General features: G+C 39.4%; 2 protein-coding genes across 2 annotated transcripts; both read left to right on the top strand.

The window, feature by feature from the left end:
• Positions 1 to 48332: 48332 nt before the first annotated feature.
• On the top strand, positions 48333 to 48824 carry LOC145130498 (uncharacterized). The gene has a single exon (XM_079065288.1). It carries the CDS (start codon positions 48333 to 48335, stop codon positions 48822 to 48824), a length of 492 nt encoding a protein of 163 aa, XP_078921414.1.
• Positions 48825 to 51888: 3064 nt separating this feature from the next.
• Positions 51889 to 52479, top strand: LOC145130497 (uncharacterized). The gene is made up of 2 exons (XM_079065287.1): positions 51889 to 52188; positions 52282 to 52479. Exons 1-2 carry the CDS (start codon positions 51889 to 51891, stop codon positions 52477 to 52479), a joined length of 498 nt encoding a protein of 165 aa, XP_078921413.1.
• The last annotated feature ends 19610 nt before the right edge of the window (positions 52480 to 72089 follow it).

Raw genomic sequence — 72089 nt, 5'->3', positions numbered from 1 at the left:
AAGAATATATGTTTCCTTTGCAATCCGTCGGGTCAAGTCAAAGCAGAATGTCCTAAGGGAGCATGAAGGGTGTCATTGGACCCATCAACCATCGTTACCACTTGTATGTTTCTATTAAACTTCGATGTCTTTTTGTTATGTTGATACTCTTGCTGGTAGTTGGTATGTGTAAAAACTAAAGGAAAACGTCACCAATCGATGTTAGAAATAGTAGAATCTGTCACAACTAGCATTTTAGCTAGGGAATTCTATTCTCATGTAAACCTTCTCTTCTGTGATGCTAGTAACCCTAATTTTATAGTGTAACCTATGCTAATCCAATGACAACAAACTTAATCAACATTCTTCAGTAAAGCTCAAAATCTTATACAACACATTTCTTATAGTCAATAAGGTGTTGAAAACCCTAGAAAACCCGGTTCCAGTCTAATATGAGCTAGGGTTCTCTTATTGGGCCTAATGGACCAATAAATCTTCAACTTGACTATTTTGGCCTAAGAACCTTAATTGGGCTCTAAGTTGACCCACATTCCTAAGATTTTAACATTATGGTCCATGTGGGCCTAGAATGAACCTTCTTATTTCTAATGGGTTGTAACCTTTTTAATTGGGCTTCATTGGGCCGTGAACCCTCATAAGGGCCCAATGGGCCGAAAAATAATTTTTTGGGCTTTATAAATTCGAACAAGACTAATAATGGGCCAAATCAATTCATCCTCATCTCTCTTAAGCCCAAATTATCGACCCATTACCCATTATCCATTATGCTTATTAGACAAAAAGAAAAAAAGGGAAACTGCGGAAATTTGTGCATTAGACACCTCATGTTTACATGGTGGTCTTCCATGCAAACATCACCTCACCATATCTCTCTCTCTTCTCTTATTATCGGCCGAACCGTCCTCCCTCACCATCCCATTTTCTTTCAAAAACCTCTCAAACAATCTCTCAAGAACACCTCCTTCTTCCTCTAAATTTTCGAGATTTGTGGGTATTCTCAAGATATTTTTCACCAAGATCATCATCTTTGGTAAGTTCTCACTTGGATCTATGGTTTAGCTTCTAGATTTCTTCAAAAATCTCTTCTTAAACCATAACATTTCATGATTTATACATCTTTGCTTCATAGAGTTCGAAAATCCTTCAAGGAGCTTGCTAGGGCCGAGATCTTCATCATTCTTCATCAAAACCGAATCCAAACCTCAAAGTGAGTTCATACCCCCTTGATTTCGGTTTTACTTTGTTTTTGGGGGAGAATACAAGTTGCTATGTGTTAGATCTATGTATTTGTGCATGTTTATGTGTGTTTTCTAAGTGTATGTTGTGATTGTGTAAAGAACTTCATAGATCTAGACAATATTTGGGAACTACAACACTTTATACAACTTACTATAAGGATAAATGTGTTAAACATGTGAAGATTCATGAGAAACTAAACAAAATCTTGAAAAAGGGCCATTTTTGACAAATAACCAAAAAGATGAGACTTTCTTGGCATTTACAGTTTTACAAGGACTAAAAGAGTCACTTTTATACAAAAATGAGTTTTATGATATTCTTAGGAATAAAAGGGCCAAAATGCAAATTTTTGTATATTGGGCCATAAAAATGGGCTTTTCGGTTTTATTGGGCCTAAATTGTAAAAACCTCGATTCTTATGGAGTAAATTGTCATTTAACTCAAGTTTGAGTAAAAAATGTAAACCTACGGTTTCATGGGTTAAAAATGAATTTTTTCCAAAACTTGGGCCAAAAACGTAATTTCTATGAAAAGTGAGATAAAAATGTAAACTTTTATAATCATGGGCCGAAAACGTCATTTTTATAAAACATGAGTCGAAAAGTGTCATTTTATTTAAAAATGGGCTGAATATGTAAATCTTTACAATAATGACCCAAAAATAATATTTTATATATTTTGGGCCAAAAGTGTCAAGTTCTATAAAATGGGCCAAAAATATTCACTTGTATATATTTGGACCATAAGCGTTAATTTCTTGATATTTGGCCTAACATATTCATTACGTGTCTATTTGGGCCTTTGTAGCCCAATTACATGTTTGTTGGGCCTAATATGTTTATTACATGTAAATTTGGGCCTTTGTGACCCATTAACATGCTTATTGGCCCCAGACTATACAGCACATGCTTAGTGGGTCATAGCTGCTCCATTACATGTTTGTTGGGCCTTATACATTCATATACCTATTTTCTGGGCTTTGCAAATCTTAACTATATATACGAAAAACATTATACATAGCGTAATTCAGTACTCGTGTGAAAACAATAAATTATCTAGTGAGACTTGTCGGTTGACACCTCTAGAGTGTATGATCGTAGGTTGTAGTTAAAACCAGAGTCTCCTAGAGGGAGAGCGAGAGTTTGTGTATAGATCTATACGGGGTGACTCCTCACACCTGAGCTGTTCGCTACAACTAGACTAGGCAAGTCTAGGGTGACAAACCTTACCGTCAATCAAATCGGCGCCTAAGAACGCCACGACAGGCGAACTCGTCAAAAATCAAGTATGGTTAAAACGGATCACTTAGAAAATCTTCTCCAACATAATTTTATAGAATACCTATAAAATCTTGTGGATACAAAAACATACATATACTGTCATTCGGTCTTGGGGTTGAGACCACAACACTTTTATAAACAGAAAATATTAGATTTTCTGGGGTATTAACTGTTAAACAATATCTTTTACGTACTACAGAAAATACAGGGTTTTTATCTGGATTACATTTTTATACATTCCAAATATAGAAAACACACATGCATTAATATTTGATTTTGATACATCACGTTCAAACAAATTTCGAAAAATATCGGATTTTTTGGTGTTTACATACTATTCAAAAATTTTCATTCAAATATGCTTATGAACTCACCAACATTATATCTGTTGACGTTTTTCAAAATAACTTGTATTCTCAGGGAATCGTTAAGAAGAAAGGTCAACAGGAAATGGTGGAATTTGTTATATTTTGTTATCAACATACATTAAATATTTTGAACATGTAATATTGTACTTGATGTAAACAATGCTTTTTGTATTTGATATGCATGATGATGATGTTGTCTTGTTTCAATTATATACAATTGTGATGATATTACAAGATGAAGTCACGCGCAAGCCCCCGGACGTTTCCGCCGTCTGGTTCGGGGGTGTGACAGAATCAAACAAAGGTAATATACTAAGGATGTAAAATTTATTTAATATTAATAAAAATATGCAAATATGTCCCTACAAATTTATAAAAATAATGCTAGTTAGGCCAAAAGGCTAGGAATCGAGTGCGCACAAAGTTCTGTTATTATATATTATGACATATTCGGAAAGTACACATCGACGTGATTTTGAAAATAAAAGATTTGTAAAAATCGGACTTCATATGATGGAGATATGAGTTTTATAACATATAGAAATCAAAAGCACATAAAAACTTAATACTCCTCGAGAAAAGATTAATGAGACGAAGAAGACCATCACGGAGCCAGTATACGAGAGTTATGATTTTTATAAAATCATTGTAGGATACCCCCTCCTTACGAAGTATCAGGCTGAAAAGAAAGTTGGGATCAGCTAAAAGAACCTAAAGGAAAGGTGTAGTACTTGTTGAGACCATCGTGTGAGTATAAACAACATCGAAAACAAGGCGCGTACATGAGAGTTGTGGAATTTACAACATCATTAAAATTTGCACGCACGCCACATGTGGCGCACACTGTCACACCAGATTCGCAAAGATACGAGTGATATGACCCGACGAGAGAGTGACACGTGTCCGTGCCCGGGTGGAGCTACCACATACACACGCGGCGTACACCCTTAGAAAATGTGCGACGTGCTCCCCAAGACTTGCTATAAATAGAAGATCGGGGTTAGACCTATTCCTTACCCCTATCAGATCCTCTCTCTCGATCCCTGAGCCTCCCGACCTCCTGAGTGATCCTGAGTCCCGATGCGACACTCCCGAGCCCTTGAAAGCAAGCTACTAGGGTGAGTTCACGATCCCACTTTTACATTTTTAAAAGTTTTCTAGGGGGAAATACATGCAAGTTAATAAATTGTTAATTCTAAAATTACCGTTAGATATTATAACATAATTTGTTCTGCAACGTTGATATGCTTAAATCCTTAGGATAATATTATCCCTGGTAGTTACTCTACCCAAATGTTATGGACAATATTACTCCTAGTAGTTATATTGCTCATATATTTAAGATAATATTATGCCCGATAGTTACTGTAACCAAATCTTTAGAATAATATTATGCCTAGCCATTGGTATGACCAAATTTCTCAAAGATAACATTATGTCTATGTAGTACTTTACCCGAATATTCATTCGAATCATCTAAACTAATATAATTATATAGTTAAATATAATTATGTAAGAAAAGTATTAAAAGCAAAAGCATACTACAAGGATAATCAAAACAGATGTTAATGAGACAACTATTCATCTATTAGCTAATTAAACTTTAGATAATCCCCGACCTATAATCATTAAATAATAAGTGAGTAGGAAAACTATGTATAGATCTATATGGGGATGACACACCTACCTACGGTTGCTAGCTACAACCCTGGCGATTGAGTCACGACAGGGATAAATTCCTTATCTATTACGACGTCAGATGAAGCGTTCTGTAGGGAAAATATCAAGTCAAAAGCTCGATTATGGGAACTCATTGCAACATTGTTCCGCCAGCCTTAATTAATTAAACTACTTAAAGGGGAACGCCTTGAAGTAGTAATGGTACACCTAAAACAGATAGTAAGGAAAATACTTTAAAGGAAAGAAAACTTAGTTAATAAATTTGATAGAATTCCTTTAAAAGAGTATCTTAACAAATATCTAAAATACTTATAGTATTATACACATCGATGTATAAGAGTATTTTCTAAACATAAAAACCTCTGAACTCACCGACATTATATTGATGTTTTAAAATCAAAAGTATTCTCAGGGAAATGAGAGTCACGAATGGCAATGTCGTCAATATTCACGCAAGGGATTGTTTTGCAATGTCGTTTGTTTGTCGGTTTCTGGAATGTAGTTTTTATTTCATATGCTTGTAATACAAGAGAACAATTTAGTATATTATATCATTAATAAAAGAAATGCTTGTGTTACATTTCTGTGTACTGTTCAATGCATGCAATATTTGTGATTCCTATCAAACGCCACACAACCCAAAGATTTTGCTGCAAGTTGCGGTTCTGATAGACTGATATCAGAGCTATTAGTTACAGCGAACTAATATTTCCTTAGAAATTACAATTATAACCTAGGGATTACTCTTCGATTAGGTAACCCTTAAGACCAAATAATAAAAGTATTATAATTAATTACCTTACTGATAGACTACTTACGGGAGAGGTGACTAAATTGAACTTGTCACTTGGGTTGCTGGATTTCAGTACGGTTTTATGGTAAAATGGTCATGCCCTCCGACACTTGATACCTGGCCGATCCTTACTTGATATTCTTGAAAGTACTAAACAACAATTAAAAAAAAATAAAAAATTCATATATATATATATATATATATATATATATATATATATGTAGGTATGTATGTATGTATGTATATATATAGTATCTAGAGTAAGTACAGTACAACGGCCGTACAACAACTAGATGTAGCATGCACAATTTAATTTTATTTTAGTACGACGCAAACGACTGAACTTGGATACGGTAATTGACAATCTAAATGTTTGAGGATTCCTAGATTGGCGACCTAGTTCTGAGTAGCATTTCGACATGCATTACTTGAGGATTCTTCGAGTGAAAAACTTAGCTCTGAGTCATATATACGACATATCCCATGTAGGGATTCGTAAGAAGCACCGGTACTATCTATTTTTGTACTTATAAGCTTGAGATTATTTTTGTGTGTGTGTGTGTATATACATACACACACATACACACACACACACACACACATATATATATATATATATATATATATATATATATATATATATATATATATATATATATATATATATATATATATATATATATATACAGAGAGAGAGAGAGAGAGATTCTTACGCTATCTCTCAGAAACATGTATCATTTTTGATGTCTTATGCAGGAGCACGTGATACCATGATGGACATGGGATAATGGATGAAAATTCCAGCTCCGGACGGAGACCAAGTGGTGCCTCACTTACCCGAGCCCGAGGATTCCTAGCATCCAAATATTCCAACACCACCATCACCTTGATGTTAGAAGAGGATCCATTTAAAGACAACTACGATGAGGAGACAGTTGACGGTCCAGATTCTGATTCATCAGGAGATGAGGTTGTGGAGGAGGAGATAGACTACTCAGAGACCGAGCCTGATCTGGAAGAGGAGGACAATGATCCCAGTAAGGAGGAGGAGCCAGAGTCTTCCCCTCCATCACTTGAGGTCCTTCCATCCTTACCGTCACCATCTCACAAATCCTTCAAACTCCACATCACAGGCACCAAAATGAGTAATACTCGAAGGAAGTCTAATCTTATCCCTAGAAAAAAAGGTGTGCCACCACCATCATCACCAATATCCCCCAAGAACTCATGACCCACTTATCGATAGACACCCTAGGTCAGGGAATGACATGAGGAGGACGGTATTGGATTCCATTATGATCTTGAGGAGTCATACAGAGCTCCACCACCTGTTCATGTACCAGAGACCCCAGTGGATGAGGCTATATATATGTGTTGGTTCCACGTACAACACATCATTATGATAGGATACAAACTATGGAGATGTCACTAAGTAGTGAGGTTGGACACCTATCCGGTAGGATACTGAGTTTGGAGGAGGACCGAGACAACGATAAGATGAGCCCTTAGGACGACTATGATTAGTTGGAGGAGGCATAGTCCCAGGTTCAGGCATAGCAGTTTCAGATTGGAGAGACGGAGCTTCGTGTGCACATGTTGGAGCATAGAGTCATGACATCTGAGGCAATAGCTTACGCCTCATATAGGTGGATTAAGTACTTACAGCAGCAGCTGCCCGAGTTGATTACATTACTTGGTATGTACTTTGGATTATGGTACACAGCTCAGGGGTGATAATTGTATTTTTTTGGTTATGGGTGATGGAAAAGTTTGTATGCAAGTAGATAGTACCCTTGTGGGTTTTGATACAGTTTCTTTTGATGTAAAATACCTCACTTTTCCTCTCCTAACCATATATTTTGGGTGATTCTAGAAGACATGATGTAAGAAGGATCATACCAATATGAATGAAAAATGTATAATTACATGAAAAGCTAGTAATTACATAAAGCAGTGTGTTATGTTATGTTTGAAAAAACAAATTTTGGAATCAGTATAGATTCTATGAAATAATAAATTATGACCTAACATACTTATCTGATTATCACTTACAATATCGTGCCAGATATTATAAACCAGAATATATCGAATTGTAAAGAACTATTACAAAATATACTATCTATCGAGGTTAGGATAAGTCATCATTGTATACGAATGACCAAGGGCTTAAAAAAATTAACACTGTTTTATGCTAACTATATTAGAATAAAATTATGTCTCTGAGAAGAATCACGAGGAGCAATTTCGGGCCAGGCAAATCCAATTACAATGGATTCAACAAACATTAAGTCTCAAATTTCCTAACATGTCGCATACGCGTTAATTAACTTTGAAGCTACTAAGAATATTGGATTTGGTCAAGGTGGAGGAATTGGAGGTAACAACACTCAGGGTGATAATAAAGGTTCTTCATGGGCCTCCTCCTACATATATTTCATGAAATGAAGGTAAAAACACTCAGGGTGATAATAAAGGTGACAACCATCTGTGGAAATGAAGGAGTGGCCTGACTGACTAGCTGGATAGAGAAAATGGAATCTGTCTTCGAAATCAGCTTTTGTGCTGAGGACTGCAAGGTGAAATTCGTTGCTTGTACTTTTATAGACGCAACTTTGACCTGGTGGAACAGCTACACCAAGACTATGAACGTTAGTGCCTCCAACGCCATGCCTTGGGGCGAGCTAAAGCAACTTCCGACAACGAATACTGTCCCAAGGAAGAGATGTAGAGGCTCGAGCAGGAGCTGTGGAACCTGACTATGAAGGATGTCGATATCGCAACATACACTACTCGTTTTAATGACCTTGCTACCCTTTTCCCTGGAGTAGTCACTCCCGAATATAAGAATATAGATAGATACATCTGGGGATTTCCCCAACCCATTAAATGGTTGGTCACTGCTTCGAAACCAACCATGTATGATAGTGTTAAGCGGATGGCTTTTAGCCTAACCAATCAAGAGATCCGCCGAAGCACCATGGTCCAGAAGGTTGACCTCCCAAAGACAGGATACAACAAGAGGAAGTTTAGGAAGGGTTATCGGGGGAAAGGAAAGCAGTCATTAGAAAGGAAGATGGAAGCGGTGAAATCCTATGCAGTTGCAACAACAAAAACAACAAAAACAACAACAACAACAACAACAACAACAACAACAACAACAACAACAACAACAACAACAACAACAATGACAACAACCAACCCCACAAGGTCATATTCAGGAATGTTTCCAAAGTACGACCAATACAATTACCATCACACAGGTTCCTGTTGGGTCTGCAACAATTGTGGAAGGAATGGTTACCTTACCAAGAACTGCAACAACTTAGTACCCGCGCCGACATCCGCAGTGAACTAGGGAGCCACAACTACAGGGAGAGGAGTTTGTTATGAGTGTGGAGATTGTGGGTACTACAAGAGGGACTTTACAAAGCTGAAATATCAAGGGGGATGTCATAGGAAGGGAATTCGTGATAGGGACTAGGGACGCCATCCAGGATCCCTCAGTGGTAAATTGTACGTTTCTAAATTAACAATTTATATGTAACTATACATTTTGATTCAGGTTCCGATAGAAACTATATTACCCCTAAGTTTAGACAATTACTGAACCATAAATCTAGTAAACTTAAGGATATTTATATAGTAGAAATGGAAAATGGTCGATTCGGTAGTACCCAATAACTATTATAGAATTGCTTATTAACATTGAATAATTACGCCTTCCACGTCAACCTCATGCCTATGATCAATGGAAGCTTCGACGTCATAATATGCATGGATTGGTTATCCTCTCATCACATCAATATTCTATGCTATGAAAAAGCAGTGCATCTTCCCTTACCAAATAGAGAATCTCTATTCATCTATGGAGACAAACCTAGCAAAAACCTTAAGATCATATCATGTATGAAAGCCAGAAAGTATCTACAAAAGAAGTTATATGCCTTCTTAGCTCACATTGTTGATAAGAAGAATAAATAGAACGGAATCAAGGACATACCTCAGGTGTGCGACTACCATTTTGTATTTCATGAGGATCTACACGGATTACCGCCAGTGCATCAAGTCGAATTTCAAATTGATCTGGTCTTAGGAGCGACACCAGTAGAAAAATCCTCCTATAGGTTGGAACCATTAGAGATGCAAGAACTTTCTAGCCAACTACATGATCTTCTCAACAAGGGATTCATCAGACCGAGTTTCTTGCTGTAGGGAGCTTCAGTGTTGTTTGTCAAGAAGAAAGAGGGATCTTTCAGAATGTGCAACGAGTATCGAGAACTGAACTAGCTAACTATCAAGAATAGATACCCACTTCCTAGGATCGATGACTTCATTGATCAACTACAAGGGTCCAGTTACTACTCAAAAGCAACATAAGTTTTGGGTATCATCAACTTAGAGTCATGGAAGAAAACATTTTGAAGACCGCATTCAGGACTCGCTATGGACACCACGAGTTCGTGGTCATGCCATTCGGATTGCTCAATGCCCCAACTATTTTCATGAATCTGATGAACCGTGTCTGCAAACCCTACATAGATAAATTCGTGATTGTGTTTGTAGATGATATTTTAATATATTCACGAACCAAGGAAGAACACGGGCAACATTTTTGGATGATCCTGGAACTGTTGAGAAAAGAAAATTTGTATGCCAAATTATCCAAATGTGATTTTTTATTAGAAATGTACACTTTCTAGGGCATGTAGTCAGCAAAAAGGGAATATACATTGATCCCTCCAAGATAGAGGTCGTTAAAAACTTAATAGCACCAAAGATACCAACAAAAGTGCGTCAATTCCTAAGCCTTGTAGACTATAACCGGAGATTTATAGAGAACTTCTGCAGAATAGCCAAACCTCTCACAACATTAGCTTAAAAGGAGAATTTTTTTATTGGGGATACAAGCAAGAAATTGTGTTCTAATGGTTAAAAGAAATGTTGTGCAGTGCACCAATACTATCCATCCCAGAAGGTACCGATAATTTCGCCGTGTACTGCTTGTGTCACACCAAGGGCTGGGATGCATGTTGATGCAAAGAGACAAGGTCATCGCTTACGCCTCATAACAACTAAAGGTGCATGAAAATCACTATACCACCCACGACTTAGAATTGGGAGCTATAGTTTTTGCATTAAAAATCTAGCACCGCTAACTTTACAAGACGAAATGTACCATTGATACGGATCACAAGAGTCATCAGTGCATCTCCGATTAGAAAGAAATTAACATGAGACAACAAAGATGGTTAGATTTGTTGAAAGACTATGAGTGTGAGATCCGTTATCATCCAGGAAAATCCAGCGTTGTGGAAGATGCCTTAAGACGTAAGGAGCGAGCGAACCCTCGCAGAGCCAATGAACTTATGATGATAATCCAATCCAACCTGGCCACAAAAATTCAAGATGCCCAGCGAGAGGCTCTCATGGAAGAAAACATCGAGATAGAGTGCATGTGGGGAGTGGAGAAACAACTCGAAAGATGGATGATGGAAGAAGGTATTTCATGGACCGAATTTTGGTGCAAAACTTCGGTGATACCAGAAAATTGGTTATGTATGAAGCCCATAAGACCAGATACTCCATACATCTCGGACCACACAAGATGTACATGGATATGAGGAATCTTTATTGGTAGCCAAACATGAAGGCTGAAATTGCTACATATGTGATCAAATGCTTGACTTGCACTAAAGTCAACGCAGAACATCAAAAGCCCTCGGGGTTACTGAAACAACTAGAAATACCCATGTGGAAGTGGGAACAGATTGCAATGGACTTCATACCGAAGCTACACAATACATGCAATGGTTACAACACTATATGGGTAGTGGTCGATAAATTGACCAACTCCGCCCACTTTCTGCCAATAAAGGACACAGAAAGAATCGAAAAGCTGACAATGACTACCTCTGAGAGATAGTCAAAATTTATGGTGTGACATTATCACTTATCTCAGATAGAGATAGTAGGTTTACTTATCGATTCTGGAAAACCCAAAAAAATCTCTTGCTACCCACCTGGATATGAGTGCATCATACCACCCCCAAATTGATGGTCAAAGTGAAAGGACGATCCAGACGCTTGATTGAGTTCTCTTATAACAACAACTATCATACTAGCATCAAGGCTGCACTATTCAAAGCCCTCTACGGCTGAAAGTGTTGTTCTTCGATATGTTGGGTAGAATTTGGAGATAGTCATCTCACAAAGGAGCGAGCGAGTGATACCTTGCTAACCGGTCCAGAGATCATCTATGAAACCATCGAGAAGATTGTGCATATCAGGGAGAGGCTAAATCTTGCTCGTGGTCACGAAAAGAACTATAATGAGATTAGATGCAAACCCCTCATGTTCCAAGTTGGATATAGGGTGATGTTGAAATTCTCTCCTTGGAAAAGGGTCATAAGATTCGGAAAACAGGGCAAGCTTAATCTGAGATATATATAGGTCCTTTCGAGATCCTTGCATTTGTCGGCTAGTGGCCTATCAACTCATGTTGCCGCAGGAGCTCAGCAATGTGCACAACACATTCAATGTATCAAATCTCAAAAAGTGTTTGTCATATGACACACTGATCGTTCCTCTCGACGAAATTCAGGTCAACGCCAAACTAAACTTCATCGAAGAACTAATCGAGATCATGGATCGAGAAATTAAAAGAATTAAATAGAGCCATATTTCTGTAGTAAAGGTACGATGGAACTCTAAGCAAGGACCATAGTATACTTAGGAATGGCAAGATCAGATAAAAGACAAGTACCTCATCTATTCGAAGACATCCCGACTACAAGCTAAACTTTGGGACAAGACTTCTTTCAACTGGGGGATAATGTAACAACTAAAGGAAAAACGACATCAACTGTCGTTAGAAATAGTAGAATCGAACAAATGTAATATACTAAGGATGTACGTTTTATTTAATATTAATAAAAACATGCAAATAAGTCCTTACAAATTTGTAAAAATATGGATAGTCAGACCAAAAGGCTAGAAATCGAGTGCACAAAAAGTTTAATTACCATATATATATATATATATATATATATATATATATATATATATATATATATATATATATATACATATACATATATATATATATATATATATATATACATATATATATATATATATATATATATATATATATATATATATATATATTATGAGATATTCGGAAAGGACACATCGACGTGATTATGAAAATATAAACTTTGTAAAAATCGGACTTAATATGAAGGAGATATGAATTTTATAAAATATAAAACTCAACCGCGTATAAAAACATACAACGTAAAAAGTTATAGAGAGATTGGTTAAGTCTTAGCTAAAGTCGTAAAAAGAAGAATCGTAATATTCCTCGAGATAAGATTGTTGAGACGAAGAAGACCAAAAAGGTGCTCGTATGAGAGAGTTATGATTTTTATAAAATCATTTTAGGATATCCCCTCCTTACAAAGTATCAGGCTAAAAAGAAAGTTGGAATCAGCTAATACAACCTAAAGGAAAGTTGTAGTACTCATTGAGACAATCACGTGGGTATAAAGAACGTCGAAAACAAGGATCGTACACGAGAGTTATGGATTTTACAAAATCATTAAAATCCACACATAACGCGCACCTTGACACCGGATTCGCAAAGATATGAGTGAAGTTGCCTGGAGAGATAGTGACACGTGTTCGTGCCCGGGTGGAGCCACCATGTACACGCGTAACGTGCACCCTTGGAAAACATGCGGCGCACCCCCCCCCCCTAAGACTTGATATAAATAGATGTAATATCCCAAGTCCAGGTATACCTTATAAACCTCGATCTTTTGAGCATTTGTTCATTTTGACCCTTTTTAGAGAAAAGGTGGTAAATGAGTACGCGGGGCGTACTATAGTGTACGCTCAGCGTACTCATATGCGTGCATTTGACACAGAGACCACCTAGTACGCTGGGCGTACCAGAGGGTACGCTGGGCTTACTAGGCCCAGAGTGGAAACCCTAATTTGGGGTGTGACCCTATATAAAGGATATGATGGCATCATTCCTGGCCACCATTCCCAGACACCAAACCCTCCTAACCGTAAATCTTCATTCTGATAGTTTGTGAGTGCATTTGAGAGCTTGTGAGTGTAATCTTGTGTTCTTGAAGTGGAGAAGAAGCCTTGGAGAAGAAGGAGTGAGAGTCCAGGCTTTTGGATCTGAGCTTAGCTGTGTGGAAAGCTTCACATAGAGGTATAAAGCTTCAAGCTTTCTTACTCTTTTGATTTGAGCATTTTTATGGAATATTTTAGGGTATTGTCCCAAAAGATGGAGACTTTATGAGTTAATGAGCTCCAGAGACCTTGATCTACCCCCTTTTAGTGTATTTTGTGGAGTAAAGTCATAAAAATCCAATCTTGGACGTTAGAAATGAGCCATGCATGAGATATGAGCTTCATGAGGAAAGAGGATGAGTGTTTTGAGTGTTTATGACCTAATCAGCCATGCAAAGGCTTAAAGTCATTGAATTTATGGATTAAGAGATATTAGGGAGTCCAGATGTGTGATATGAGCCAAGGTCTTAACTGATTAAGACCAAATATGTGAGGATAGTGTAACGGGGACGTACGTTGGGCGTAATCCCAGTAGGCGCATCGTAGGGGTCGAGCATCCCTGATGCCTGCATGGCAGCCGAGTACGCCCAACGTAGAGAGTTGGTACGCACAGCGTACTCCCTGCCATTGACTTTCGGTTGACTTTTAGGGTTTGGTCAATTTGTAGACTATAAGGCCATAGAGTGGTAAAATGGTCTTTTTTCCCTTCTGTGAGTTTGTAGAAGGGTTAGTTTAGCTTCAGCGAGAGCCTTATTAATTAGGGATTATTATTGTTGTGTTAGGCCGAGGCTAGACCGGTGATTCGAGTTCGAGATTATCCAAGTTCTTTCGAGGTGAGCCTTCTCACTATACTTACCTTGGGTGGTAATTTATGTGTGACCGGGGGGGTCTTATGTGCATATATTGTGTATTAAGATATCCTACTTATTTGTCTTTGTGATATGTATGTTGTGTATTATATTGAGTTACTGAGTTGAGGGACCGGAGGGTCCATCTGAGTTATAGGACCAGAGGGTCCCACTGAGACACATTTGACCAGAGGGTCTTATCTGAGTATAGCCATGAGAGGCTGATGAGATATGAGTGGTATTTTGGGGAACTCACTAAGCTTTGTGCTTACCGTGTTATGTGTTATGTGTTTCAGGTACTTCTCAGGATCACGGGAAGGCGCCGGCTTGATTGTACACACATCAGAGATTTGAGTAATGTCTTGAGAGGATCCTGGATTGTTACATATTCAGTTTTTGGGATTTGTGTTTGATGATTTGATACTATAACACTTTTGGAGATGCTTAAATTGAGAAAAATGTGTTTTAAAAATTTGAAAATTTTGGTTTGAAAATTTACGTTGTTACAATAGAAGTTCAAGGTTAGACCTCTTCCTCTCCCCTCTAAAATACTCTCTCTCGATCCATGACCCTCCCGACCTCCCGAGTGATCCTGAGCCCCGGCGCGACGCTCCCATGCACCTGAAAAGCATGCTACTAGGGTGAGTTCACGACCTAATTTTTATCTTTTTAAAAGTTTTCCGGGGTGAATACATGCTAGTTAATAAATTATTAATTTCTAAAATTAAGTTTAGATATTATATCATAGTTTTTTAAAGAACGTTGATTTGCTCAAATCCTTAGTATTATATTATGCCTGGTAGTAACTTTCCCTAAATGTTATGGATAATATTATGTCTAGTTGTTATATTGCACAAATGTAACATCTTAAATTTTAATTTAAAAATAAAATAAGGATGTTAGTGGTTAAAATATTTCAAATAACATGTTAGAGTTAGGAAAATGCAATTAATGGTAAGAACTAGCGAAATGTTCAAACTAGAAGGACCATAAATAAAAAATTGAGTAAATAAAATGCAAGTATACTCCCCTGATTCTTACTAGTCAAATTTTCCAAGGAAGAGAGATCTCTAACAGTGAATGCTTCATTTCTTGAAAAATAATACTTTATTCAAGAGGAGAATTGAGCATTCGAACAAAGAAAGGGATGAACAAAGCATTGCGAGGTAGAATCTATTCTCCTCTTACCTATAAATTCGAATTTGATAAGTGGTTGAAACCCCTAAGTCGATTTTGATGAGATTTAATGATGAATTTAATGACCTAGATGAAGTTTCGAAACAATAAACCTAATGGGATTTCTCAAACTCATCGATGATGGTAGAATTATGTATAAGGATGGATTCGAATGGATTTTTTGGAAATAGTGATGAAAGCGATGGAATCCTTTGTAGTTGAGAAATTTATGGGTAAAGGAAGTTCATAATCATGAATGGATACTTTTAGAACAACTTGGATTCAAAACATAAGGTGTTACTTGATTCCTTGATTGATATATGAAATTATTGGTCATATGGGGAATTTGGGAATATGGGAAGGAATTGAGGATTCCAATGTTATATTAGAAATTTACAACAAAATTAGTTATGCTTTCAAGTATTTAAAAACTTTCAAATAAGTGTAAATTGAGTTAGGTTTAAACTTTGTAAAATTTGGAATGTCGAATTCCGTTATAGCCTAATTAACCATTCTCTTAGAAAAGATGAGAATCATTATGATCTTAAAAGTTTCAATGAGAACTTAATGGATTAAGTGGGGTGTATTTTGATGATAAAACACCTCCTAATCATGTGTGAGAATCTATGCAAATATTATAAAGTGAATTGAAAAGGGCCTTCAAGAACTATGCAAAGTTGGTATCAGAGCCTTGGTTTAAGGGATTCGGATGCACCTTCGGATATGTCTGGACTCAAACTGAGGATTTAAGAAATTTTTTCAAAAGAAATGAATTTTTTCTAAAAAGAGAAAAAGTTTTAAGAGAAATCGAGATGGAGCAGTGTGTACAATCAGCCAGAGCCCGAACGGTGATTTCCCAAAATACCCTTACTTAGTGTGTGATGAGATAATTATGAAATGATAGTGATGCATGCTAGAGAATGAGCTAGGTATTTTATATCTTAGGGCTAGGGATGCCTGATTTGTGATGCCTTAGCTTTGGAGTCGTTGTTACCTGTTATGTGCTATGAGTATGTGCCAATGAGAGTAGTGAGCAAGAACACTTAGAGAGAGAATTCTGAGACGAGAGTAGTCTGATATTCAGAGAGATAGAGTACTTGAGAATTAGAATCCTAGGAGGAGGACTTGGGGTGGCTACAGGCCGAGTGTGGAAGGTAGTATTGGGCCCGTACTACTAAAAACACCAGATCTATATGCAACCCACGTAAGAATCCTTAGGAAGCTAAGGAACAAGTAGGGATGGGTGATCGAGTGTGAGTATACTCGAGCGAGTCTCTGATGATTTTGTGTTGTGTTTCAGAGGCATCATGGTGGGTACACGCCACAACCCTGGAGGCAGTGGGACTAGTGACGATGAGATTCGGAGGATGATTCATGAAGAAGTGGTTGCAGCCATCCGAGCAGAGATTCCCGAGATGTTTGGGTCTATCAAGACCACCCTGATTAAGATATTTGATGAGCGATATGCTGCTGCATTGAGGCTACTGCTGCTACCGCCACTGCAGCTCTCGCCGCTGCTAGGCCACAAGGATGTGACTCGTTGTTGTTCTGGGAGTTCAGCAACACGAAGCCACCAGAGTTTGATGGGACACAGGATCCAATTGCTGCGATGAGGTGGATCGCTGATATTGAGGGGTGTTTTTACACATGGTCATGCCCAGATCACTTGAGAGTTCGTTTGTGCTGAACCAGCTTCGCTTGGGGGCGAAGGACTGGTGGAAGTTTGTGACAGCCAACTTTACCTTTGCAGATCATGTTGCAGTGACATGGGAGAGGTTTGTTCAGTTGTTCCGAGACGAGTATTTTCCCCCGGTGGAGAGGGAACGTTTGGCACTCAGGCAGAAGACAGAGTCAGTGACTGAGATTTCGAGGATGTTTCACGAGAGGGCGATGTTTTTCCCTGAGCATGTGTCCACTGAGCAGGCACGTGTGAGCCGATATTTGAGCATACTGAGGAGGGATATACGAGAGTTCGTGGCAAACCCGGGGTAGGGACCGGAGACCAGTATAGTCGCAACCGGCGACGAAGCGGGCTAAGCCCGCTGATACCAGAGTTGGGGCCAAAAGGGCCGCACTTGTGGCAAGTGCGGTAAAAGCCATGAGGGTTCGTGTCGTGCGTGTATTGGCTACAAATGTGGCAAGGAGGGGCACATGGCGAAGGATTGCCCCAAGGGGTTCTCGGTTTGCTTCCATTGCAACCAGACCGGCCACCGGAAGGCCGAGTGCCCTCAACTCGTGTAGGGGTCAACACAGGGATATGCATCTGCTTCTTTACGTGCTACTGAGAGTCGGCCAGCGAAGGCCGAGATACCGAAGGTTCATGGGAGAGCCTTTCAGCTGACAGCGGAGGAGGTCCGCGCAGCACCTGACGTTGTGGCCGGTATGTATTCTTATTATTATTCTTTTGAGATATTTTGTGCTTATACTGTGTTGTATATGTACTTTTCTTGTGAGTTTTGTACCTGCTTTGGTGTTATTTGACTCGGGTGCGAGTCGATATTTTGTGTCCATAGCTTTTAGTCGTCAGATCAGTATCCGATGTGAGGCATTGAGTCGACCTCTGAGGGTATCTATAGCCGACGAGCATGCGGTTTTTGCTACTGACGTGATCCGGGAGTGCACACTGGAGATTATTGGTGTTAAGTTTCCGATAGACGTGGTACCGATCGCTATGGGTGATGTCTGTGTCATAGTGGGCATGGACTGGTTGAGTCGATTTGGAGTTGTGATAGACTGCGTGCGTCAGTTAGTGACTATACGAGATCCTAGTGGAGGATTACTTACGGTGTATGGCGAGGGTACTAGGTCTGGATCAGCTTTCCGCTCTGCTGCCCGAGCGAGACAGAGTTTACAGCAGGGTTGTATGGGTTTTCTGGCATACGTGATCGATACACGGGTTACTGCAGAAAGACCAAGTTATGTCTCTGAGGTTCCGATAGTGTGTGAGTTCGCAGATGTTTTTGTTAGAGATAGTGTCTAAGTCCATAACTATATTTGGTATGTACTTGACCCGACCCGGCATGGTCCATTTGGGTTGCACTTCACCCGAACAATTTACGGATAATCTTTTGAGAATAGTATAAGTTATGATTTATTAATATATTATAAGTTCTAATATATTAATATAAAATCATATTATTTAATTAGTGTTGATCTATAATTAATTTAGAATTAATTTAGAGATCAAAAGTATGACTAATTAAATATGGGCTCTTGTATTTATATAGTGTGGACTAATGCTTATTTGGAATGGGCTAGGCTTGCATGGAAAGTCCATGGATACTCCATGGAGCTTTAACCCATGGATCTCATGGAAATGAAAAGACATGGGTATTAGGGTTTACATGGATGTAACCCTAATCCACCACACTATATAAAGGAGGCTTTGGTTTTTGAAATTGCACTAGTTGATGTGTGTAAACTAAGAGGGCCGATTTCAAGAAGTTTGTGACTATTCTCTCAAGTTTCCAAGTTTGTGGTGATTTGTGACTTCCATTTGAGGTATCCACATTATTGGTGCTAGGCTCTCAAACTCCAAGCAATCAACTTCTACTACAAGGTAAGTAATTCTACTAGTTTTATTTGATTCAAGTACCCCATGTCATGCTAGTTAGGATAAGAACCTTGGAAAAATAATTATTTGCATGTATCTTAGTCAAACATAGATCCAAGGATTCTAGGGTTGCATGTACACCATAGGAGTGTTAGAATGCTAAAAACCCATCAGTGGTATCAGAGCCTGGTTTGTTTTATTTGATACTTGATTCAAAAAAAAAAAAAACTTGAAAATCGAAGTTTTGTTCAAAAGCTCGTATCAAAATTTCAAGTTTTGTATATGTACTTACGATTCTAGAAATTTTTGATATGAACATTCATAAACATATGAGTTTAGAAGATCATAGAAATTATGTGCTAATAATTGATTAGATTAATTCTTGATCTTTATGTGTTTTAATGGAGTCCATAACTAGTTCTTAAGTTATGGATAACCAAAAGTCACATTTATAAATAACCATTAAAAGAACACATACGTTACAAAAAATGAAGAGTCTTCATTTTTAATAACCATTAACTCATATGTTATGAGAAATGAAAAGTTTTGAAAGTTTACAAAACTTGCCCTCAAGTTTTGGAACATGTAAAGTCATATTAAAAACTTTAGTTCCAACCCCTAGAATTTTAAAAGTTAAAATTCAACCCTTATACTTTATAATATTATACGTTTAATAATATTTATATATGTATAAGATCAAGTCGTCTTACCGCTAGTACGCCTCATTCACGAAGCCGATCTATAAGGGGGTATAAGGTTGTTGCCTATAAAATGGCAACTTAATGGGTGTCCACTCTCACCCACCGCTTCCTTGATCGGTGGAGGGTCGTTAGCCGAACGGGTAGGACAAGGACTTATAAATTCTCATTAAAAGTATAATGATAATACTAAAGTAACTAAACTTTATTGAATTCCCAATCTTAGTTATTTTAGGAAAATGTGAATAAGGTGCTAATCCATGAAATTACACTTTACACTTTGTTTAAGTCGTTAGTGGAGCGTGTGTGGTTAACCGGCACACTAACTTGAACTTAACAAGGTAGGTAAAGGGTGACTTAATGTTTATCATAGTATCGATGGAGCGTGTGTGGTTAACTGGCACATCGATTGAGGGGTAATACATTAAGGGTACCAAGTAATTTGCATGGTTACTTCACACCTTGTTTTGTGATCCTCGGCATCCCAGTCACAAAACTTGAAGGGCACACTCGAGATTGAAACATGCCATTGAAGAAAGTTCAATGAATCTCAAAGAATCTAGGAGTTTCTAAACCAATTAAAACCTAATTAAAGATTTCGTTTTTCATGGTGGAAATTGGTGAATCGTCATTCACCTACCTTCAAATATCTTATAGCTTAGATTACGGCATCCCTCTTCTAAGTTATAAAATATTGTGTTGGGTCCTAGCCTTAATATTACATTTGGGTGTTTTGTTAAGGACTATCTCTATATCTAATCTAATCTATTCCCTCTTCTTTTCAGATGTCTTCCAATAACAATGCTTCTGGCTCAAACCCTACTAGCTCCTTCTCTCTCATGAATCTTTGTGGGAGAGTCATCTTTGATGGGTCCAACTTTATAGATTGGATCAGAAACATCAAGATGGTCACTCAGTATGAGAATAAAGAATATGTTCTCGACAAGGAGCTGAAGGTACCCGAGCCAACTGCTACTCCTGAAGAGCTTGCTGAATATGAGGTACATGAAAGAGATGCTACAAAAGTGGCATGCATCATGATGGCCACCATGACAGCCGAGCTCCAAAAGTCCTATGAGGATTATTATCCTTTTGAGATGCACCAGGACTTGATGGACCGCTACCATCAAAGTGCTCGTCAAGAGCGATATGAAATAATCTCCTCCATGATAACAACCCGAATGAAGGATGGTGAACCCATCACGGGCCACATGCATAAAATGCAAAGGTATGTGGACCGTTTACTGAAGCTGAATGTGAACTTTCCTGAGGAGTTAGCAATAGACATCATTTTGCACTCCTTGCCATCGTGTTATGATCAATTCCGCATGACATATCACATGAACAAGGAAGAAGTCACCCTCAGCAAACTTCAAGGACTCTTGAAGACCGCCGAAAGTGGTGTAAAGGGTAAGTCGGTTGTTACTACTCTTACTCCTACTCCAACTGCGGCCAATGTCTTGGCAATCAGGCATGGCAAAGGGAAGAAGAGAAAGAACCCTTCTAAGGGTACCAAGGGTAAGACCCTTGAAGGCTCCTCTTCAAGCAAAACCAAGAAAGGTTTTGTCACTCCTTCTGCTAACCCTAATGAGGCTGAATGCTTCTATTGCCATGAAAAGTCGCACTGGAAGCGAAACTGCCCAAAGTACCAGCAAGATTTGAAGGATGGGAAAGTAAAACCCAACCATGCAGGTATATACACTATATTGTCTAATAACTCACCTCATTCTAAGTCTTGGGTCCTTGATACAGGTTGTGGTATTCACATATGTTGTGATTTGCAGGGACTAAAAAGAAGTGAGAATGTGGAGCAGGGAAAGATAAACTTGATCATGGGAAACAGGAAAGCTTCACCTGTCACCAAGATAGGAGTTTATTCCTTAGTGCTAAATAGTGGTTTACATTAGATTTGAATAAATGTTATTATTCGCCAGAAATGGCAAGAAATGTTATTTCCTTTCATGCATTGTATAAACAAGGTTTTACCTTTTATTTTGATAATAATAATGGTAGTATTGATGCTTTCTTTAATAATGTTCTTTATTTTAAAGCATTACCTTGTGATGGCGTGTATGAAACTGTATTTGTTGTAGATAGTCTAGGAAATAATGTATTGTGTATTAACTCTTCCACTAGATTAGATAAAGCATCCTTATGGCATTGTCGTCTTGGACATGTAAGCAAGAAACGCATAGGCCAACTCCAAAAGGATGGAGTCATGGAGTTATTTGACCTAAAGTCAGATGATAGTTGTGAATCTTGTTTGCTTGGTAAAATGACAAATTCACCTTTTAGTGGCACTTGTGCTAGGGGTGAAGGTTTGTTAGACCTCATACACACGGATGTGTGTAGACCCTTCAGAACCGCCACAAGAGATGCTAATCGGTTCTATGTGACTTTTACTGATGATTTTAGTAGATATGGATATGTCTACCTAATCAAGCATAAGTCAGAAACCTTTGAGAAATTCAAAGAGTTTAAGCAAGAAGTGGAGAATCAGTTGGGCAGGAACATTAAGATGCTTCGATCCGATCATGGTGGTGAGTATCTTAGTACTGAGTTCCTTGACTATCTTAAGGAATGTGGGATTGTCTCTCAATTGACACCTCCTAGGACACCACAGTTGAATGGTGTAGCTGAGAGGCGCAATCGGACCTTGTTGGACATGGTTCGTTCCATGATGAGTCGATCTTCGCTACCAATCTCATTTTGGGGGTATGCCTTAGAGATTGCCGCCGATATCCTTAATCTAGTCCCTACAAAGAAGGTTGCCAAAACACCTCATGAGGTGTGGACTGGAAAAGTTCCCAATCTAGACCACATCAAGATTTGGGGTTGCGAGGCTTTCGTGAGACGCGAGACTCACGATAAGCTCGAACCCCGAAGCGAAAGGTGTATTTTCATCGGCTACCCACAGAAATACTTTGGTTACATCTTCTACAGACCCAGTGATAATGTGGTCTTTGTAGCAAGAAGAGGATTCTTTCGAGAGAGAGAATTCATGAGCCAAGGAGACAGTGGGAGGCAAATTGACCTTGAGGGAATTCAAGAATCAAGTGGTGAAGGAACCTCAAACCCTAGCCCTCAACCTGAGGAGGAAACTCCTGTTGAGCCGACTGAAGAATCTATACCTCTGAGGCATTCCACCAGAGTTAGGAATGCACCTGAGCATTATTATGGTTTTCATATTACTGCAGAAGGTGAGACACTTATCAGTGATAACACACTGGTAAATCTGGATGAGCCTAACAGCTACACGGAAGCCATGGCAGGCCCTGAGGCTGCTAAATGGAAAGAGGCTATGGATAGCGAGATACAGTCCATGTATGACAATCAAGTTTGGAACTTGGTTGACAATGTACCTGATCGTAAGATAGTTGGGTGCAAATGGATCTTCAAGAAGAAGACCGACATGGATGGTAATGTACACACTTATAAGGCACGACTGGTTGCAAAGGGTTATTCTCAAACTCCGGGAGTTGATTATGATGAGACCTTTTCACCAGTGGCCAAGATTAAGTCTATTAGGGTTCTGTCAGCCATTGCTGCATTTCATGATTATGAAATATGGCAAATGGATGTCAAAACCGTTTTCCTTAATGGAAAGTTGGCTGAAGATGTTTACATGGTTCAGCCAGAGGGTTTTGTCAGTATAGAGTACCCCAGTAGAGTGTGTAAGCTCGAGAAATCCATTTATGGATTAAAACAGGCACCTCGCAGATGGAATCTTTGCTTTGATGAGAAAGTCAAAGTATTTGGCTTTTCAAGGAGTGAAGATGAATCTTGTGTCTATATCAAGGCTAGTGGGAGCATAGTCAGCTTTTTGGTACTGTATGTGGATGACATACTACTCATAGGAAATGACATCCCAACCCTGCAGGAAGTAAAGTCCTGGCTTGGGAAGTGTTTCGCTATGAAGGACCTTGGAGAAGCTGCCTATATCCTAGGGATAAGGATTTTGAGAAACAGGAGTAAAAGACTAATTGGACTTAGTCAAAGCACCTATGTGGACAAAGTGTTGAAAAGGTTCAACATGCATAACTCCAAGAAAGGAGAGTTACCCATCCAGAGTAACGCCAGATTGAGTAAGACACAAAGCCCTAGTACTGAGGCTGAGATAGCATAAATGAGTCGAATACCTTATGCTTCAGCTGTAGGATCGATCATGTATGCTATGACGTGTACTCGACCTGATGTAGCCTTTGCTTTGAGCATGGTTAGCAGGTATCAGGGGAACCCTGGCAAGGCACACTGGACTGCGGTAAAGAATATCCTCATGAACCTACGGAGGACTAAGGACTGGGTCCTTACCCTCGGTGGCAGTGAGGACTTGAGAGTTGTAGGGTATAGTGATGCTAGCTTTCAGACTGACAGGGATAATTTCCGCTCTCAGTCGGGCTGGGTCTTTACTCTAAACGGAGGGGAAATTACTTGGAAAAGTTCCAAGCAGGAGAGAGTGGCTGATTCCACTTGTGAATCAGAGTATATAGCAGCAAGCGAGGCAGCAAAGGAGGCTATATGGCTAAAGAACTTCATCGGAGACCTTGGAGTTGTACCAGCTATAAAGAAGCCAATGGAGATTTTCTGTGACAGCAATAGTGTGGTTGCCTTAGCCAAGGAACCAAGAGATCATGGGAGATCCAGACACATTGACAGAAAATATCACTTCATCAGACATCGAATAGAAGAAGGAATCCTCGTGGCAAAGAGGGTATCATCGGATGAGAACCCAGCAGATCCCCTCACGAAGGGACTGACTCGGGCTAAGCATCTCCAGCATGCTCGGAGCATAGGGCTGAAGGATGATATTAGTTTTAGTAGTTAGATAATCTTGAAATTTGTAAAATGTAATTGACATTTGATGATAAATAAAAGTTGTTATTTATGAGTAAAGTGTTGCTATCTCTTGTCAATCATTTACTATTATTTCTTTTTGCATGTTTTGACTTCCAGAATAATTATGTTATGGTTTATATCATATTATTCAAACTCTCCACAGTCGGTCATATGTTGAAAGTAGATATGAATCAAGATTTTCATGGGTTGGCTTGTAGAGGTCTAAGATGTTAGACAAAGCGGGGCTACAACACTCATGAGTGCTCATAAGTTCTGAGTATTGGATTCAACCCACGCTCACTTGTACCACTTCATGGAATTTATCTCGAGTGATCGTGAGACGGTAATATCATATAAGTCTTCAAACCTAGAGATATGATTTGTTGCCTATGAGTTGGTTATGCATTGACTGCACGAAAACGCATTGGTAACTCGATGTTATAAACCGTGCTTTTGTGTGTAATTCAACAAGTAGTAGAGCAAACATATGAGTCGAAGTTTATCTGTTTCTTCTAGGATTAGAAGCGATATCTGGGCCCCTCGATGATTTTGTTTTGACCTATGTACCGGGGCCGGTCAGAACTAAATTGATGTGTTCAGTTAAGTTCTATGTCAAACAAATCGGAAATCGGGAAACAAATGTTGGACAATAAGCAAGACCATGTTCCATGTATTTGTCCGGCTGATATCTAGAATAGAGGATTATATGATCACTTATCTAAAATGGCGCTTCATAGTTCAACAGAGTTTTAAGAGCTACGATTGCTGATCGGTTCCTGAAGTCATACTTGCAACTATAGTTATTAGACTTATCCAAGTGGGAGACTGTTGGAGATAGTGTCTAAGTCCATAACTATATTTGGTATGTACTTGACTCGACCCGGCATGGTCCATTTGGGTTGCACTTCACCCGAACAATTTACGGATAATCTTTTGAGAATAGTATAAGTTATGATTTATTAATATATTATAAGTTCTAATATATTAATATAAAATCATATTATTTAATTAGTGTTGATCTATAATTAATTTAGAATTAATTTAGAGATCAAAAGTATGACTAATTAAATATGGGCTCTTGTATTTATATAGTGTGGGCTAATGCTTATTTGGAATGGGCTAGGCTTGGATGGAAAGTCCGTGGATACTCCATGGAGCTTTAACCCATGGATCTCATGGAAATGAAAAGACATGGGTATTAGGGTTTACATGGATGTAACCCTAATCCAACACACTATATAAAGGAGGCTTTGGTTCTTGAAATTGCACTAGTTGATGTGTGTAAACTAAGAGGGCCGATTTCAAGAAGTTTGTGACTATTCTCTCAAGTTTCCAAGTTTGTGGTGATTTGTGACTTCCATTTGAGGCATCCACATTATTGGTGCTAGGCTCTCAAACTCCAAGCAATCAACTTCTACTACAAGGTAAGTAATTCTACTAGTTTTATTTGATTCAAGTACCCCATGCCATGTTAGTTAGGATCAGAACCTTGGAAAAATAATTATTTGCATGTATCTTAGTCAAACATAGATCCAAGGTTTCCTGTACACCATAGGAGTGTTAGAATGCTAAAAACCCATCAGTTTTCCCCGAGGACTTGTCGGGTGTGCCTCCCGAGAGGCAGTTGGAGTTTCGGATTGATTTGATTCTGGGTGCGGCGCCTATTTCCAAGGCTCCCTATCGCCTTACACCACCATAGATGCAGGAGTTATCCTCTCAGCTCCAGGAGCTGCTGGGGAAAGGGTTCATTAGACCGAGTAGCTCACCGTGGGGAGCTCCGATCCTTTTTGTCAAGAAAAAGGATGGTTCACACCGGATGTGCATTGATTACCAGGAGTTGAACAAGTTGACGGTCAAAAACCGTTATCCACTTCCGAGGATCGACGATTTGTTCTATCAGTTATAGGGGGGCATCTTGGTTCTCCAAGATTGATCTGAGGTCTAGATATCATCAGATGAGAGTTTGCGAGGAGGATATTCCGAATATGGCCTTTAGGACCCGTTATGGACACTACGAGTTTGTGGTGATGCCCTTCGGGCTCACCAACGCACCGGCGGCATTCATGGACCTCATGAACTGGGTGTGCAGGCGCATGTTGGATCGATCGGTGATCGTGTTCATCAACGATATTCTTGTGTACTCGAGGTCCAGGGAGCAACACAAGGAGCATCTTAGAGAGGTTTGGGGAGTTTTGAGATCGAAGAGGCTATATGTCAAATTCTCCAAGTGTGATTTCTGGTTACGAGAGGTCCAATTCTTAGGGCATCTCGTTAATCAGAATGTGATATTGGTCGACCCTGCCAAGATTGAGGCAGTTATGCGATGGGAGGTACCGAGATCCCCATCCGAGATCAGAAGTTTTCTGGGATTGGCCAGCTATTATCAGAGATTTATCAGAGATTTCTCCAAGATTGTCGTCCCCCACACCAGGTTGACCCAGAAGGGCGTTACTTTTACTTAGGGTCCCGAGCAACAGACCTCATTTGAGACTCTTCGCCAGATAGTGTGCGAAGCCCCGGTGTTAGCCCTTCCCGAGGGAGTGGAGGACTTTGTGGTTTTCTGTGATGCATCTATATCCGGGTTGGGTGCGGTGCTGATCCAGAGAGTGCATGTGATAGCATACGCATCTAGGCAGTTGAAGCTCATGAGACAAGATATCCTACCCACGATCTGGAGCTGGGGGCGGTGGTGTTCGCCCTCAAGATCTGGCGCCACTATTTGTATGGGGTCCGGTGTACCATATACACGGACCACAAGAGCCTGAAGTATCTCATGGACCAGCCCAACTTAAACATGAGACAGAGGAGATGGTTGGATGTAGTGAAAGACAACGACTGTGAGATCCTGTATCATCCGGGCAAGGCTAATGTGGTAGCCGACGCCCTGAGCTATAGAGCAGAGAGTGCTCCGATCCGGGATGTATGTATGAGGATGACGGTGATGACTCCAGTTTTAGATACCATCCGAGAGGCTCAGGTAGAGGCTATGAAACTGGAGAACCGCAAGATAGAGCATGTGATTGGGCAGGTTTCTGAGTTTGTGATGGATAGTCGTGGGCTTATGATTTTCCGAGGGTGGATTTGGGTCCCCTTTACGGGCGGAGCTCGGTGTATACTGATGGAGGAGGTGCATAGATCGAGATTCTCGATCCATCTCGGGGCTACTAAGATGTATTTGGACCTGAAGAGAGATTATTGGTGGCCTTGTATGAAGCGGGATGTTGCTTGGGTAGTTGAGAGGTGCTTGACCTGCCGTCGGGTCAAGGCAGAGCACCAGCACCCACATGGTCCATTGCAGCCTCTGGAGATTCCCCAGTGGAAGTGGGAACAAATCTCTATGGGCTTTATCACTAAGTTAGCGAGGAATACGCGTGGAGTTGACTCGATTTGGGTGATTGTGGACCGGCTGACGAAGAGTGCTCACTTCCTTGCTATTATTGAGAGCTCTTCTGCAGAGAGATTGGCCGATATTTATGTGAGTGAGGTGGTATCTCGGCATGGATTGCCAATCTCGATAGTGTCAGATCGAGACGTGCACTTTGCTTCCAGATTCTGAAAGAAATTTCACGAGGAGTTGGGCACGCGCTTGCATTTTAATACTGCGTACAACCCGCAGACGGACGGGCAGAGCGAGCGGACAATTCAGACGCTTGAGGACATGTTGCGTACCTATGTCATGGACTTCAGAGGAAGTTGGGAAACCTACTTACCCCTGGCTGAGTTTTCCTACAACAACAGCCACCATTCGAGTATTGGCATGCCTCAATTTGAGCTTTTATATGGGAGGAGGTGTCGGACTCCTATTTTTTGGGGAGAGGTGGGACAGAGAGTGATGGGTGGCACTGAGATAGTGCTAAAGACGACTGAGCAGATTCAGCAGGTTAGAAAGAGATTGCTGACGGCCCAGAGTCGCCAGAAAAGTTATGCAAACAGTCGACGATCTGAGCTAGAATTCCAGGTCGAAGATTTTGTCCTCCTGAAGGTATCCCCATGGAAAGGGGTGATCCGTTTCAGGAAGCGGGGCAAGCTGGGGCCCCGATACATCGGTCCTTTTAGAGTGACCGCCAGGGTAGGCAGAGTAGCCTACCGGTTGGAGCTGCCTGCAGAGTTGAGTCAGATTCATAACACCTTCCACGTGTCCCAATTGAGGAAATGTGTAGCCGACAAGACGGCAGTGGTACAATTAGAGGACATTCAGGTGGATGCGAGCCTGAATTATATTGAGAGACCGATTACGATTTTGGATCGGAAGGTGAAGGTTCTGAGAAACAAGGAGGTGCCCCTGGTTCTGGTCCAGTGGCAGCATCGGAAGGGGTCCGAGTCGACTTGGGAGCTGGAGTCGGAGATGCGGGAGCAGCATCCAGAGTTATTTGTAGAGCATGACTTCGAGGGAGAAGTTTGATTCTAGTGGGGGAGAATTGTAACATCCCAAGTCCAGGTATACCTTGTAAACCTTGATCTTTTGAGCATTTGTTCATTTTGACCCTTTTTAGAGAAAAGGTGGTAAATAAGTACACGGGGTGTACTAGAGTGTACGCTCAACGTACTCATATGCATGCATTTGACGCGGAGACCACCTACTACGCTGGGCGTACTAGGCCCAGAGTGGAAACCCTAATTTGGGATGTGACCCTATATAAAGGATATGATGGCCTCATTCCTGGCCACCATTCCCAGACACCAAACCCTCCTAACCCTAAATCTTTGTTCTTATATCTTGTGAGTGCATTTGAGAGCTTCTGAGTGTAATTTTATGTTCTTGAAGTGGAGAAGAAGCCTTGGAGAGGAAGGAGTGAGAGTCCAGGCTTTTGGATCTGAGCTTAGCTGTGTGGAAAGCTTCACATAGAGGTATAAAGCTTCAAGCTTTCTCACTCTTTTGATTTGTGCATTTTTATGGAGTATTTTAGGGTTTTGTCCCAAAATATGGAGACTTTATTAGTCAACGAGCTCCATAGACCTTGGTCTACCCCCTTTTAGTGTATTTTGTGGAGTAAAGTCATAAAATCCAATCTTCGACGTTAGTAGTGAGCCATGCATGGGATATGAGCTTCATGAGGAAAGAGGATGAGTGTTTTGAGTGTTTGTGACCTAATCAGCCATGCAAAGGCTTAAAGTCATTGAATTTATGGATTAAGAGATATTAGGGAGTCCAGATATGTGATCTGAGCCAAGGTCTTAACTGATTAAGACCAAATATGTGAGGAGAGTATAACTGGGACGTACGCTGGGCGTAATCACAGTACGCGCAGCGTAGATTACGCCCAGCATAGGGGTTGAGCATCCCCGATGCCTGCATGACAGTCGAGTACGCCCAGCGTAGAGAGTTGGTACGCGCAGCGTACTCCCTGCCGTTGACTTTCGGTTGACTTTTAGGGTTTGGTCAATTTGTGGACTATAAGGCCATAGAGGGGTAAAATGGTCTTTTTTTCCCTTCTGTGAGTTTGTAGAAGGGTTAGTTGAGCTTCAGTGAGAGCCTTATTAATTAGGGATTATTATTCTTGTGTTAGGCCGAGGGCCCGAGGCTAGACCGGTGATTCGAGTTCGAGATTATCCAAGTTCTTTCGAGGTGAGTCTTCTCACTATACTTACCTTGGGTGGTAATCTATGTGTGACCGGGGGGTCTTATGTGAATATACTTTGTATTGAGATATCCTGCTTATTTGTCTTTGTGATATGTATGCTGTGTATTATGTTGAGTTACTGAGTTGAGGGACCGGAGGGTCCATCTGAGTTGTGGGACCAGAGGGTCCCACTGAGACACATTTGACCAAAGGGTCTTTTCTGAGTATAGCCATGAGAGGCTGATGAGATATGAGTGGTATTTTGGGGAACTCACTAAGCTTTGTGCTTACCGTGTTATGTGTTATGTGTTTCAGGTACTTCTCAGGATCACGGGAAGGCGTCGGCTTGATTGTACACACATCAGAGATTTGAGTAATGTCTTGAGAGGATCCTGGATTGTTACATATTCAGTTTTTGGGATTTGTGTTTGATGATTTGATACTATAACACTTTTGGAGATGCTTAAATTGAGAAAAATGTGTTTTAAAAATTTGAAAATTTTGGTTTGAAAATTTACGTTGTTACAATAGAAGTTCAAGGTTAGACCTCTTCCTCTCCCCTCTAAAATACTCTCTCTCGATCCATGACCCTCCCGACCTCCCGAGTGATCCTGAGCCCCGGCGCGACGCTCCCATGCACCTGAAAAGCATGCTACTAGGGTGAGTTCACGACCTAATTTTTATCTTTTTAAAAGTTTTCCGGGGTGAATACATGCTAGTTAATAAATTATTAATTTCTAAAATTAAATTTAGATATTATATCATAGTTTTTTAAAGAACGTTGATTTGCTCAAATCCTTAGTATTATATTATGCCTGGTAGTAACTTTCCCTAAATGTTATGGATAATATTATGTCTAGTTGTTATATTGCACAAATGTAACATCTTAAATTTTAATTTAAAAATAAAATAAGGATGTTAGTGGTTAAAATATTTCAAATAACATGTTAGAGTTAGGAAAATGCAATTAATGGTAAGAACTAGCGAAATGTTCAAACTAGAAGGACCATAAATAAAAAAATGAGTAAATAAAATGCAAGTATACTCCCCTGATTCTTACTAGTCAAATTTTCCAAGGAAGAGAGATCTCTAACAGTGAATGCTTCATTTCTTGAAAAATAATACTTTATTCAAGAGGAGAATTGAGCATTCGAACAAAGAAAGGGATGAACAAAGCATTGCGAGGTAGAATCTATTCTCCTCTTACCTATAAATTCGAATTTGATAAGTGGTTGAAACCCCTAAGTCGATTTTGATGAGATTTAATGATGAATTTAATGACCTAGATGAAGTTTCGAAACAATAAACCTAATGGGATTTCTCAAACTCATCGATGATGGTAGAATTATGTATAAGGATGGATTCGAATGGATTTTTTGGAAATAGTGATGAAAGCGATGGAATCCTTTGTAGTTGAGAAATTTATGGGTAAAGGAAGTTCATAATCATGAATGGATACTTTTAGAACAACTTGGATTCAAAACATAAGGTGTTACTTGATTCCTTGATTGATATATGAAATTATTGGTCATATGGGGAATTTGGGAATATGGGAAGGAATTGAGGATTCCAATGTTATATTAGAAATTTACAACAAAATTAGTTATGCTTTCAAGTATTTAAAAACTTTCAAATAAGTGTAAATTGAGTTAGGTTTAAACTTTGTAAAATTTGGAATGTCGAATTCCGTTATAGCCTAATTAACCATTCTCTTAGAAAAGATGAGAATCATTATGATCTTAAAAGTTTCAATGAGAACTTAATGGATTAAGTGGGGTGTATTTTGATGATAAAACACCTCCTAATCATGTGTGAGAATCTATGCAAATATTATAAAGTGAATTGAAAAGGGCCTTCAAGAACTATGCAAAGTAGGTTGTGAAAAGAAGAAAAAAAGTGTACAACACTATTCACTTGGGCAGAGTGGAGCTTACACTCTTGACGGGTAGATTTGGCTGTTTCAAACCATTCACTCAGGCATAGTGAAATTGCACTCGGGGCGGATGGATGTGGATGTTTGAAAATTTAAAATTTTCTAACTTGCGTTTGGCTTATCCGTTTGACCTGATTTCAATTGCACTAGTAATGGATGGATGAAAAATGATGTTTAGAAGGGTTTTTTTTATTAATGACTCTCAAAGGTATTCTGGTCATTTTTTGACCTTCACCTACTTTATATATGTGGTTTCTAGGAAGGATTTGCTTGTAGAAATTCAGCTATAAAAGAGCAGCAAACTATCTCGGGAACTAGGTGAGTACGTATGGACATTTCACACTTTGGGGTACATGGAAAAAATAAACTTTTGATTAACATGATAATGCGTTTAACGTATTTAAAATTTGAAGTTTCTTTACTAATGAAATGAGTAGACACTAATGTATGGAATGAGTGAAGTATGAAAAGTAATGATAAGAATGACTTGCACGAGCCACGATATCCCCGTAACAGGATATAGAGGGATCTATCGGGGTGGCGCCATCCCTTCGCGAGATAGATTACCTAACGGATATGATGCTAGACAGGTCTGGTTTTCTTCTTTCCACTTTACTATAGACTTGGGGGTATTGCTAGACCCTAAGTAGAAAAATGGGAACTGTTTAATAGCGTAGTAAGCCTTTAATATTTAAAAGGAATAGAACGTGACAAGAAATGTCTTATAATATGTTATGTTTAACAAAAAGTTGTTGACAAAATGTGAAAAGAAATGTCTTTTAAATTGTGTCACGCATAATGAAATGTTTTAACAAATTGAGATAAATGATTTGGATCTCAAACCCACGTATCTTACGAGACATATTGTCTTACGTATTTTTTAATGCTATGTATCTCATGTGATAGCTAAAGGTGTGAAGTATTCTAGAAGAATAAAGTCCATGGGAGACTAGTGGAGCATAAGTTACCTTTTCTTTGATCTTGTAAATCTTGGTTTGCTTGCTATGGTTTATTTGATATAATGTTAGTAACACCCAAGAGATTGTTTTGAAACTATTTATTTAAGCTCTGATTTTTTGTTAAATGGTCTTTCTTAAACCTTGTTTTTGTATTAAACCATAATTTTAAATTTCTTTGAAAAATATAGGGTGTTACAGTTGGTATCAGAGCCATAGTTTAAGCAAATTAGGATTTGATCATTCCACTCCTATGATTAGACTATGGTTATGGAAAATATGAACAAGACATAGGATTGTTATGGTTCAAGTTAGATGGTCTTGTAGGATACTACAATGAGTGCTCTTAAAGTAGTAAAGAAGGTGATACTAGTAAATTGTTGGTTTAAACCAATGGATCAAATCTTTTAAATAATGAAATCAAGCATGATTATGTGTGATGTGAGTATAATAGTATATGTCCCGTGCTATTATAAAAACATCATACAAACTCTAACTCGATGGAATATGAATAGGGTTTGTGAAATATAGGATAGACCTTTGCTATGAATGTTGTTGGAAATTTCATGTTTTATGAAATGCCATGTTAATAATTGAAATTGACTAATATGGATATGTAAATAATGTTGTTTACTAAAGTGTTGAAGTACTGTAGCGTGATGATACGAACACGGTGACAAACATCCCACAAAGAAGGACGAGGACAAGCCCCAAATCAGTTGCATCGTGTGAATAGGTCACTAAGAGTGGTCAACCAAGGCAACAATAATGGTGAGTTCAATTCCCCTCTGATCATCCTTGAGCTAGTCCAACAACTGTTGGAATCTCACCAAGAGCAAAACTGAATTGAAATGAGAGGACTGATTGATGAACGAATGAGGGATTCATCGAGGACCTCGTCGAAATCCCGTGATTAAGGTGACACCCCCATGGATGTTGTCCAATATTATTCGTCCATTCATGCACCTCCTCCTCCTCCACCAATACTACCCCGACCTCCTGTGATGGCTCTAAAAGCACCACAAGGTGGATAGAGATGAGATAGTGAAAGTGGCATTATATACCTTATGACATGGCACCCGATGAAGTTCAAAGGTAACAAAGACCCAATGGTTGTGATGAAGTGGATTTCCAAAATGGAACATTTCTTCTACACTTGTAAGTGTGAAGCTTAATCCGAGATATATATGGGTCCTTTCGAGATCCTTGCATTTGTCGGCTAGTGGCCTATCAACTCAAGTTGCCCTGGGAGCTCAGCAATGTGCACAAAACCTTCCATGTATCAAGTCTCATTAAGTGTTTTTCATATGACACACTGATCGTTCCTCTCGATGAAATTCAGGTCAACGCTAAACTAAACTTCATCGAAGAACTAATCGAGATCATGGATCGAGAAATTAAAAGAATTAAATAGAGCCATATTTCTATAGTAAAGGTACGATGGAACTCTAAGCAAGGACCATAGTAAACTTAGGAGTGGCAAGATTAGATAAAAGACAAGTACCTCATCTGTTCAAAGACATCCCGATTAGAAGCTAAGTTTTGGGACGAGACTTCTTTCAACTGGGGGATAATGTAACAACTAAAGGAAAAACGACATCAACTGTCGTTAGAAATAGTAGAATCGAACAAATGTAATAGACGAAGGATGTACATTTTATTTAATATTAATAAAAATATGCAAATAAGTCCTTACAAATTTGTAAAAATATGGATAATCAGACCAAAATGCTAGAAATCGAGTGCACAAAAAGTTTAATTACCATATATGTATATATATATATATATATATATATATATATATATATATATATATATATATATTATTACATATTCGAAAAGGACACATCGAAGTGATTATGAAAATATAAACTTTGTAAAAATCGGACTTAATATGAAAGAGATATGAATTTTATAAAATATAAAAGTCAATCGCATACAAAAACATACAATGTAAAAAGTTACAGAGAGATTGGTTAAGTCTTAGCTAAAGTCGTAAAAAGAAGAATCGTAATATTCCTCGAGATAAGATTGTTAAGACGAAGAAGACCAAAATGGTGCTCGTATGAGAGAGTTATGATTTTTTTAAAATCATTTTAGGATATCCCCTCCTTACAAAGTATCAGGCTAAAAAGAAAGTTGGAATAAGCTAAAACGACCTAAAGGAAAGTTGTAGTACTCGTTAAGACAATCACGTGGGTATAAAGAACATCAAAAACAAGGCTCGTACACGAGAGTTACAGATTTTACAAAATCATTAAAATCCACACATAGCGCGCACCTTGACACCGGATTCGCAATACGAGTGAAGTTGCCTAACGAGATAGTGACACGTGTTTGTGACCGGGTGGAGCCACCGTGTACACGCGTAACGTGCACCCTTGGAATACACGCGGAGCGCCCCTCAAGACTTGTTATAAATAGAAGTTAAGGGTTAGACCTCTTCCTCTCCCCTCTCAAGTCCTCTCTCTCGATCCATGATCCTCCCGACCTCCCGGGTGATCCTGAGCCCTGGCGCGACGCTCCCAAGCACCTGAAAAGCATGCTACTAGGGTGAGTTCACGACCCAATTTTTATTTTTTTAAACGTTTTCCGGGGTGAATACATGCTAGTTAATAAATTATTAATTTCTAAAATTAAATTTAGATATTATATCATAGTTTTTTATAGAACGTTGATATGCTCAATTCCTTAGTATTATATTATTCCTGGTAGTAACTTTGCCTAAATGTTATGGATAATATTATGTCTAGTTATTATATTGCACAAATGTAACATATTAAATTTTAATTTAAAAATAAAATAAGTATGGTAGTGGTTAAAATATGTCAAATAACATGTTAGAGTTAGATAAATACAATTAATGGTAAGAACTAGCGAAATGTTCAAACTAGAAGGACCATAAATAAAATTTTAAGTAAATAAAATACAAGTATACTCCCCTGATTCTTACTAGGAATTTTCCAAGGAGGAGAGATCTCTAATAGTGAATGCTTCATTTCTTGAAAAATAAGACTTTATTCAAGAGGATAATTGAGCATTCGAACAAAGAAAGGGATGAACAAAGGCTTGCGAGGTAGAATCTCTTCTCCTCTTACCTATCAATTCGAATTTGATAAGTGGTTGAAACCCCTAAGTCGATTTTGATGAGATTTAATGATTAGGGATTTGATCTCTAACTTATCTTGGGTGATTTCAATGGTTCCATTCTCAAACCAATCATTACATTGATGGTTTTGATGATTTTGGTAAAAAACAAGAACCATAGAATCCTAAATTGAGAGATCTTGTATTTATATGTTAAGTTTTGACGAATTTAATGACCTAGATGAAGTTTCAAAACAATAAACCAAACGGGATTGCTCAAACTCATCCATGATGGTAGAATTATGTATAAGGATGGATTCGAATGGATTTTTGGGAAATAGAGATGAATGCGATGGAATCCTTTGTAGTTGAGAAATTTATGGGTAAATGAAGTTCATAATCATGAATGGATACTTTTAGAATAATTTGGATTCAAAACATAAGGTGTTACTTCATTCCTTCATTGATATATGAAATTATTGGTGATAAGGGGAATTTGGGAATATGGAAAGGAATTGAGGATTCCAAAGTTATATTAGAAATTTACAACGAGATTAGTTATGCTTTCAAGTATTTAAAAACTTTCAAATGAGTGTAAATTGAGTTAGGTTCAAACTTTGTAAAATTTGGAATGTCCAATTCCTATATAGCCTAACTAACCATTCTCTTAGAAAAGATGAGAATCACTATGATCTTAAAAGTTTCAATGAGCACTTAATGAATTAAGTGGGGTGTATTTTGATGATAAAACACCTCCTAATCATGTGTGAGAATCTATGCAAATAATATAAAGTGAATTGAAAAGGGCCTTCAAGAACTATGCAAAGTAGGTTGTGAAAAGAAGAAAAAATGTGTACAACACTATTCACTTGGGCAGAGTGGAACTTACACTCTTGACGGGTAGATTTGGTTGTTTCAAACCATTCACTCAGGCATAGAGAAATTGCACTCGGGGCGGATGGATGTGAATGTTTGAAAATTTAAAATTTTCTAACTTGCGTTTGGCTTATCCGTTTGACCTGATTTCAATTGCACTAGTAATGGATAGATGAAAAATGATGTTTAGAAGGGGTTTTTTTATTTATGACTCTCGAAGGTATTTTGGTCATTTTTTGACCTTCGCCTACTTTATATATGTGGTTTCTAGGAAGGTTTTGCTTGTAGAAATTGAGCTAGAAAAGAGTAGCAAACTACCTCGGGAACTAGGTGAGTACGTGTGGACTTTTCCCACTTTGGGGTACATGAAAAAAATGAACTTTTGATTAACATGATAATGCGTTTAACATATTTAAAAATTGAAGTTTCTTTACTAATGAAACGAGTACTTTTGAAACTAATGTATGGAATGAGTGAAGTATGAAAAGTAATGATTAGAATGTCTTGCTTGAGCCACGATATCCCTGTAACAGGATATAGAGGGATATATCGGGGTGGCGCCATCCCTTCGCGAGATAGATTACCTAACGGAAATGATGCTAGACTGTGAAAATATCTTATAATATGTTATGTTTAACAAAAAGTTTTTGACAGAATGTGAAAAGAAATGCTTTTAAATTGTATCACGCATAATGAAATGTTTTAACAAATTGAGATAAATGATTTGGGTCTCAAACCCACGTATCTCATGAGACATATTGTCTTACATATTTTTTAATGCTATGTATCTCATGTGATAACTAAAGGTGTGAAGTATTCTAGAAGAATAAAGTCCATGTGAGACTAGTGGAGCATAAGTTACCTTTTCTTTGATCTTGTAAATCTTGGTTTGCTTGCCATGGTTTATTTGATATAATGTTAGTAACGCCCAAGAGATTGTTTTGAAACTATTTATTTAAGCTCTGATGTTTTGTTAAATGGTCTTTGTTAAACCTTGTTTTTGGATTAAACCATAATTTTAAATTTCTTTGAAAAATATAAGGTGTTACAGTTGGTATCAGAGCCATAGTTTAAGCAAATCAGGATTTGATCATTCCACTCTTATGATTAGACTATGGTTATGGAAAATATTAAAAAGACATAGGATTGTTATGGTTCAAGTTAGATGGCCTTGTAGGATACTACAATGAGTGCTCTTAAAGTAGTAAAGAAGGTGATACTAGTATATTGTTGGTTTAAACCAATGGATCAAATCTTTTAAATAATGAAATCAAGCATGATTATGTGTGATGTGAGTATAATAGTATATGTCCCGTACTATTATAAACACATCATACAAACTCTAACTCGATGGAATATGAATAGGGTTTGTGAAATATGGGATAGACCTTTGCTATGAATATTGTTAGAAATTTCATGTCTTAGGAAATGCCATGTTAATGATTGAAATCGACTAATATGGATATGTGAATAATGTTGTTTACTAAAGTGTTGAAGTATTGTAGCGTGATAATACGAACAAGGTGTCAAACATCCCACAAAGAAGGACAAGGACAAGCCCCAAATCAATTGCATCGTGTGAATAGGTCACCAAGAGTGGTCAACCAAGGCAACAATAATGGTGAGCTCAATTCCCCTCTGATCATCCTTGAAGTAGTCCAACAACTATTGCAATCACACCAAGAGCAAAACCGAATTGAAATGAGACGACTGATTGATGAACGAATGAGGGATTCATTGTCACATCCAAAATTTTACGCTAAATTTAAACTTTTCAAGCATAAATAAAACCCAATAGAATTGTTTACAAAAATGTTTTCAATTCATTATTCAATCAGAGTGTCCCAAAATCCAGATCATAAGGATGAGGAGCGGTACGGTCACGCCTTCGCCTTGCCATGAACTCCTGAAGTACCTGAAATAATAAACTGAAAACTGTAAGCCCGAGGGCTTAGTGAGCTACCCCCAAAATACCAATACCACACTGATAATACCATATCCGTAATAACCAATCAATCAAAATGCATACTGGGCCATCAGCCTGACTGGACCGCCCTACAGGGCCTACAGTCCAACTGAATCTATACAGAGCCTTCGACATGACTGGACCGCCACGTGGGCCTACAGTCTTCCCGGACCGCTCATATGGTGTGTTGGCCTTCAGCACAAAGCAGAACCGCCTCAACCCAAGCAACAAGCAAATAACCATGTGCGCATAACTAACATATACTGGCATATACAACCATCAAACATATCTATCTCACTGAGCACCAAACATAGCAATCTCTCATAACTAGAGCACTGACCTTGCAGGTCACTAACATATTAATCCCTACGGATCATCAGAGTATAACATACTGTCTATCCTGCTTCTGATCTAACAGATCATATCCACATGTAGCATACCATAACGATAACAGCTAAAATGGCCGGCCTTGGTGCCTTAGACCCTATCGATATAGTGAGGACAACTCACCTTGCAGATGTCGACTCGGTAGGTAAACTTCAACCCTCGGATCACTGCCACAAACTCCACCACCTATTACCATAGTATGATCATACCCATAAGCCAACTAAACAAACCCTGGTCAAATTCAAAGTCATCAGTCAAGGTCAACAGTCCATGTTGACCTTGACTCGCCGAGTACCCCCGACTACTCGCCGAGTTCCTTGAAGTACTAGCCCACTCGTCGAGTCACCTGAGTGACTCGTCGTGTTCCTTTGGCTTACGATCGAGACCCTAAGGCCACTCCGTCGAGCTTCCTTCTTGCAACTCGACAGTTGCCCGCGCATACATAATTTGGGGCAACCTCATCCGACTCGCCGAGTTGTTCATCCACTCGTCGACTCTACGGCAATCTTCATTGGACTCGTCGAGTTGTTCTTCCAACTCGCCGAGTTCATGCCTATCTTCATATGACTCGCCGAGTCGACCATGCGACTCGCCGAGTCCCTTCAGTCCTTTTTGCCATACAGACTTATTGGAGCCATGCAGCGGCTCCAAACTACAGATCCAAGCTTCTAAGGCATGCTTTTCACGTAAAGTTGCAAACTTTACGTGCATGCATAGCTACAAAGGCTCTTAATGTCAAATCCAAGCTCACAACGGGGGTTTCATACTCAAAGAGGCTTCATACATGACCAAATTCGGAGCTTTATGACTCTAGAACCAAAGAAGGTTACAGATATGAAGTTACAACTTCAGATCTAACTCATATCCCACACTACCATCTCAACCAAACCATAAAAACCCTAGATCTCAACCAAAAGAGGTCTAGAAAGAAAAAGGAGAAAAGGTGACGAGTTGATACCTCCAAATGATGCTATCTGAGGTAGATTTCTGATTTCCCACACCTCCTTGCTCCTAGCCTTTTGTTCCCCAAGCTTCTCTTTTCAAAAGATCTCCTCTCCAAAGCTTTACACACACAAGAATGAAATACCACACGAATTAGGGTTTTCTGAGCTCTCAAAGGACTGCAAAGAGGCCAAAGGAGGCTTATGTTTCCTTAAATAGGGTGCAAAACCCCGGGATTTAGGGTTTCCTCTGCCAGCTCCTACTCGTCGAGTCCCTTCATGGACTCGGCGAGTAGGTCACTAAACACGCGTACCAAGCCCGTTGCTACTCGACGAGTAGGCCTTGAAACCAATTAAATTCTTATTTAAACAATACCTGAGAATCGGGGCGCTACAATTCTCCCCCACTTGAACTAGACTTCGCCCTCGAAGTCTGCTGGAATAAACAACGTCGGGTAACGCTCCCGCATTTCCGCCTCGTGCTCCCACGTCCACTCGGATCCTCTCCGATGCTCCCACTACACTTTTACCAAGGGTATTTCTTTGTTCCGCAAAATCTTCTTCTTCCTTTCCAAGATGGCTACTGGCCTCTCCACGTAATTCAGGCGCTCATCGACCTGTATATCATCCAGCGATACTACTGCCTCCTGATCCGTAATACACTTTCGCAACTGCGAAACATGGAACATGCTATGAATTTGGCTGAGCTCCTTGGGTAGCTCTAGCCTATAAGCCACTCTGCCAACCCTGGCAATGATCCTGAACGGCCCAATATAACGGGGATCCAATTTTCCCCTCTTCCTGAAGCGGATCACACCCTTCCACGGCGAGACCTTCAGAAGTACCATGTCACCAACCTGAAACTCTAAATCCGATCGGCGTCTATCAGCGTAACTCTTTTGCCGACTCTGAGCGGTCTGCAGCCGCTGTCTGATCTGCTGTATCTTTTCGGTAGTCTACAAGACTACCTCCGTCCGACCCATCACTCTGTGTCCCACTTCACCCCAACAGACCGGGGTTCTACATCTCCGACCATACAACAGCTCAAAAGGCGCGGCGCCAATACTAGAATGATAGCTGTTGTTGTAGGCGAACTCTGTCAGCGGTAGGTGAGAATCCCAGCTCCAACCGAAATCAATAACACACGCCCTCAACATATCCTCGAGGGCCTGAATGGTCCGCTCGCTCTGACCGTCGGTTTGCGGATGGAATGTTGTACTAAAGTGCAGCCGCATACCCAGTTCCTCGTGAAACTTCTGCCAAAAACGGGAAGTAAACCTGACATCCCGATCGGAGACAATGGAGACTGGAACCCCATGGCGAGAGACAATCTCGCTGACGTACATATCGGCCAATCTCTCGGCCGACGAACTCTCCCGTATGGCCAAGAAATGGGCACTCTTGGTCAAGCGATCCACGATGACCCATATAGCATCAAGCCCCTTCGCCGTTCTTGGCAACTTGGTAATAAAGTCCATCGTGATCTTGTCCCATTTCCACATGGGAATCTCCAGGGGCTGCAGTTTACCATGCGGTCTCTGGTGCTCGGCCTTGACCATCCTACAAGTCAAGCACCTCTCGACGTACCAAGCGATTTCTCGCTTCATACACGGCCACCAGTAGCTCAAACTCAAATCCCGGTACATCTTAGTGGCCCCCGGGTGTATAGAAAACTGAGACTTATGAGCCTCCTCCATCACTGTCTGCCGGACCCCTCCGGACATCGGAACCCAAACCCGACCGTGTCGGGTCAATAATCCGCGGCTATCCTGAACAAACCGGGCGTTCTCGCCCTTAATCCGCTCCACCTTCTAGTTCTTTGGTCTCATGCCCTCGACCTGAGCATCCCTAATCAAGCTCACAAGCGGGGAATCCACCGCTATACTCATACACCTTGCCTGGGTAGAAGACCCAACTGGCTTGCGGCTCAAAGCGTCCGCAACCACATTTACTTTACCAGGATGGTAAAGGATCTCACAATCATAGTCCTTGACTACAACCAGCCACCTGCGCTGCCTCATATTCAGGTTCGGCTGATCCATGATGTGCCTAAAACTCTTGTGATCCGTGTATATAGTACATCGGACCGGGTACAGGTAATGCCTCCAAATCTTGAGAGCGAATACTACCGCTCCCAACTCAAGATCGTGTATGGGGTATCTTGTCTCATGCGGCTTCAGCTGCCGCGATGCATAGGCTATCACTCGTCCTCTCTGCATGAGGACCGCCCCCAGACCTGTGATGGACGCATCACAAAATACTACGAAATCCTCGACTCCCTCGGGGAGCGTCAACACTGGCCCCTCACATAAACATTGTCGGAGGGTCTCAAACGCCCTCTGATGCTCAGGGCCCCACCGGAAATCCACCCCCTTCCTCGTTAGACGAGTGAGGGGTACTGGAATCTTGGAAAAATCTCGAATAAATCTCCAGTAGTACCCTGCTAATCCCAGGAAACTTCTAATGTCTGAGGGAGATTTCGGAATCTCCCACTGCATAACCGCCTCGACTTTGGCCGGGTCGACCAAAATCCCCTCCTGGTTAACGAGATGTCCGAGGAACTGGACCTCTTGTAACCAAAACTCACACTTCGAGAACTTGGCATACAGCCGTTCTCGTCGCAGAACCTCCAGCAGCTCCCTGAGGTGCTCCTCGTGCTGCTGTCGGGTCTTGGAATACACCAATATATCATCTATGAACACAATGACCGAGCGATCGAGCATCGGTCTGCAGACTCGATTCATCAAATCCATGAATACTGCTGGCGCGTTGGTGAGCCCAAACGGCATCACCACGAACTCGTAATGACCATAACGAGTCCGAAACGCGGTCTTCTCCACGTCTTCCTCCCTCACCCTGACCTGGTGATACCCAGATCTCAAGTCGATCTTGGAAAACCAAGATGCACCCTGCAGCTGATCGAAAAGATCATCTATCCTTGGGAGTGGATAACGGTTCTTCACCGTCAGCTTGTTCAACTCCCTGTAGTCGATGCACATCCTGTGCGAACCGTCCTTCTTCCTGACGAAGAGGATCGGTGCTCCCAATGGGGAACTACTCGGATGAATAAACTACTTACCCAGCAGCTCCTGTAACTAAGATGACAACTCCTGCATCTCTGGCGGTGCCAGTCAGTACGACGCCTTAGCGATAGGGGCCGCACCCGGCACCAGATCAATCCTGAACTCCACCTGCCTCTCCGAGGGTACTCTAGGTAACTCCTCTGGAAACACGTCAGCAAACTCTCTAACCACCGGGACCTCTTAAACTGAAGTCTGATCCCTGACCCGTGAGTCCACCACACACGCTAAATAGCCTGCACATCCTTGCTGAATATGCTGCCGAGCCCTGGCGGCCAAACAAAACCCTGATCCTACTCTGGTGCCCTCACCATATACCACCAGTTCTCCCCCACTTGGGGTTTGAACTACTACTCGATGTCCCTCACAGTCGATCATGGCGCCAAACCGGCTGAGCCAATCCATCCCTACGATCACACATACTTCCCCCATGGGAATAGGAATCAAATCTATCGGGAATGATACCCCGAAAATCTCCAGCTTGCATCCCCGATAAACCGAAGAAGCAGAAATCTCGTGCTCGTTGGCGATCAAAACTCGCAACGGACACTCAAGCTCATCTACCGACACACTGAACTCTCTACTGAAAGTCTGAGATACAAACGACCGACTCGCCCCCGAGTCAAATAAAACCAATGCAGGCAAAGAGTTTACTAAAAACGTACCTAAACACAGGTACCAACGATAAGCACAACATAGATAAAATGACTGAAACAGAAAATAGAAACATACCAGCAACCACATCCGGTGCTGCCTTGGCCTCCTCGGCCGTGAGCTGGAAGGCGCGCCCCTGAGCCTTCGGAGGCTCCGCCTTGACTGGCCTCCCATCTCCAATCCTCAGAGTAGCCGGTGCGGATCCCTACGCCGGTTTGGCGGTGAGCTGCGGGCAGTTGGTCTTCACGTGACCAACCTGATGACAATGATAACAAATCCTCATATATGCTGGAGGGGCGGACTGGTGACAGTCCCTGGCATAGTGCCCCTCGTTGCCACATTTGTGGCAACCACCTCCTGCTCGAAAAATCCTAGAATGACCCCTGCCACACTTTCCACAAGTGCGGCTCTGCTGACCCCCGGTCCGAGTATCAGCGCTCTTGGACCGCTTAGGTGTCGGCTGAGACTGTGTCGGAACCTGACGCTGCTCCTTCAACTGCAGCTCTATCTCCAACTCGCGCCGCCTAGCGGCTTCCTGAAGATCCAAAAGAGTCTCACAACGTTGCGTAGCAACAAACTGTCGAATATCAGTCTTGAGCATACTCAGATAACGAGTCATCTGAGACTACTCTGAAGCAAACTCCGGGCAGAACATAGCCCTCTCCGTGAACATACAAGTGATCTCCATCACTGACTCCCCATCCTGTGTCAATGTCAAAAACTCCTAAGCAAGCCGCTCCCGCTCAACACGTGGAACGTAGCGGGTGCGGAACATATCCTGGAACTGCTCCCAAGTAACAGCAGCTCGCTGATCATCCGTGTACGACCCTGTCGTCAATCTCCACCAGTCCTTTGCCCCAAGCCTCAGCAGGTTCAGGGCACACCTGACCTTCTGGTCAGCAGGACATGAACACGTGAAGAAACATCCCTCCACGTCAGATAACCACCTCATAGCCCTGATCGCATACTATGTACCATCAAACGTCGGGGGCTTCGTGTTATCGAAGTCCCGGTACTGGAAAGCCCTGGTGGCTCCTCCTCCAACCCCTACCGCAGTTACAGCCGAAGTGGCTGCAACGGCAGTTGTCTCTGCTAGAGCTGCATATCGCCCATCAAAGTACGCAACCATCGCGGTCTTAATTGACCCAAACATCTCTGGCAGCTGCGCTCGGAATGCTGCAGCAATCTCGTCGTGCATAATCTCCCGGATCCTGGCATCCAACTCCTCTGTCCCTATCTGTACCACGGGGTCAGGTGCTATTGGCACCTCCGACCCTCCGTCTCCCGATCCTGATCCTGTCCCGGATCCATTAGCAACACGTCTCGTCACCACCATACTGAAATATATATATATATATATATATATATATATATATATATATATATATATATATATATATATATATATATATATATATATATACTCAAGTCATCAGATAAATAACATAATATCGGGAGGCCAAAACCCACAAACCCTAGGGGTTGTGACTTCCTTGCTACGCGTATGGGTCCTGTGCTTTCAGTAGTACGGGCCCATACTACCTTCCACACCTACCCATATTTGTCTCAAGTATCACCACAACACCCTAACACTATCATCAACATAACATATGCTCAACCCTTACTCCTAGGGAAACATCGCTTATCCCACAACTGATCTCACAGCTCCTCACAACCCACACATCCATGAAACTTTCATCAACCCCTGCAGTGCTAGTGCAAGCTAGTCGCACATAACACTGGACCCAATAGACTTTCGAATACCCAATCCTATCCGAAGACTGGATCAAACATTCTCAGGCTATAAGATCTTGATTACGCACAGCCGTGATGCCTACACTATCGACTACAGTAATAATGTCATTTCCATATACAAGAAACCCTAGGCTAGTAGGCATCATATAATCAGGCAAGTCTATCATGTGATTCCTGAAGATCTCTATCCTAGCACTAGCATGTTGTTCTAACATATCATAATATCAATAACTGTATGGTATTTTAAGGTTTACTTACAGGCTACGGTTGATCGTACCCTCTGCATCCTCCATCCTTTATTTTGAAAACCATTTTAAAATTTTATTCCGAAAATTTCCTTCATTTGAGACTGGGTTCACACGTTTGCTTCCCCCAATTCACTCAAACCAAGGCTCTGATACCAACTTGTCACATCCAAAATTTTACGCCAAATTTAAACTTTTCAAGCATAAATAAAAACCAATAGTATTGTTTACAAAAATGTTTTCAATTCATTATTCAATCAGAGTGTCCCAAAAGCCAGATCATAAGGATGAGGAGCGGTACGGTCACGCCTTCGCCTTGCCATGAACTCCTGAAGTACCTGAAACAATAAACTGAAAACTGTAAGCCCGAGGGCTTAGTGAGCTACCCCCAAAATACCAATACCACACTGATAATACCATATCCGTAATAACCAATCAATCAAAATGCATACTGGGCCATCAGCCTGACTGGACCGCCCTACAGGGCCTACAGTCCAACTGAATCTATACGGAGTCTTCGGCATGACTGGACCGCCACGTGGGCCTACATTCTTCCCGGACCGCTCATAGGGTGTGTTGGCCTTCAACACAAAGCAGGACCGCCTCAACCCAAGCAACAAGCAAATAACCATGTGCGCATAACTAACATATACTGGCATATACAACCATCCAACATATCTATCTCACTGAGCACCAAACATAGCAATCTCTCATAACTAGAGCACTAACCTAGCAGGTCACTAACATATCAATCCCAATGGATCATAAGAGCATAACATACTGTCTATCCTGATTCTGATCTAATAGATCATATCCACATGTAGCATACCATAACGATAACAACTAAAACGGCCGGCCTTGGTGCCTTAGACCCTATCGATATAGTGAGGACAACTCACCTTGCAGATGTCGACTCGGTAGGTAAACTTCAACCCTCAGATCACTACCACAAACTCCACCACCTATTACCATAGTATGATCATACCCATAAGCCAACTAAACAAACCCTGGTCAAAGTCAAAGTCATCAGTCAAGGTCAACAGTCCATGTTGACCTTGACTCGCCGAGTACCCCCGACTACTCGCCGAGTTCCTTGAAGTACTAGCCCACTCGTCGAGTCACCTGAGTGACTCGTCGTGTTCCTTTGGCTTACGATCGAGACCCTAAGGCCACTCGTCGAGCTTCCTTCTTGCAACTCGACAGTTACCCGCGCATACATAATTTGGGGCAACCTCATCCGACTCGCCGAGTTGTTCATCCACTCGTCGAGTCTACGACAATCTTTATTGGACTCGCCGAGTTGTTCTTCCAACTCGCCGAGTTCATGCCTATCTTCATATGACTCGCCGAGTCGACCATGCGACTCGTCGAGTCCCTTCAGTCCTTTTTGCCATACAGACTCATTTGAGCCATGCAGCGGCTCCAAACTACAGATCCAAGCTTCTAAGGCATGCTTTTCACGTAAAGTTGCAAACTTTACGTGCATGCATAGCTACAAAGGCTCTTAATGTCAAATCCAAGCTCACAAAGGGGGTTTCATACTCAAAGAGGCTTCATACATGACCAAATTCGGAGCTTTATGACTCTAGAACCCAAGAAGGTTACAGATCTGAAGTTACAACTTCAGATCTAACTCATATCCCACACTACCATCTCAACCAAACCATAAAAACCCTAGATCTCAACCAAAAGAGGTCTAGAAAGAAAAAGGAGAAAAGGTGACGACTTGATACCTCCAAATGATGCTATATGAGGTAGATTTCTGATTTCCCACACCTCCTTGCTCCTAGCCTTTTGTTCCCCAAGCTTCTCTTCTCAAAAGATCTCCTCTCCAAAGCTTTACACACACAAGAATGAAATACCACACAAATTAGGGTTTTCTGAGCTCTCAAAGGACTGCAAAGAGGCCAAAGGAGGCTTATGTTTCCTTAAATAGGGTGCAAAACCCCGAGATTTAGGGTTTCCTCTGCCAGCTCCTACTCGTCGAGTCCCTTCATGGACTCGGCGAGTAGGTCACTAAACACACGTACCAAGCCCGTTGCTACTCGACGAGTAGGGCAACCAACTCGTCGAGTGGGCCTTGAAACCAATTAAATTCTTATTTAAACAACACCTGAGAATCGGGGCGTTACATTCATCGAGGACCTCGTCGAAATCCCGTGATTAAGGTGACAACCCCATGGATGTTGGCCAATATTAGTCGTATATTCATGCACCTCCTTCTCCTCCACCAACACCACCCCGACCTCCTGTGATTGCTCTAAAAGCACCACAAGGTGGATAGAGAGGAGATAGTGAAAGTGGCATTAAATACTTTATGACATGGCACCCGATGGAGTTCAAAGGTGACAAAGACCCAATGGTTGTGATGAAGTGGATTACCGAAATGGAACATGTCTTCTACACTTGTAAGTGTGAAGACGGATTGAAAGTGGGATTTGCTACCCACATGCTCAAAGATGATGCTCTCGGATTGTGGAACAATCTTCGCGAGGCGGTTGGAACCGAAGGGATTACATCCCTCACTTGGGAAGAATTGATGAAGCGCATAAAAGCGAAATTTAGCTCCCCGAGATGCCAAGATAAGTTGGTGAATGAGTTCTTTGCTCTTCAAAAAGGCAATATGACGATTGATGAGTACACCAAGAAGTTCACCGACATGCTCCCCTTCCTTGGGAATACATTACCAAATGAAGAGGGTCGGGTGAAATGCTACCTTAATGGGCTTCAAGGTGACTACTCCTTGGAAGTGGGAAAGGCCACAACACTTGATGAAACAATTGAGGTGACCTCTAGAGTGGAAGACATGATACTCAAGAAATAAAGTGAGAGACAAATGGTTGGTGAAAAGAGGAAATTCCATGGATCTTCGGGATCGCATAAGAGGATTCACTCTGTATCTAGATACTTCAAAAGACATGAAGCCAAGGATTGTAGGAAATATGGAAAATGACATGGTGGCGAGTGTAGAGTCAGGTCGGGAGAATGCTTCAAGTGTGGAAAAACTAGTCACAAGGCTAAAGATTGTAAACTGAAGGATGTGAGAAATATGGAATGTTACTCGTGTCATGAGAAGGGGCACTATAGTGCACAATGCCCGAAAAAGGGAATTGAGACTGTGGGATCTACCGCCAATAATAGGGTAGAAAAAAACATTGTTGCGGAAAGAGGATACTTCATGAGTGAACTGGAGGCAAATATAACCCATGATGTTGTAGCAGGTACACTACTTGTTGACTCTAACCTCGCATACATATTATTTGATTCGGGTGCTAGCTATTCTTTTGTATCGCATAGATTTTGTCGTAAATTAATTGGACCCTTAGCCACACTGTCACAATCTTATAGTATTGAAATAGCTGATGGTACCCATATCTTAGTGAATCGCATGTACCTAGATTGCCTTCTCGAAATAAATGGTCAAGCCATTTCTATCGATTTACTTCTAATAAGGATTAAAGGATTTAGTGTGATAGTGTGAATGGATTGGATGGAAGCTAATGATGCAAAAATATTGTGTGGAAAGAGAATGGTCTCTGTCAAGACTGCCATGGGAGAAAAGTTTTGTGTATATGGAAACCGCGACAACAAATTTTCTTTTGTGATGTCGGCTTTTAAAGATCAAATTTGTCTTTCAAAGGGATGTGAATCATTCTTGGCATGTGTCTTGGATGGAAAGAAAGAAAATTAGAAAATTGGAGAAATAAAGATATTTATTAAATTTTCCGAAGTCTTTCCCGAAGAATTATCCGGTTTACCACCCGTAAGACAAGTTAAGTTTGGCATCGATCTAGTGTCGGGTATAAACCCCGTGGCTCGTGCACCCTATCGAATTGCTCCCTCTAAAATGAGGGAACTTATGTCTAAACTTCAAGAATTAAGTGACAAAGGATTCATTCGTCCTAGTTCATCCTCATGGCGTGCTCCCTTATTGTTTGTTAAGAAGAAAGACGGATCAATGCGCATGTGCATAGATTACCGAGAACTCAACAATGTCACGATCAAGAATCATTACCCCTTACCTCATATTTATGACTTATTCGATCAATTACAAGGAGCGGACTACTTTTCAAAAATTGACATCGTTCCGACTATCATCAAGTTCGAGTGAAAGATGAAGACATTGGCAAAACTACCTTCCGAATGTGTTACAGACATTTCTTGTAATGCCCTTTGGGCTCACTAACATCCCATCCATTATGGAATTGATGAATAGAGTTTGCAATACTTTCCTTGATAAGTTCATAATTGGCTTCATATATGACATTTTGATATACTCAAGAAGTGCAGAAGAGCATGGAGATCACTTATGCAAGGTTTTACAACTACTCAAGAAGGAGAAACTCTATGCAAAGGTCTTTAAATGTGAATTTTGGCTACTAGAAGTTCAATTTTTGGGATACGTGGTGTCTCGTGAAGGCATAAAAATTAACCCGATGAAAATTGAAGCGGTCATGAAATAGGAACCACAGAAGACTCCAACCAAAAATATAAATTTTCTTTGACTAGACGGTTAATACATATGGTTTATCCAAGATATCTCCAAGATCGCGGTCCTACTCACCCAACTTACCAAGAAAGAAGTTAAACTTGTGTGGGGTGAAAAACAACAAGAAACGTTTAATATTTTGAAGAAGAAACTATGTGAGGCCCCAATCCTCACTTTACTCGATGGCATGGAAGACTTTATAGTTTATAGTGATGCCTCCAACAAAGGACTTCGTTTTATGCTTACGCAACGAGGAAAGAGCATTGCCTATGCTTCTAGGTAACTGAAGAATGCAGAGACACGATACACCACTCACAATTTGGAGTTAGCTACAATTTTTTTGCCCTAAAAATCTGGAGACACTACCATTATGGTACCAAGTTCAAGTTGTACATAGATCACAAGCGTCTTCAATACGTTTTCACACAGAAAGAATTAAACATGAGACAAAGAAGATGTATAGAACTCATCAATGATTTTGATCGTGAGATCATATATCATAAACGGAAGCCAAATATGGTGGCAGACGCCTTAAGTAGAAAGACTCTTGAGAAACCTATTAAAGGAAGATCAATGCGAATTGATGTGGAGTCTAACCTATTCCAAATGATCAAGGATGCTCAAGTTGAAGCGTTGAAGGAAGAAAATGTTAAGAAAGAGAAATTGGGAAGGAAAATTGAGGTTGGTAGAAAGCAACAAGAATTGATGACCGTTAGGAGATGAATTTGGGTTCCCAAACATGGAAAGAATCAGAAGTTAGTTTTGGATGAAGCTCATAAATCAAAATACTCCATTCATCCCAGGAGTACCAAGACCTATAAATATTTAAGGAGACACTTTTGGTGGCCCGAAATGAAACCAGAAGTTATGAAATACATATCCAAGTGTTTTACTTGTGCTCAAGTCAAGGTGGAACATCAATTTCCTTATGAAAAGGTCCAATCACTTCAAACACCGGTTGGAAAATGGGAAGACATTAGTAGAGACTTTGTGATGGGCCTACCAAGAACGAGAAAAGGAAATGAAGCCATTTGGGTGATTGTAGATCGTTTTGACTAAAAATTCACTTTTCCTTGCTATAAAGGAAATAAACTCTTTAGAAAATCTTGAAAAGATTATGTTGATGAAGTGGTGAGACTTCATGGTGTGCCAAATACCATAGTTTCAGATAGGGATGCTAGATTCACATCTAGATTTTGGAAATCCTTACAAGAAGAACTGGGGGCAAAATATGCTTGAGCACTGCATACCACCCTCAGACGGATGGGCAAACCGAAGGACCAACCATACTTTAGAGGATGTGTTGAGGACATGTGTAATTAATTTTGGAGGAAAATATGACGATCACTTACCCTTTATGGAGTTTTCTTATAACAACAGTTATCACTCAAGTATTGGAATGCCAGCTTATGAAGCATTGTATAGAAGGAAGTATAAAACACCTGTGTGTTGCCCTGAAGCTGGAAAAAAGAAAATCACAAGTCCTGAACTCGTAAGGCTAACAAATGAAAAGATAGAAGTCATTCAAGCTAACATGAAGGTGGCTCAAGATAGGCAAAGAAGTTATGCAAGTTTGAAGCAAATACCTTATGACATAAAAGAAGGTGAATTAGTAATGTTGAAAGTCTCCCCATGGAAAGGAGTTGTGAGATTCAGTAAGGAGGGTAAATTGAGTCCAAGATACATTGGACCCATGAAGGTATTAAAAGTGGTTGGAACCCAAGACTTTAATTTGGAGTTGCCCTAAGAAGTCCAAGGAATACATGATACCTTTCATGTAAGCTACTTGAAGAAATACTTTGGAAAAGTGGAACTGACAATTCCATTGAAGGACTTGAGAATTGATGAGAATAAGAGACTAGTAGAAGAACTAGAGGAAATTCTAGAAATGAAGACCAAAAAGCTAAGGAACAAGGAAATTGACTTTGTGCTAGTCAGATGGAAGCATGCGCTCGGCCCAATCTCACATGGGAAACAAAAGAAGAAATGATGAGGAGGTAACCTACCATCGTGGACTCTAAAGCGATTCCGAGGACAAAATCCTCTTAAGGGGTAAGTAATTGTAACATCCCAAAATTTAATTTAAATATAAAATAAGGATGTTAGTGGATAAAATATGTCAAAAAAAACATGTTAGAGTTGGGAAAATGCAAGTCATGGTAAGAACTAGCAATATGCTCAAACTAGAGTGACCATAAGTGAACATTTGACGAAATAAGATGCAAACATACCCCCCCCCCCTCATTCTTACTAGATGTATTTTGCAAGGAAAAAAGAGCTATATTGGTGATTTATGCATTTCTTGACATTTAGGACTTGATTCAAGAGGAGAATTGAGCATTCAAACAAAGAAATGGAAGAACAAAGGCTTGCAAGGTAGAATCTCTTCTCTTCTAACCTTGAAATTCAAATTTGGGAAGTGGTTGAAACCCCAAAGTCGATTTTGATGAGATTTAATAATTATGGATTTGGTTTCTAACCTCCCTTGGATGATTTCAATGGTTCCAATCTTAAACCACTCATTCCATTGATGGTTTGGATGATTTTGGTAAAATGTCAACATGAACCCTGGAATCCCAAATTGGGAGATCTTGTATATTTATGTTAAGTTTTGATATGACCTGATGAAGTTTGACAACAATAAACCCAATGGGATTACTCAAACTCGTCCATGATGGTAGAATTATGTATAAGGATGGATTAAAATGGATTTTTGGGAAATGGTGATGAAAACGATGGAATCCTTTGTGTTTGAGAAATTTATGGGTAAAGGAAGTTCATAATCATGAATGTATACTTTTCGAATGATTTGGATTCAAAACATAAGGTGTTACTTGATTCCTTGATTGATATATGGAATTATTGGCCATAAGGGCAATTTAGGAATTTAGAATGGAATTAATGATTCCAAAGTTATATTAGACATTTACAACGAGATTAGTTATTCTTTTAAGTAATTAAAAACTTTCAAATGAGTGTACAATTAGTTTGATTCAAACTAATTGTAAACTTTGGAATGTCCAATTCCATTACAGCCTAACTAACCATTCTCTTAGAAAAGATGAGAATCACTGTGATCTTAAAGGTTTCAGTGAGCACTTAATGGATTAAGTGGGGTGTATTTTGATGATAAAACACCTCCTAATCATGTGTGAGAATCTATGCAAATAGTATAAAGTGAATTGAAAAGGGCCTTCAAGAACTATGCAAAGTAAGATGTCAAAAGAAATAAAATTATGGACAACACTATTCTCTCGGGCAGAGTGGAACTTCCACTCGGGCCGGGTGGATTTGGCTATTTGAAACCATTCACTCGGGCATAGTGAAATTCCACTCGGGTCAGATGGATTTGGCTATTTGAAAATTTAAAAATTTCTAACTTGAGTTTGGCTTATCCGTTTGACCTGATTTCAATTGCACTAGTTAAGGATGGATGAAAAATGATGTTTAGAAGGGTTTATTTTATTTATGACTCTCAAGGGTATTTTGATCATTTTTGACCTTCACCTACTTTATATAGGCGGCTTATAGGAAGGATTTGCTTGTAGAATTGAGCTGGAAAAAAGTAGCAAACTACCTCAGGAACTAGGTGAGTACTTGTGGGCTTTTCCCACTTTGGGGGTACATGACAAAATAAACTTTTGATTAACATGATAATGCGTTTAAAGTATTTAAAAATTAAACTTTCTTTACTTATGAAATGAGTACTTTTGACACTAATGTATGGAATGAGTGAAGTATGAAAATCAATGATAAGAATAACTTGCTCGAGCCATGATATCCCCATCATGGGATATAGAACGATCTATTGGGACGGTGCCACCCTTTCGCGAGACAAATTAGCTAATCTATATGAGGCTAGAGTGGATTGATTATTTTCTTTCCACTTTCGTATAGACTTAGGGGGTAGACCCTAAGTATAAAAACGGCAACTGTATTTAGTGATGTCATAAATCAAAACAATTTTTTTAGAAGAAGCAACATATTGCTTGTTTTTGCTCCGAAAGAAAGTTAAAAAACTTAATGCATAAATTTCATATTTTAATTCGAAAATATAAGAAATAGTTTATTTTAACAAATAATATAACGCTTACATTTAAGTAAATTAAAAACATTAATTAGGGGTGTGTATGAGACGGTTTTGTTCAGTTATTGGTCAAAACCGAATCATAATCATTAAAATTGGTTAATGTATTTCGATAACCATTGGATAGCAGTTAATATTGGTTTTGGTTAAGGGTTTTAGTCGGTTAATGGTTATGGTTAATGGTTATTATCGGTTAACAATAATGGTCCAAGATGGCATAAAAATAAAAATACTCTTCTATAAAATTTGAAAAACTTAAAGTTCATTGTTATAAAAAGTGAATGATTGTGTATATATAATCATATTGATAGAAGATTACTTATCATATCTAATTCCAAGTAATTACCCTTTAAATTTTTAATTCCTAATATAATTACATACCATAATTTAATATTATATTGTATTAAAATATGTATATCTGGTCTAAAGATGGAATCAAGTTACCTTGTGCGGACTTGATTATATATAAAAATTGTTAGCACGTAGAAAATATATTTTTTTAAACGGAAAATTAATTTTTTTTGAGCTACACATTAATTTTTTCTATGTCCACGACGAGACTTGAAGTATCAACGTCAATGAGGGATGACAACACCTGATACCACTGTGCTAGAAGCATTTTAGTAATGCCAAATCTAAGTTACTTCTAAACTACTCCTTAATTTCACCTATGTTTATGATGAGACTTGAACCCTCAATCTCAAGAAGGTAGACCACACGTGATACCGCTAGCTAAAAACTTTTTGATAATTAATGTTAGACTAAAAACTTTTTGATAATTAATATTAGAATATGTTTTGTAAGATATGTTTTCTAAAAACAGTTTATTGAATTTTTTACTTTATTTATTGCATTTGCTTTTGTGTTGATAATTAATATTAGAATATGTTTTGTAAGATATGTTTAATTAATATTATATACAAGAATATCGGCCTTTAGCGGCGACAGTGCCTTTTAGCGGCGACTGTAGCATTTGTCGCCACTAAAGGCCTAATGTCACAACTAGGAATTCTGATACGTTGTAAACACTTAACAAAGAATGACATTGTAGCTAAAACTTGAAAAGGTTGGAAACCCTAAAGACACGATACTCCATCCATCCGGGTTCAGATAAAATGTACTTGGATATCAAGCAACATTATTGGTGGCCTAACATGAATACAGAAATTGCCACTTACGTTAGCAAGTGCCTCACATGTGCTAAAGTAAAGGTGGAATATCAGAAGCCCTCGGGATTACTACAGCAACCAGTAATTCCCTAGTGGAAATGGGAAAGGATTACTATGGACTTTGTGACCAAACTACCCAAGACGACTGATGGTTTGGATACCATATGGGTAATAGTTGATAGGTTGACAAAATTCGCTCATTTCCTGCCAATAAAAGAATCATACAAGATGGAACGATTGACAAGGATCTATATCAAGGAAATCGTGAGACTCCACGGAGTGCCAATATCTATCATCTCAGATAGAGATAGTAGGTTTACTTCACGCTTTTGGCAATCGCTTCAGAAAGCTATGGGAACACAACTTGACATGAGCACTGCCTACCACCCACAAACGGATGGTCAAAGCGAGCGAACCATTCAAACGCTAGAAGATATGCTTCGCGCATGTGTGATAGACGTTGGAAGGTCGTGGGATACCCACTTGCCTTTGATCGAATTCTCGTACAATAACAGTTATCACTCAAGCATCAAAGTCGCTCCTTTCAAGGCATTGTACGGGCGTAAATGTAGATCACCGTTGTGTTGGGCTGAGGTAGGAGACACTCAGCTAGCAAAAGGACAAACACCAGACAATGCATTAACAGGACCGGAAATCATACGCGAAACGACCGAGAAGATAATTCAGATCAGGGCCCGACTGCAATCATCACGAGACAGACAAAAGAGCTACGCCGATAAGCGGCAAAAGCCCTTGGAATTTAAAGTCGGGGATAGGGTGTTATTAAAGGTCTCTCCCTGGAAAGGGGTGATTCATTTTGGGAAGCAGGGAAAACTAAACCCTCGATACATTGGACCCTTCGAGATTCTTACCCGAATAGGTCCAGTGGCTTATAGACTGCAGCTACCCGCTGAGCTCAGCAGTGTACACCCCGTATTCCATGTTTCCAATTTAAAGAAGTGCTTATCCGACGAAACTCTCGTCATTCCATTAGAAGAAATCGAAATCAACGAGAATCTCCTGTTCATCGAAGAACCAGTTGAAATCATGGACAGGAAAGTGAAGCGTACTAAGCAAAGTCGCATTCCGATTGTGAAAGTTCGGTGGAACGCGAAACGTGGACCAGAATTCACATGGGAACGCGAAGACCAGATGAAGCAGAAGTACCCTCACCTATTCTCGCATTCTCGAATCTAGCTTTAAAAAGAATTTCGGGACGAAATTCCCTCTAACGGGGGGATGATGTCACAACTAGGAATTCTGATACGTTGTAAACACTTAACAAAGAATGACATTGTAGCTAAAACTTGAAAACATGTATGGTGCTTATTCAATGACCACAAATTCCATCAAATACTCTATACAAACATTCAAATAGTCAACAAAAGGTTGGAAACCCTAAAAATCCCGGTTCAAGTCCATTTTGGACTAGGATTTCCTTATTGGGCCTAATGGACCAATAAGCTTCCAATTTGACTATTTTGGGCTTAGGACCCTTAAATGGGCCCTAATTGGACCCACTTCCATAAAACTTAACCTTTTTGGGCCTTATAATCCTAAAATGGGCTAGTTTATCTAAATGGGCCTTATTGGGCCATAACAAATCTAATTAGCCCTAATGGGCCATAAAACTCATTCTTTGATGTATATTGGGCCGTGAACTACTCTAAAAGGCCCATTGGGCCGAAAACCATCAAATTGGGCCCAAATTATGGACTTAAGCACAAATGGCCCAAATCCTCTTCTCTTTTCTCTCCCTCTCGGCCCAACATATATATATATATATATATATATATATAAAGGGAAATAGAGGTTGACTTTAGAGGTGCCACCTCCATATTACACAACAAATAACAAAGCCTTTGCATCCCATACTTCCAAGCAAGCTTGTATGATCCAAAATGCATCAAGGCCTATTTCTCTCTCTTCTTCTTATCTCTCGGCCGAGATCACAACACACACACACACACATTACACCAACTTCTTTCAACCTCACTCTCTCTAGAAAGTCTTCATCTCCTTCATAAATTTTCGAAGATCTAAGGTGGATAAAGAAGGTTTCCACCTAAAACTCATCTTCCATGGTAAGTCCTTACACCTCTAAGTTGTATAACTTCATTTTTATGCTAAGATCATTCATTCTAAGCATTTTGTGATTATACTCTTAGAAAACCTCCATAAGTTCGAGATCTATTCAAGGAGGGTTTACTAAAGCCGAAAATAACATCAAACTATTCCATTTCTCTTCAAAACCGAACCCAAAAACTCAAGGTGAGTTCATACCCCTCTATTTTTTATTTTCACAAGTTTTATGGAGGAGAATACAAGTAAAATGTGTAGATCTATGTGTATGTGTATGTTATGTGTGATTTCATGTATGTATGTGTGATTTTATGTGTTTATGTGGTAAATATGTAACAAAAAGGGAAGAAATCTTGAGATCTATGGCACAAGAGGGGAAACAAACATGATCTAATATACTTTTCATTGAACAAGTCAAGAAAAGTTTCTATCTAAAGTCATAATAAACATAATGCAACATAAAACTCATTTTTGAGCTATAATTGTCAAATAAACAAAAGATGGGTTGAAATTTATCATTTAAGGTTTTCTTAAGGACTAAAAGAGTCAAAACAGTAAAAATAAATGTTTTTATGAATATTATACTCTTTAAAGGACTAGAAATGTAATTTATAGCTTAATGGGCTAATTTTTGGGCTTTTCGGCCCATAGGCCTAAAATTGCAAAAAATACGATTTTAAGGGGCTGAAATGGTACAATTCTCGAAACAGGGAGTAAAAGGGGTAAAAAAAACTATTTCAAGGGTTAAAATGCTTTTCTTTTCCAAAAAGGATCAAAAATGTAAAGTTTTTGGAATTTGGGCCAAAATTGTAAAAGTTGCGAAAAAGTTGGACTTTAACTGAAAAAATCTTTACTGGAGGGGCTGAAACTGCCAAAGAGTAAATTTTGAACTAAAAACATCACTTAAACAAGTCTATTGGTCAAAAATGTAAAGAAAATGGTTTAAGGGCCTAAAATGTTTTTCTTTTTTTAAAATAAGGGACTAAAATTGTCATTTTTATTAAAGAAGGGTTGAAAAGGGTCAAACCAATATTTTGAACCAATTATTTTATTATTAAGATATTTGAGTCAAAAATACCAAACTACAACTCATGAAAATAGAAAGATGAATATACGTAAAATTCCAAATATCGTTATAAACAACCAACCGGCCTCGTGCCGATACGAAATTAACAATCGTTCAATCAAATTTTCCAACAAATATACTATACCTAAAACAAGTAAATATTCAAATCATTGGGCTTGAAAGTCTCAAATCATGCTTATTGGGCCTTCGTGACCCATTAACATAACTTTTGAGCCCAACGATGAAAATAAACGTTTATTGGGCCTCCTGTGACCCAATTACATGTTTAAGGGACCCTCAATGGCTTTCAAGTGCTATTGGGCCTCAGTGGCCCATTAGCATTTCTAGTAAGGTCCAAATAAATCAAATGCGAAATGGGCCAACGCGTCCTTCGTATAACCAACAGCCTTAAATAACACACATAATTAGCAGGACCTTGTAATCCTCTTCTCCTCGTTTGTTAGGCTTACCTTCAATTCAAGTAAACAAATACAGGTCGTTAATCAATAGTAATCAATGTTGTTTGGATTAAGTGAGTAATAACGGGCGACACCTCTAAGGGTCGTTCGTAGTCTGTAGTTATAATCAAAGTCTCCTGGAAGGAGAGGGAGAGTTTGTGTATAGATCTATACGGGGGTGACTCCCCCACACCTCAGTTGTTCGCTACAGTTAGACTCGACCAGTCTAGGGTGACAAAATCTTAAGATCAATTCCGGCGTTCTTTAGGATGCCAAGACAGACGAACTAGTCATTATTATGCATTGTTATAACGACTCACGTAATTAAATAAATCCAATACTATCCGAGTAATCAAGGAAAAGTAATCAAAATCACTTGTGTGGCGGTATAACAATTTGAAACAATTATATTATGTTATCGGAAAACATCGGGTTTTCGAGGAAATCAACACCACTCGCTTGTATTTTCAATAACTATAATGCAAAATTTCCCATTTATACACGTTTTGAAATCATTCATGCACCAACTTATGGATCTTCGCACTTTGGTAAACAATTGTCTTTTCAGAAAATATCGGATTTTCTGGGTTTTATAAACTACACAAATCATTTTTATCACAACCCTGCTTATGAACTCACCAACATTTCATATGTTGACGTTTTCAAAATAACTTGTATTCTCAGGTAACAGGTAAGCTGAAGGGTAATATCAAGTATGTTAGGATGTTATGTTTTGCAAACACTCGAACAATTGATGCTATGGATATGTAATATTTAAACAATGTACTGGATGTGAACAATGTCAATTGTTATGTATTAATGCATGGTGAAGTTTATGTTGTGTTTCATGTATAATCATTGTGATGATATTCAATTTAAGTCACGTGAGCCCTCGGACGTTTCCGCCGTCTGGTTTGGGGGTGTGACAGGTTGGTATCAGAGCTCTGTTTATAGTGAACTGGCATATCTAACCACACATTGATATGCAACTATAAACCAAAGAGGGACGAAAACAACTCTGAACAAAACAAATAAAACACAACGATAAAACACCTCTACTTGTACGATATAGGAAAAAGAACATAATACCAAATCAAATAAGATGATACCGACATCTCGGTTGAGTCGGGACTGTTCCTAGTTGTATTAAGGGGATGGATGTAGCCTGATCAACTACATTTTCTCCAAGGTACAACTATCACATGCCCCGGGGAAACCTCGATGGTCGGTAAACCTAAAAACATACCCCTTTGTTACCAAGAAAAGAACATCAACTCAATTTACATAATAATTAAAACATCTTAGGAGTAATAATAGTTTATTCACATACCTCCTCACAGTCACCATGGAAGAAGAGCATCAGGGCATTCAGTTTCACTGAGTCTTGGTGAACCAAGGAATGATTGAAGATGAACCCGAGGAAGGACAAGGGGCAGCATACAACGTTGGATCCGAAGTGAAACAGGAAGAGTATGTGGTAACTGATTACGAATATGACGAATATGATCAGAAGTTAGATGAAAAGAAGGACGTAGAGGAGGCACGTAGTGAACCCCATCTATCGAAAGCCCCATCAGATCCTCGTACAATTCAAAAGGGTGATACAGACTATCTACGCACTCTCGAGGAAGAAATTATCAGCCTCAAGCTTCAACTTTTTATGGCCGGATGAACTAGCTGAACTTCTGATACGTCAGCTCGACGATTGAGTGTCATCGTCATCCCTACTGGTAGGACTCGCTCTACTATTTGCTATATAGGTCTCACCGTATGAGGAACAAGCCGTATCCCTCGTCGGTATTATGCTAAATGATCCATGTTATGTACTACCGACTCCATGTTTAAGTGATTACACTACTCATAGAGTCGTTATGTTGTCAAACTTTGCACCTCTATGTATGCTCTTTCGAGCAAATTTTCATGTATCAAAGTACGAATATTAGTAGTGAAAAATGTTATGTGTTTTATGGTGATGATGTGCACAAGATGCAACCGGAAGGGCCATACAGTAAAATATTGTAAGGCCCAGAAAAGACCGATTTAATTTATGCTTTTTAAAATAAAATCAGAGAAATCTTTTCAAAAGATGTTGTGGAATTGGTCCCCAAACAACATATGATAAAAGTTTATCAAAACCCTTCATTGAGAAGGTATATATTTTCCATATATATCAAAACCTCGGGATGTCATGTTCCGATACAGATCAAAAGCATAAACAAGACATTATAAGCCTTACTACAGTTATTTACAACTACTGGCCTATAATCCAAAAATCTCACGTCATCCTCCGACTATGCTCGGGGTCCACTACCTGTAATCATAAAAAACTGAGTGGGTCAGGCTTGGGAGCCTGGTGAGCATATAGGGTTTTCAACCCACAGTAATAATAAACTTATTAAGTTCACCAATCAACAATAACCCTGATTAACCGTTACCGTTATCCTCACTTTACGTCCCTAAACACTTTTCACAAGGGACCTAGGCTAAAAATAATAACATCGGGATGGACACTACTGCTAAGGGGTTTCCTCAGCCATACATGTCCTAAAGGCAACCATGAGGGGGATGGAGTACAGCGAATAAACACCCAAGTTCATTAACACCTACAGGTTGCGGGCCTGCTAGTGCTTCCCACTGGACTGTCTAGAAAGTCTGTGGTCGTCATCCAAACTCTGCTAGATGACTGAATCACAAATCACAACGAGGCCTCTCATCACTTTTATTTTATCACACATCACTATCTATCCATGTTCTACCCAACATATTTGTAGATAAAAATACATATACAGTTTAAAACTTGTATAAAACATCAACTCAACCGTCACCTCAAATAAACAATTAATATATTTACACATAGCACGTATTATAAGGTAAATACTTCATATCTATGTGTAAACTGAAAGTGACTATACACTCACATGTTTTGATGAAAATCGGGCAGCAATTCGTTTCCTAAAACGTTCGTTTCTAATAAAACCGGGAGTTTTATTGAGAAACCGGACTCTGTAAAGGTCGGGCTTCGAAACCGAAAGGATAAATTTTCCGGGCTTCACGGGCTCTTCGTGGCGTATTCCGGGGCTTATAATCGATACCGGGGCTTTGGGGGATTCTAAGATGAAGAAAATATGAAGAAAGAGGTGAAAGATGGCAAAATTCCAAATCTACCCGAGAAGGCTCGCAGGACCCTTCTATTTATAGGGAGTCCGAAGTCGGTTCCGGTGGTGGGGTCCGTAGGCGAAGGTGCGCAGGTGGCTGCATGTGCGAAGGCCTCGGTGGCAGCTGCTGATTGGACCGAGGTCTAGTGGTCCATGTGCGAGGCTCGGAGGCTAAGGCGTGCGAGGCTCGGTCTAGCTGCGAGCTTCGGATTGGGCCTCCCTTCGGTCGAATCAGAATCCGACACGCAGCTACTGTTCATGTGAGGGAAGGTGACACGTGGCTTCGCATGACTCACCAATTTCGGACACGTGGCACTCTTTCAGCGAAAGTGACGTGGCAAAACGTGACTATGCGAATTTTCTCGATTTTCGCGCCAAAATTTCTAAAATCCATAACTTTCCCATACAAACTCCGTTTTTGACGTTCCTTATATGCACGCGTAGGTAAAATTACGCTCTACAACTTTCGTTTAGACTTCTTCGGCTAATTTTGACTTTAATTTTTATATTATTATTTTTAACAGACCGAGACAGGAAATCCGTTAAAAATTCATAACTTCTTCATCCGACGTCCGTTTTCGTCAGACTTTTTACCGTTGTGCTACTAATGATGAGACCTTCGATTCTCGTTTAGGTCGTGTCGGCTAAAAATCACTCGATCTAAAATTCGAGTTTTTAGCTGTCTACTGCTAAGCTGAAACTTCGAAAAATCATAACTTCCTCATACGAAGTCAGATTTGGGCGTTCTTTTTATACTTACTCTCGGTTTAACGAACACTACAAGTTTCGTTTAGATCACTAAAGCCAAAAAAGTAGTTTATCGAAAACTCACTTTTTACGACATTCGGCCCCGTGCCGGTTTGTCGCGAAACTTCGACAGGTTATAACTTCTTCGTTATAACTCGGATTTCGGCATTCTTTATATATCCGTAATCCTTATCACGCCCACTACAAGTTTCTTAATAGATATCGGCTTTATCTAAAATTTAATTTTTGACGCTCATTTTTATTCTTAATTAATTAAGCCCTAATAATTAAGCATAAAACACATAATTCACATAATATTCACATAATTCCTTTTCATTTCTTCAAAATGAGTTACAAAGGTTAACCTAGACTATAATGTCAATATAAATGCCTAGACTAGAAACACGGGCATTACAATTCTCTCCCCCTTAGGATGATTCCGTCCCCAGAATCACACATCAGCAAACAAATGCGGGTAGCGACTCATCATGTCACTCTCCGTTTCGCAAGTGAGATTTGGCCCATTCGTATGTTTCCAACGCACAAGCACTAAATCGACCATCTTGCGTCTCAGCTTCTTAGTCTTACGGTCAACGATTGCCTCAGGTTCTTCAATCAACCTCTTGTTTTCATCCAATCTTAACTCAGAAATGGGAATTATGTCGGGCACATCTCCCGTAAACTTTCTCAAATAACACACATGAAATGTGTTATGAATACCCTCCAGTTCTTCCGGTAATTCTAGCTTGTAAGCTTGATTCCCGATCCTCTGAAGAACTTTAAATGGTCCAATAAACCTTGGACTCAACTTTCCCCTCTTACCAAATCTTATAAGTCCCTTCCACGGCGAGACTTTAAGTAAAACCGAATCTCCAACATCGAAGGATATCGGTTGTCTTTTCTTGTCAGCATAACTCTTTTGTCGATCTTGAGCAGCTAACATCCTTTCTCTTATCACTTTCAACTTTTCAGCAGTTTGATGGACTATCTCAATTCACATAAACTGCTTTTCCCCAGCTTCCAACCAGCATGATGGCGTTCGACACTTCTCCCCATACAAAGCGTGATAAGGTGCCATCTTGATGCTCGAGTGGAAACTATTATTATAGGAAAATTCTACTAGAGGTAAGTGTTCATCCCAGTTACCTTGGAATTCTAGGGTACATGCTCTCAGCATATCCTCCAATGTTTGAATCGTTCGTTCGCTCTGACCATCGGTTTGAGGATGGTAAGCTGTACTCAAACACAACTTGGTACCCAATTCCTCTTGTAGACTTTTCCAAAACCTTGAGGTAAAACGGCCGTCACGATCGGATACAATCGTTAACGGAACACCGTGTAGCCTCACAATTTCCTTCACGTAAGAATTTGCAAGTTTATCCATAGACCATTTCTCGTTAGCGGCTATGAAATGCGCACTCTTAGTGAAGCGATCAACGACCACCCAAATCATGTCGTGACCGTTCCTTGTTCTGGGCAGTTTAGTCACAAAATCCATAGTGATATCTTCCCATTTACCCATGGGTACAGGTAAAGGTTCTAAACTCCCATACGGTTTCTGATGTTGTGCCTTAACCCTAGCACAAGTTACACACTCGGCCACATACTTAGCAACATCGAACTTCATCGTCGGCCACCAATAATAGGGTTTTAGGTCCCTATACATTTTCGTACTGCCGGGATGAATCGAGTACATGGTTTTGTGAGCTTCTTCCATCAGAAGACCTCTTACTCCTCCCGTCTTAGGTACCCAAATCCTATCTTTGAATACCTTCAATCCTTGACCGTTTGTATCAAACACCAACGTTTTGCCCAAACGTTCCTCCTTCCGGTCAATTTTCTCTAAAGCTTCCTCCTGAGCTTTCTTTATACTTTCCACAATTGTCGAGACAACTTCAATTCTCAACGCTCTTGGCCTTCTCTTTTCAAGATTTACCTTCCGACTGAGAGCATCAGCAACAACATTTGCTTTACCATGGTGGTAAAGTATCTCACAGTCGTAGTCCTTGAGTAGTTCCAGCCAGCGCCGCTGTCTCATGTTCAATTCCTTCTGATTAAAGAGATATTGAAGACTTTTATGATCAGTGAAAAGTTTACACTTAGTACCATAAAGATAATGCCTCCATATCTTTAAGGCGAATACTACCGCTGCCAACTCCAGATCATGAGTGGGGTAGTTCTTTTCATGCTCTTTCAACTGCCTCGATGCATATGCTATCACTTTATCCCGTTGGGTCAGAACACATCCTAACCCAACTCCAGAGGCATCACTATAGACTGCGAATTCCTCAACTCCTTCAGGTAACGAAAGAATTGGTGCTTCACACAGTCTCTTCTTTAACTTTTCAAAGGCCTCCTTATGCTTTTCATTCTAAGCATAAGTAGCTCCTTTGTGGGTCAAAGCTGTTAATGGAGTAGCGATCGAAGAAAAGCCTTGGATAAATCGACGATAATATCCGGCTAATCCTAAAAAGCTTCTAATCTCCGTAGGACTTTTTGGTTGTTCCCACTGTTGGGTTTTGAGCATTCTAACACTCCTATGGTGTACATGCAACCCTATAAACCTTGGATCTATGTTTTTGTTTCCTATTATACATGCAAATATTAACTATTCCAAGGTTTCATCCTAACTAACATATTATGAAGCACCTATACTACAAAGTTCTAGTTAGATGACATACCTTTTGATGTAGCTTGATGTCTTCAAGCTTTAAGAGCTTAGCCCCAATAGTGTGGAAGCCTCAAATGGAATCACAAATCACCAAAACACCTTGGAAGAACTTGAGAGAATATGTATGCACACTAAAATCGGCCCACTCTTATTTTCACACACTTGTTCCAATTTTGTGAGCCAAGGACCCCTTTATATATTATGGAGGATTAGGGTTACATCCATGTAAACCCTAATATCCATGACCTTTCATTTACATAGGATCCATGGGTTAAAAGCTCCATGGACCATCCATGAAAGCTTAGCCCAACCTAAATGAACTTGGCCCATTCCATATATATAAGAGTCCATATTTAATTAGTTCTTTTTGATCACTTAATTAATTCTAAATTAATTCTTGATCAATACTAATTAAATAATATGATTCCATATTAATATATTAGAACTTATAATATATTAATATAAATCATAAATATACTATTCTCAAAAGACTATCCATATAAATTGTGCCGGTGAAGTGCAACCCAAATGGACCATGCCGGGTCGGATCAAGTACAAACCAAATATAGTTATGGACTTAGACATTAATCCAACAGTCTCCCACTTGGATAAGTCTAAAACTATTATTGAGTATGACTTCAAAACCTAACTGCCAATCGTAGCTCTTAAAGCCGATGTCGAACTCTGACCTTGTCAATGACTTGTCCATTAGATAAGGGATCATATATTCCTCCATTCTAGATATCATATGGACTGAGACATGGATTATCAATCATTCTCTCTGTCCATTTGTTGTTTCTCGATTTTCGATTTATGATGACTGACTGATTGAACAAATCAAATCAGTCCTGGCTTGGCCAAGCACTCACATGTGTCATCGCTAAATCATCGAGAGGCCCACATATATCGCTTTTATCCCTAAGGTAAAAGGAATGGATAAACTTCGACTCATATGGCTTGTTCTACTACTTGTTGAATCATACACAAAGGCACGTTTTATAACATCGAGTTACCAATGTGTTTTCGTGCAATCAATGTATAACCAACTCATAGTAACAACTCATATCTCTAGGTTTTAAGAATATAAGATATTATCGTCTCATGATCACTCGTGATAAAATCCATGAAGTGATTCAAATGAGCGTGGGTTGAATCCAATACTCAGAACTTATGAGCACTCATGAGTGTTGTTGCACCACTTTGTCCTCCAACTTGGACCTCTACAAACCAACCCATGACAGTCTTGATTCATATCTACTTCCAACATATGACCGACTGTGGATGGTTTGAATAACTTAATCATTCAGGAAGAGCGACTTAGTTATTCTGGAAGTCAAAACATGCAAAGTGAAACACAAGAATAAATGAATCAAATATGGTATCAAACCCTATGAATATAAATAAACACTTTTATTTATCACCATACTGATTACTCATTATTCATTGTTTCGGTTTTATCAACTTTATACTTGAATTAAAAACACTAGTTGTCCCATGCTCCAAGCATGTACACTATGTTTTTCTTAAACAATAGCTTTGCCATACACCAAGTATGCACTCTATGTTTGTCTATGATCCTTACTTTGTGAAATAAACCAATTGAACATAATTTCAATGATTCTAATTTCACACTCCCAAATTCTTATCAAAAAATGTGAGAATTTCAAATTCCTATCATTTATCGAAATCTGTTTAGATTTTAAACTTATATGCACTGACCCTCCTGTAATGAATATGTACAAAGTCACAAAGACTTGTCAACAGTCATTATAAGGTATTCCAATGGAGATCAACTCCATGAAAACTAAGTCTCATATTCAAAGTACATTGCTTTGGACATGCTTCTTGCATTAAGTTTTCTAATCTTACACAGATAACTTCCACCTATGGAGACAACTCCATATTCTCATTTTGACTATCACTTCTGAATAAGAGATGCCTCTTTTCAGAATATGTCAATATGGTCCTTCCAAAATTAGCATTATACTTCCAACTGTCCCTGAGCAACCAATCTTTGGTAAACCTCATATTGTCCTCGACAATTGCTTAATCATTTTAGTCATATCCAATTCTAGACCTTTTCCCTTCTTAATGCCTCTGGGCATTTGGAAAAATTTAGAAATGACAAATATTATAGCACATGCAATCGATCCTGTACCCAAAGCAAATGGTACACGATTCATGATGTCTCACATAAAGACATGATTCTAGACCAGTCTTTTGCTACAATATTTTTATTTGCCATGTTTTCAAAATTTGACTATGAAGAGGGATGTAGTAATCATAATCGAATTTTGAGAACGCAATATATATAATTTCCTTAAGTTGAACCAATCCAACATGAAATTCATATATATATTCTTTACTAAAAATGATTAAGGTCTCAATCTAAGCCTTTAGAACTGAAATGAAGTATATCATCTCCCTTAACTATAGCAAAACAACTTTTTCAGTCCCTGTAGCCTCACGAATTGAAACTTTTGTTTTCTATAATTAACATTGCTAACTTGCAACACTAACAATAATTATCATGCTCCCACTTACATGATGATTATTAGCATAACACTTATGCTCCCACTAGCTTTGACATGTACTCAGAAATCAGCTGGACTTCTAGAAATCAATACTTTATTGACTTTCTTACCAAAGTTCAGAATTCTGATACGAGATGCTTTGATAAAACTTTATCAAAATCATACACCTTTCCTTAGATAGCATGTATATGTGTCTAAACAATTTCAGAACTATGAAAAGGGATGCTGTAATCATAGTCTCAATTTTTTAGACCTTTTGCCATCTGCTTCAAATCTACTTGGTGGAAGTGTTTCCTCACCATCATTTTCATGAATCGGAGAGAAACCTTATGACCCTTAGATTTTATGGTGTATGTGTTCTTATCCATGTGAATCGTCAAAACCATAGTCATAAGACAAGGATAATGACAAATCCAAACTCATATGGACTGAACTTATGCAATCTTAACTTCTTGCCACCTGGCAGTACAGGGCCTGCCATTGCTTCCAAGTTGTTATGCAACCAATTGAGAACTTTCAGAACTCCTATGCAAAGCCAACTTTAACTGGAATGGGCACAGAATATATCAACACGATAGGTTATAAACCTCAAGTCGTGTGCTAGTGAAGAACCTCAGGTTTTATTCTTGATTAGTTCTTGAAATTCTTTTTAGGATCTTTAAGACTCCCACTATCCTCTTGACATATAAGACTATCTTGCCAAATATTCAAGACATAGTGCGGATTCTTTATCAAGACAAACACTTCACACAATTGGCCTTAGTTGGTCTTTGTTTTATCCAAAACATCACAACTTACCAATTTCAAATGTACACGAGTAGGACACTTTTACTCTTACATTTGACAAGTGTTTTAAACCTTTCTTTAAGATATGTCACTCAAGTTACAATCTTGGAGTATGACTCTAAGAATTGTTTTGGAACGAAGTATGACTCATCTTCCTGATCTGACCATTTCAACAATTCATGACTCCTTTTCTTAGTCATAAGAATGCACTAAGATGACCTTTAGAGGACTAATTGTGATATGATTTCTAAATCATTAAGATGATCACAAACATCATACTAAAGTACTCTCCCATCTTTTCAGATTTGAGAAACTTTTATCTTTCTGCCTAATTTGATTATTCCCATTCGTTCTGCCATACATTGAGACTTTTCCAATGTTTCAGAATTATACTTAAACTTGTAAGTATAACCATATTTACTAAACTTTAGTAAATCAGATAGTCTTAACGAGCTTTGTGGTGGACATGACCAGTGCACAAGAATGTGTACTCGATCCCTTTAGTCCTTCACTTGACTCACACATCCATGTGAACAAGTAATTAGTCTTGATTTTCCAATACTTGAAAGTTCTCATTCATCATACTATTCAACTTGCATGATTCCAAGTTTCGGTCCAATTGAAACTTGGGTGATGAGGAACTTTCCTGATTTGGTAAATTTAGACACTACCACAAATGAAAGAATCAAATCCATTTTTCAATATTGTTGTCAGTGGAATCATATAAGCAACAATTTTCTACAAATGCCATTGTAAGGATACTTCAAATAAATAAAATTAAACAATTTTTCTTTTATTTTAAAACTTTGCGGAAAAACTTATCCTTACAATCCACATGGAAAAGTGTTGTTATCTATTCCTTAGCAATATATCATAACTTCTTAAGCAACTACTCAAAATTCTGATGCGATCGAAATCCACCTTCGCGATCAGAATCAGCATATACTTCCTTTAAGATTTCTCTCTATTCTTTGATTCTTAAAACATCAACATGTGACCCAGTCACATCATGTAATGAGCATCTCAGAATAGAACTTAACAGAGTTAGATAATGGGCTCTACCTGATGTAGAGTCAAACTTATTGACTTTAACATCCTTAGGTAAATTTGGCAGCTTTGCAATCAACGCCCCTTCCTTTGGCAAAATAAACATATGGACCCTTTGGTAATGGGACTATCTCAGACTTAGCCTTTCTCCTTACCATTTGGTCAACCGGGTTGACTATGGCCAATCCCTTTCCATTGGGAAGAGAATGCTTTTTCTAGATTTCCAGTGTCACCATTGTCACTGTCCATAAAGTTTTTGGCAAGTTGATCTTCTAATCAAATTTGCTTTACTATCGTTCCAAATCATTGTTGATTCAGCAGCACCAAGCAAATACATATGATCATTAAGGTTCATGTCATAGTCTGTTTCATAGTAGTCCCAAAGGAACTCACTATGTGACTTAGAAAGTGATTGAACATCCAACTTTCTCAAGACTTTGACACCCAACTCTCCTGGCTTGTCAATATGTGACTTCATCTCTAAGATGTGATCACACATAGACCTTGCTTGCCATTAGGGCTTGAGTGACCTTGAACTTGTGGGTTAGGGAGAATAATTGGAGGAGGTGGAGGAAGAGAAGTATGACTTCCATGAGCCAAACTCGGGAAGTCATATTCATTTGGAAAGCTTGGTTTGGGAAGATCATTGTTGTCTAAACCAGACATCAACAATGGGAGAAATTCACGTAAAGTTGATTTAAGTCCTTAATATAACACCAATATGATATATTAAGGCTAGGACCCAACAAACTATTTTATAACTTGGAAGAGGGATGCCGTAATCCAAGCTATAAAATATTTGAAGGTAGGTGAATGACGATTCACCAATTTCCACCAAGATAAACGAAATGTATTATTAGGTTTTAATTGGTTTTGAAACTCCTAGATTCTTTTGAGATTCATTGAACTTTTCAATGGCATGTTTCAATCTCGAGTGTGCCCTTCAGGTTTTGTGACTGGGATGCCGAGGATCACAAAACAAGGTGTGAAGTAACCATGCAAATATACTTGATACTCTTAATATTTACCCCTCAATTGATGTGTCAGTTAACCACACACGCTCCAACGATACTATGATAAACATTAAGTTACCCTTTGCCTACCTTGTTAAGTCCAGGTTAGTGTGCCGGTTAACCACACACGCTCCACTAACAGCTTAAACAAAGTGCAAAGTGTAATTTCATGGATTAGCACCTTATTCACATTTTCCTAAGTAACTAAGATTGGGAATTTATAAGTGTTTAGTTACTTAGTATTTATCATTATACTTATAATGTAGGGAGAATTATAGTCCTTGTCCTACCTGTTCGGCTAACGACCCTCCACCGGTCAAGGAAGCGGTGAGTGAGAGTGGACACCCATTAAACTGCCATTTTATAGGCAGTAACCTTATACCCCCCTTATAGACCGGCTTCGTGAATGAGGCCTACTAATGGTAAGACGACTTGCTCTTATACATATAATATATTAAACTTTTAATATTATAATAGTATAAGGGTGTATTTTAGACATTTAAAATACTTGGTGGTTTAATCTATTAATTAAACTAGACTTTTAATTTAATTAAACTCAAACCATATATTTATGGATTAATAATACTCTTTTAATTAAACGCTTTATTTCCAAATTCCAAAACTTGAGGGCAAGTTTTGTAACTCTTGAAAACTTTTGGATTCCATAACTTATGGAGTTAAATACTTGTTTTATGATGAAACTTTTCATGTTCCATAACTTAAGAACAAGTTATGGAATTCTTTAAAACATTAAGACCAAGTTTTGTAACTCCATAAAAAACTTT

This window comes from Lactuca virosa, chromosome 8 (assembly GCF_052849685.1).
Source record: "Lactuca virosa cultivar CGN04683 chromosome 8, Lactuca_virosa_CGN04683_v6, whole genome shotgun sequence".
Taxonomy (NCBI): domain Eukaryota; kingdom Viridiplantae; phylum Streptophyta; class Magnoliopsida; order Asterales; family Asteraceae; genus Lactuca; species Lactuca virosa.
This window is presented reverse-complemented; position numbering and strand designations above follow the sequence as displayed.

Coding starts and splice junctions, on each gene's coding strand:
- LOC145130498 (XM_079065288.1), top strand. CDS start 48,333: ATGGAGTTCAAAGGTGACAAAGACCCAATGGTTGTGATGAAGTGGATT.
- LOC145130497 (XM_079065287.1), top strand. CDS start 51,889: ATGCCAGCTTATGAAGCATTGTATAGAAGGAAGTATAAAACACCTGTG. Junction 52,189..52,281: donor GATACATTGGACCCATGAAG/GTATTAAAAGTG, acceptor AGCTACTTGAAG/AAATACTTTGGAAAAGTGGA.